The sequence below is a fragment of the Bubalus kerabau genome, chromosome 16 (genome assembly GCF_029407905.1).
Source record: "Bubalus kerabau isolate K-KA32 ecotype Philippines breed swamp buffalo chromosome 16, PCC_UOA_SB_1v2, whole genome shotgun sequence".
NCBI classification, from domain to species: Eukaryota; Metazoa; Chordata; class Mammalia; order Artiodactyla; family Bovidae; genus Bubalus; species Bubalus kerabau.
Window position 1 is genome coordinate 3753199 of NC_073639.1, and position 72089 is coordinate 3825287.

The 72089-nt window shown below is 50.7% G+C and overlaps 1 long non-coding RNA gene across 1 annotated transcript; it reads right to left on the minus strand.

Annotated features, from left to right (window-relative positions):
* Window positions 1-1971: 1971 nt before the first annotated feature.
* On the minus strand, window positions 1972-54565 carry LOC129630042 (uncharacterized). Its single transcript, XR_008703476.1, has 3 exons — window positions 54322-54565; window positions 6658-6764; window positions 1972-2743 (listed from the first exon to the last, which is right to left on the minus strand). It is a non-coding gene; the product is annotated as an uncharacterized LOC129630042 (long non-coding RNA).
* Between the last annotated feature and the right edge of the window lie 17524 nt (window positions 54566-72089).

The following is a 72089-nucleotide window of genomic DNA, read 5'->3' on the forward strand; positions in this document are numbered from 1 at the left end:
GTGCAGCTTCACACACAGAATTTGACTCTGTTGGAGCCAGAAATATTCCTGAAAGACTTAGGCTCACCAAAGCTGTCCTCCAGAGCAAAGACATTGGATGTGGTTTTGCCTTCCCTTGTCACTATGGGTCCCCTAGCTTGGCCCCAGCTCCGGGGATACAGCCTCTGAAAAAAATCTTCCAAGAAGCGATTTTCCTCCAGGCTGTTAAGTGGAATTCGCAGTTTGCAAGTTAAGGAAGCCTGCTTCGTGGAAGAGCAAGCAGCCAACTGACCCTGCGTTAGGAAGCCTGTATTTGAAAGGAATGGGTTAGCTTCTACAGCGGGAGAACCTCAGATCTGCTCAGGGGACTGAAATACTAGAGTCAGGGTCGAGGTTCTCCCCTGTCCTTTGCGCTCCTTGCAAAGACATTCCTAGCTTCTAGCGTTAGTGTCCCTGTAGTAGCAGGCTGCAGGAGCATGTGATAAATGCCTGCTGCTTTCCTGTCCTCAGCTCCGCTATTGACTTTCTATTTGAACTAGAACCCAGGCCTACTTTTAGAGGGGTTGGGGGCCAGTGTTTCCAAACTGCCAAGGGCTACGGCAATGCGAGCTCTGTCAGAGGTAAGAAAAGAGCATTTGGTTGGATTCTTCAGCTGCTGTGTGGCCGCACAGCTTCCGCGCCGCATGGAGAGCATGAGGCTCCTTGTGGCCCTATTTTGGGTACGCAGCAACACGCACACAGAGTGTCTGTGTTCACTTATGTACAGGCTTATGTACACTAGAGCCCTCCTACAGAGCAAAGACATGTGGATGTGGTTTTGCCTTTCCCTATGAATTTGGGTCTCTTACCTCGGCCCCAGCCCCGGGGAAACAGCCCCTGAGAAAATACTTACAATAAGTCTTTGGTCCATCAGCTTGAAAGCGAAGTTCGCAGAATGCAGGTAAATGAAGCCTCCCTTGTGGAAGGAGAGGCAGCCAACTGGTTTGCGTTTGCAAGCGTGTATTTGGAAGGAACGTTTTAGCTTCTACAATGGGAGACGTCCAGATCTGCTCAGAGGACCAAAATTCAGAGTCAGGGCTGAGCTCAGTGTCAGGGCCGAGCAGCTCGCATGCCATCTGTGAACCTTGTAATGACATTCCTAGGTTATAGTGGCATTGCCCATGAAGGACCAGGCTGCGGCACTGTGTCAGACATGTTTGGGCGCATTACTCTGGTCAGCTCCACTATTTCCTTTCATGTACATTTTGGTCTCTAGGCCCGGTATCAAGGGGTGCACACAGGGTGTTTTCTCGCAGGATCCAAGAATGTTCCAGACAGTCCAAGCTCACTAGCTGTTGCTAGGTCGCACATTATGCTATACTTATTGTTAACAGTAAAAATACTTTTGGAGCTCTAGTTATTTTTTTTTTCTTTTTACTTGCAATGCTAGTGATAGAACCAAAGGCTGCTATCTATATCAAAAAAGAGAAACGTAAAGGAAACTAAACAATTTTACGTAATCACATTGCCGTGGTCCTATACAGTAAACTAGAAATTCAAGGGACATGATTTTTCTGAATGCAGGAGACTTCAGTTTCATTCCTGGGTCCGGAAGATTCCCTGGAGAAGGTACAAGCTACCACTCCAGTATTCTGGCCTAGAGAATGCCATGGACTGTATAGTCCATGGAGTCACAGAGTCAGGCACCACTGAGCCACTTTCACTTTCACATGCGGATATTATGTAAAAAAAATGTGGTAACAGATCTAGAACCTTTGGCAAGCTAACGAATGAGTAATCTAAATATGGATAATCAACTTTGTCCTGCATGGTGATTACCGTCCGGTATTTGCTTTGAGAGCAGTTGAACTCCTCATTATTAAAGAGAAATAATCCTTTCCTCTTTGAAACATTTGTGAACCATTCAGTTGGGTGTGGTGAATAAAATACTTAAGGATCTAATACATAAAAATGCAATAGACAAAGCACATTATATTTTCGCTCCTTTCTCAAAGGATGGAATATTTTGTATTTGCCCTGATTTTATGTCTTGACTTCATGCACCATTGTATAGTGACATTTTTAGTTGAAATACAGTAGGACTAAAAATATTGATAGAATACTATTAAATCATGTTGGTATGTGTGGTTGTCACATAGGATTCACAGGAGATTTAAATTCACAATTGTCAACGTAAGGATTCATGCTATTTAGCTTCTTCATGAATCTATACCACAAAGGAAAAGCTTTTCACAACATATTTCACTGAGGGAACTACAAGGATGATAGGCGTAATACTATGTGTCAACTCATGGATTTCTAAGCATTGCTCACAATACAGATCTGATTTTCAACATCAGGGTTCTTTCAGTGTCCTTGAACAGCATTTGTTTTTCTGTTCAGTTCAGTTCAGTCGCTCGGTCGTGTCCGACTCTTTGTGACCCCCATTGAACCGCAGCACGCCAGACCTCCCTGTCCATCACCAATTCCCAGAGTTTATCCAAACTCGTGACCATTGGGTCGCTGATCCACTATCGTCCCCTTCTCCTCCTGTCTTCAATCTTTCCCAGCATCAGGGTCTTTTCAAATGAGTCAGCTCTCCAAAAACTGGAGTTTCAGCTTCACCATCAGTCCTTCCGATGAACACCCAGAACGGATTTCCTTTAGGATGGACTGGTTGGATTTCCTTGCAACCCAAGGGACTCTCAAGAGTCTTCTCCAACACCACAGTTCAAAAGCATCCATTCTTCTGCGCTCAGCTTTCTTTATAGTTCACCTATATATTCTGTATACAGAAGAAAAACACTCATGAGTATAAAACTTGTTCACATAAAACGAGTGTATGAATTGTTATCTTCCCGACCCAGGGATCAAACCCACATCACTTCCATATCCTGCACTGGTAGGCAGAGTATTTACTGACTGTGCTGCCGAGGAATCGATACACATTTCAAGAACCACTGCCATCAGCTTCTCCTGTTCATGACCGAAGTAGGAGAAAGAACGCTGGAAGAAGTACCCGTAAGCATATTATTTAGTCAAGGAACTGTTGTTATGCTGGATACTCCAGTTATTACTGGGACAAGTCAGTTCCTCCAATGATGATCGGTATACCTGAAAAATTCTTACAAATTCATGGGATGCGATGTCTATATGATCAATGTGTTCATCTTATGCTACTGCTTCAGGTAGACCTGTTTCAGCATGAAGGACTGCACTTGAAAGGATGCCTACTATTCCAGCTCAAGCAACAGATACTGCAGTGCAGATCACTGTCCTTTGTTGAACAGGATCAGCAGTTTGTCAACATAGGTAACACGCCAGAGCAAGCCTTGGGATGCAACTCTGAAAACAGGCTAGGCCCTCTTTTTCCCAAGCCCTGCGATAAAATACAAATCCAAAAAAGAAAAATAGCAACGATTTTGTCAGGACTTCCTCACTTTTTTTTCTGGATGGCAGGAAGCACACACTGAGGCCAGATGACTGCAGGATTTAATTGTGAGCTAACATTGGCTGGGGTGGAAGCTCATCACTCTAGGAATAATGTGGCTCAGCTAAACCGTTTGATGTTCATTCACTTCATGTGCATAGAGTTCCATAATCCTTGGTTAAGGAATTCAGTAAGTTGTACTTCCTTACACCTTCACCATCTCTTGGTTTACACGAATGTCAATTCCTAGTCCAGCACTTATTTATACAACGAGTGTTACAGGTAGTAATAGTGCATCAATGATGATGAGCAATGACAGGAAGTCTATTTCTTCTCTGTTTGACTTCTCTACTTTTATATAACCAAGCAGTGAAATATACTTACGGATTTGAATATTTTAGTGGCATGTAGAAATACATAGTGTTGGCACAATAATTATCAGGGTATCGTGTCTTTTTCATATATTCCTTTGGAGATTCTGTTCCATTATACGTTATCATAAGATATTCAATACAGTTTCCAAAACTATAGAGTAGGTCCTTGTGGTTTCTTTCATACATAGTACTATGTAGTTGTTAATACTTCAAACAAAAACTGGTACACAAATATTCATAGCGACCTTATTCACAATAGCCCAAAGGTAGAACCCATTCAAGTGTCCATCGGTGGGTGAATGAATATGCATCACAGGGTATATTCAAAAGCTTGAACAGTATTCTACCATACAAAAAGATAAACTGAAATGGTTCTGCCACTGCACAAGACACTACAGAAATTACTCCAAAACTAACACATGGAACAAACAGATATTTCAATTCTAATTCATGCTATGTACCCAAAAGGTTTGGAAAAGGGGGCTGAAAAAATGCATATTGCTGCAGTCATAGTCACAACAGCATGATTCACACTGGCCAACAAAAGGAGGCAATCTAAGTGTCCATGGACAGCCAGTTCCATAAACAAACTGTGGTAGACACACAATGGAATTTTTTTCGGCCCTTCAAAGTCGGTAATTCTGACAATGCCACAATGTGGATGAACCTTATGGTCGTTATATTAAGTGAAATAAACCAGACCAAAAAAGGAGAAACGTTCTGTGATTCCACTAGTATGAAATTTCCAAACAAGTCAAGTCCAAAGCCAGAAGAAGCAGAAAGTGATTCCCAGGGATCGAAGACAGTTCATGTTTCACAGAACCCACCCAGTTTCCCTTGGGGAAACTGACTTCTCATGACATCTCCAAAAATAATTGGAAGCCATATCCAGTCAAATGAATGTAGACATAATTTTATAATGTACACCAACCTCACTCAAACTTCTCAACAGATAAAAGGCAAATTGTATCTGTGATACCTCAGCTTTGTTTAAAACTGTATCTACAGTACCTTTGTTTTGCTTATGAAATTTAACCAAAACAAAACAAAACACTAAAGTCTATCCAAAAATGGACATAAAAATTATAACATGAACTTTAAAAAATTATAAATTTAAACTGTGAAAAACCTCATTCACAAAACTTAAACACAAGCCACAGAAAAATATATTGACAAAATACATATATGATAAAGGATCGTTCTCCAAATATACCAAAATATCTGGAACAAACAACCTCATTAAAAGTGTATAAATCTGAACGCCTGGCCAAAGAAAAGATACAGATAGTAAATCAGCATATCAAAAATACTCAAAATCATATATCATTAGGAAATTACAATCTAAAACAGCAGTGAAGTAGCACTGCACACCTATTAGATCCAGTAAGCTCAAAAAGGGGAAGGGGGCACGGGCTTCTCTGGTGGCTCAGTGGTAAAGAATCTGCGTGACGATGCAAGACACTCAGGTTTCATCCCTTACCCAGGAAGATCCCACCTGCCAGAGAAATTTAGCCGGATTTTTCCACAGCTAAACAAGGCTCACCTGTGACCTGAACACTACACGTCTAGCACTTACTAAACAGTTTTGAAAAAGTGTCCAGACAAAAAATATCACACAATAATACACAGCAGCTCTACTTCTAACAGTTAAAAACTTTAAAAACTTTCAAATATCAGGATGTCTTCAGGCGATGACTGTGTAAGCAAATTGGGATACATCCAAAGTGAAGGGGAGCAAATGCTACCCCAAAATATACCACTTCAGCATGAGAATTAGTTGGACCTAATTAACTTTCTTTTCTTTAAGAGGACACATGCTCATCTCTGAAACCCAAGTTCAAGATGGCTCTCCTGTGAGTCACATTTACAAGAGAAATCTCATTTCAAAGGAATCCTCGGTATATACCAGATAGAATGATGACAGTCTTGTGAAACTTTTTTTTTTTTTTTTTATCAATAGGGAAAGCTAAGATGTAAATCTGTACAACAACCATACCCTGCATTTCCTTTGGCTTTATTTTTATTAAATATAGATTTTTTTTCTTTTTTTTTTGTATTTGGCTGCACCAGATCGACCTTTGTTGAGGCCAGCCAGATATCATTGTGGCATGGGAAATCTAGTTCTCAGATCACGGATTGAACCTGGGCCTCCTTCTTTGGGAGTGTCCAATCTTAGCTACTGGACCACCAGGAAGCCCCTGCTTTGGTTTAAGATGACGATGGTATCTAAGGTGATATCTTGGGCCATTTCAGTAAATGACTCAGTTTCCTGAGTTTCTTCAAAGCACGCACAAGGTACACATTATTAAACCGGTTTGCAAAACAAGGAAAGGTAGTTCATACTACAACACTGTATGCTTACAAATATCTAAATGGTAAATGGCATGTTATTTATTTTTAATTACTGTGCAGAAAAAAAAGAATGCAGGATTCACACATTTTACAACATGAATAAACATTAAAACCATCTTTAGTGAAAAATATCCATATAGAAAAGGCCACACAGATCCCATATTCGCCGTCTGCTTTAAATCCATCAAATTTGTCCAAATCACTGAAAATCTCAGTAACATTCTTAAAAAAAAAAAAAAGATGGGAAGAAAAGTTATATTCATACAATTGAACAATTACTGAAAGGGAAGTGGGGCTGTGGATTACATTATACTGTAGAAACCATATGATGTCCTGATTTTGGAGACTATGTGCAGGTTCTGCAGGAGAATGCACCCATTTTAGATAAAACACATAGACTGTTTTAGATGATGTGGCAAATGTGAGCACTTTTTGCCTTTGCTAGAAGTTTTCTGTACATTTTACCCGGAAAGGAAATTATGTTTCAAAACAAACAAGTCAGATGAGACAGGCATGAAAATTTTCTATAGAGCTCAGACTTACCCAGGTGAAGTTCAAGGAAAGCTGTGATGCTCCACTGCCCTTGAAGGAGTCCAAATGGAATGAAGAAGTACTGTGGGAAGTCTATTAGTAACCACCATGCCTTGGGTCTGCGGGAGAAACAGATTTTATAAATAAAATTTTCCCCATAACTTCACAAAAAGTTGTTAGACTACATTCGGTAAAGTTTAAAAATTTCTGATCAATTGGCAATCATATAAAATACTACAACTTACAATCCCAATCAATATACAAAACTCACTTGCATTTGTGTACACTAATACCAATCAGAAAAAAAAAAAATTAAGAAAATCCCACTTATAATTGCATCCAAAAGAATAAAATATTTAGCAACAAACTTAATGAAGGACAGAAAAGACCAGTAGTCAGAAAACTAGAAAGCACTGATAAAGAAACCAAAGAAAAGACAAATAACCAGAAAACTATTCCACGCTCAGGCACTGGAACAATGAGGAATTAAAATGTCCATTGCAAACAAAGCCATCAACAAGTACACTGACTGAAATCACAAAATGATATTGAATTCCCTTTTTCACAGAAACATAAATACTCCTACTAGTAGGCTGCTAATATTGAACAGGACCTTAAAGGGCCAAGAAGACTGAGAAAGAAGAACACAGCTGGAGGCATCCTCCTCTCTGACTTTAAACTACAGCACGGCCCTGTAGTAACCACCACAGTGAGGAACTGGCAGGAACACAGACACAGGGACTCCAGGAAAGAAGAGAGAGCCCAGGAATGAACACATATGGACGTGGTAAGTTCATGAAAATCAAACCAGGAACGAACCAAGAGGAAAGGACAGTCTTCTGAAGAAACAGGGACAGGAAAACTGACCACCTACTCGGAAGAACATCCGTGAAGGTCATCCTCTAGGCCATTGAAAAGAAATCGAACTGAAAACCCGCCAATTGCACATGGAGCTCTCCCCCCCAGCTCCAACCCCCGAGTCTCGGAGATGGACCTCCGGTCAGCGCTCAGGTGGACACAGGAAATGTCTACTTCGTCCTCATTTTCCCCTCTTGCAGCGCCTCCCTGCTGGCGGGCACTGAGGCAACCCTGCTCCTCTCAGCTGGGACGCAGCCCTGTGACCCTGGAGCCCGAGCCCTGAGGGGCCTGAGGAGACAAAGCTCCCGCCAGAGAAGAGCAGGCAGCCCCGCGCTCACAGACCTCAGAGGGCTCACCCACAAGCAGCTCTGCTGTGAGCACTAAGGCTGGAAGCCCAAACTGAAATGGAGCACAATGGCTCCATGACCCTCCTCAAAACACGGCTAAGGAACAGTCAGAGCCTGGATGGAATGCAGCCCTAAAAAGGAACACATTTGAGTCCGTTCTACGGAAGGGGATGAACCTAGAGTGTAATAAACAGGCAAGTCAGTCAGAACGAGAAAAACATGGAATTGAGAAGGAGGAGTCGGATGAATCTGTTCACATAGCAGCACCGGAGATGCAGACATAGAGGACAGACTTAGGGACAAGAGTGGTGAAAAAGAGGGAGAGGGTGAGATGAATGCAGAGAGCAGCATGGACGCCAACATTTGTAAATAGACAACCAGCGGGAATTTGCTGTTAGGACTCAGGGAACTCAAACTGGGGCTCTGAAGTAACCTGGAGAGGTGGGGATGGAAGGGATGTGGGAGGGAGATTCCAGAACGAGGGGACGTTCGTGTGGATGTATGACAAATTAAACTGATATTGTAAAGCAGTGATCAATCAACTAGAAATAAATAACTGTTTAAAAAAGAGAGAGAGATGAAATGAACAGAAGCACAAACATTGCAATTAACAACGGAGTTCCATTTAAAAAACTATACAATTTGAGAAAACAACAAAAGATCTACATGGCCTCTGGTCTGGTGATGAGTTCTAACACACAACAAAAAAGCCAACTTACCCAATTAGGAATATACATAATTTCAAACATTGACTTTTACAATTTTATACATTTACTCTGAGAAGGACCTTATTCCAGAGAACCAAAGGACACTCTGTTAAATGACCCAGTGACCACCCACCCTTGCTAGGCAACAGAGAAGAGAAAACACCTGCAGGAGTCATCTTACAACAGGAGGTCCTGGTAAGGAACAAGGAACTAACAACCTCTCACCAACCAGGATTCTGGAGAGGTCAGCAAGAGGTCAACAAGAGATGGGAGACTGCAGTCCAGAGGTCCTAGCAACTTCCACCTAGCAACAAAGACCCAGCATAGTCGAAACGAATTCAGTGTTACAAAAAATAAATAAATAAAAGGACAGAAGTTCTTCGAATACATGACTGAGATTAGGGGTGAGGCAGTACATATATGTGCCAGGATAATCTTAAAGTACAAGAAAGTAAAGAAAGTAAAGACAACTATCAAGCTGTCCAAAGTGATGAAAATGAATGATTACACAGGTTTATCTGTATACACTAGCAGATAATAATCTGAAAAGGAATTTTAAAAAATTCCCTTTCAATAATGTCAACATGAATAAATTGCTTTGCCATGGATGTAACGAGGATGACAAGACTGGCACACTGGAAATTCTACACCATGGCTGAAAAATATCCTGAATACATGGACAGATATTCCATAGTGATGGAAAGACTTAAGATGGCAATACCATGGAATGCATCTTGAATCTGAAATGAAGATTCGATATGACTTGATCGTTCAGAGCTTTTGTGTCATCAAGTGTTATTAAAGGACAAAAGAGATAGAGAAAGCTGCTGACATAGACTTGCAGCGGGGTGGGGGTGGGGGGCAGTAAGCGTACCCCCTGCTGGTCTTTAGCCAGATGTTATACAGCCACTAGCAGTCTGCTAAGGAAAGAAAGGCAATGTCTCAGAGCGTGGCACCAGGCCCCCTCACCCACGACATGCATTGAGATAACATGGGCAGCAGGTGAGTCATCCCAGGCAAAAAAATGATTGACATGAATCTTGAAGAAAGGCAGATTTTCAGGCAAATATATCATTTCCTTAACATAGATTAGGAGAACAAGGTACGAGGAAAACATACTGTTTTGTTCAAGTCACTTCTGAGCATTTTGGGGAAACCGACCTGAAGCCAGAGTCTAGCGGAAATACATAGGATATTAACATCGCTTAAGAAAAACATTTCCTTAGGAGAAAATGCATTGCTTAGCTCAAGGTTTGTCTGGGAAATTGTTAAACATCAGGAGATGGCTCCAAGCTGGATTTCCACACACAAGAACATCCATGCAAAGGACAAGCCTGCACAGCCCATCTGCCCCACCCCACAGCCAGCCGCATTTCCAAGTGACCTCCTTAGGCCTTCCCCAAACTACAGGGGCACCTCTGGGTTTCCTGTTTCCCTCATTTTTCAGACTCTTTTCTTAAAAAAGAAAAGAAAAGAAAAACAAAAAACAAATAAAAAAGCACACACATTTCTTCATATAATGCCACAGTGGAAGGAAAACAGGCCTTCAATATTTAGACCTCAATTTGCTTTATTTTTTTTTAATTACACCACCACATAATTTAAAATTTTTACACGTTCTAATTATTCAGTTCCAGTACACCAAACTTTTATTGCACAGGGTCCCCATGAAAAGTCCCACGCAGCTGGACAGCCACAGATTCTGCCATGAAAGGGCAGCAAGGTGCCCTCCTCCCTTCTTTTCTGCCTGGGCAGCCACTGCATTTTTAAATCCATGCAACCTACTAAGTTTCTAGGGTGCAATCCGTGGACCCTTCCTTTCCCATCCCAGCAGGTGGTGAAGGGCCCACTGGCCTACAAAGTGCCAGAAGCAGGGCTGGGCCAGCACGCCAGAGTTCAGGGCTCTGTCCCTTGGACTTCCAGCGGACACTAGGCTGCTTGGGAAAACCGCGCGGCTCTGAGCTTTGCGCAAAGGGGTGGAGTGGTAAAGGCCTTGACCCCAAAGGCGAGGCCTTTCTGCGACCGCCAGGTTGGGGAGCTCCGAGAATTGAATACGTGGTTCCCTGCTCCACGCAATCCCAGTTCCCTTACCTATGGTCCGCACCCCTCTGCTCCACCCACTGGATGCCAATCCAGGGGAACCAGGAGCGCACTAAATGGGCGTTCCCTGACGCAATGGCTACCCCCGAGAGCACAACTGGGGAATACCCCCACCCACCACTGCCACGACCTGCCTTCCCGTCCCGCGCCAGCCGGGTTTGTCCGCCCCTGGCACGCTCTTGGTGCGTTCCCAGCCACAGTGGCGACAACCGAGAGCACAACTGGGACCCCCACCCGTGCCCCGACATGACACGACCCCCGCCCCTCGCCGCCCGGGGTTTGCCCCTCCCCTGGCGCGCTCCCGGTGCTGTCCCCACCTTCACCACGGGCTTCCGGTGAGCCCTGCCCCCACGCCCAGTTCCAGGAGAGGCTCTCGGACATATTTCACTTACTGCTGCCAGATGAAACCCGAGGACAAGTAAATCCACCCCACAGAGACAATCCAAGCTGTCTATGATTTAGGGATAAAACGATGACTACAGAAAGGATAGATGACCTGACCTAGGAGGGCCATGATATTCTATAGATCCAGACAAAATTGGTTACCAAGGAACCTTTTTTTCTTGGAACACAGAAAGCTGGTTCTTTTCATATGCAATTACACACAATGAGCTTGTTACCAAAGCCTGCCTTGCCGCCACACCCCACCCCCCAGGAAAACGGCTCAAAGAAATATTTTAAATCTCAGGCGGAAACCTGGAAGATCTCTTGGCTGTCTGTCTGGATTTATGTATGTCTCAGTGTGAGCCTTGTGGTTTTTGATAATATTGCTCAAGTTCTGAGTTCTTATTTAAATGGTCTCCAGAAAGGGTAGCCCTTACATATCAAACTGTTGGAAATACAAGAAAACTTTGACCCAAATGAATGTCAGAGTCCCGTGAACTGGGAAATAGTCAATATTAAATATGTAGTATTTTTGTTTTCGCTACTCTACTCTAGACATATCTACGAGTCTTCATGACCCAGATAATCACTACGATGTGATCACTGACCTAGAGCCAGACATCCTGGAATGTGAAGTCCAGTGGGCCTTAGAAAGCATCACTATGAACAAAGTTAGTGGAGGTGATTAATTCCAGTTGAGCTATTACAAATCCTGAAAGATGATGCTGTGAAAGTGCTACACTCAATATGCCAGCAAATTTGGAAAAGTCAGCAGTGGCCACAGGACTGGAAAAGGGCAGTTATCATTCCAATCCCAAAGGAAGGCAATGCCAAAGAATGCTCAAACGACCGCACAATTGCACTCATCTCACATGCTAGTAAAGTAATGCTCAAAATTCTCCAAGCCAGGCTTCAGCAATAAGTGAACCGTGAACTTCCTGATGTTCAAGCTGGTTTTAGAAAAGGCAGAGGAACCCGAGATCAAATTGCCAACATCTGCTGGATCAGGGAAAAAGCAAGAGAGTTCCAGAAATAAATCTGCTTCTGCTTCATTGACTATGCCAAAGCCTTTGACTGTGTGGATCACAGTAAATTGTGGGAAATTCTGAAAGAGATGGGAATACCAGACCACCTGACCTGCCTCTTGAGCAATCTGTATGCAGGTCAGGAAGCAACAATTAGAACTGGACATGGAACAACAGACTGGTTCCAAATAGGAAAAGGAGTACATCCAGGCTGTATATCATCACCCTGCTTATTTAACTTATATGCAGAGCACATCATGAGAAACGCCGGACTGGAAGAAATACAAGCAGGAATCAAGATTGCCGGGAGAAATATCAATCACCTCAGATATGCAGATGACACCACCCTTATGGCAGAAAGTCAAGAGGAACTCAAAAGCCTCTTGATGAAAGTGACAGTGTAGAGTGAAAAAGTTGGCTTAAAGCTCAACATTCAGAAAACAAAGATCATGGCATCTGGTGCCATTACTTCATGGGTAATAGATGAGGGAACAGTGGAAAGAGTGTCAGAGTTTATTTGGGTGGGGGCTCCCAAATCACTGCAGATGGTGACTGCAGCCATGAAATTAAAAGACGCTTACTCCTTGGAAGGAAAGTTATGACCAACCTAGATAGCATATTCAAAAGCAGAGATATTACTTTGCCAACAAAGGTCTGTCTAGTCAAGGCTATGGTTTTTCCTATGGTCATGGATGGCTGTGAGAAGTGAACCGTGAGGAAGGCTGGGAGCCGAAGAATTGATGCTTTTGAACTGTGGTGTTGGAGAAGAGTCTTGCGAGTCCCTTGGACTGCAAGGAGATCCAACCAGTCCTTTCTGAAGGAGATCAGCCCTGGGATTTCTTTGGAGGGAATGATGCTGAAGCTGAAACTCCAGCACTTTGGCTACCTCATGCCAAGGGTTGACTCATTGGAAAAGACTCTGATGCTGGGAGGGATTGGGGGCAGAAGGAGAAGGGGACGACAGAGGATGAGATGGCTGGATGGCATCACTGACTCATTGGACGTGAGTCTGAGTGAACTCCGGGAGTTGGTGCTGGACAGGGAGGCCTTGCATTCTGCGATTTATGGAGTCTCGAAGAGTCGGACACGACTGAGCGACAGAAATGAACTGAACTGAACTGAACTGAAGAGTCATCAACATTAAGCACAAAATGTTCATAGTGCCTAGGTTTATTCTACGTTAAAAACTGCTATATTGTTATATCTGTCACAAGCTTGTCAACAACCAAGTACCTCTAAACAACAACAAAGATAAAAAATGTAACTGTGATATGAGCTTTTAGAGAAACCATTCACAATAATTTACTCTAAAATATCTGTCTATAATAGTCTTGATTGAAGGCAGAGGAGAAGGGCACGACAGAGGATAGGATGGTTGGATGGCATCACTGACTCGATGGACATGAGTTTGAGCAAGCCCCTTGAGTTGGTGATGGACACGGAAGCCTGGTGTCCTGCAGGCCACGGGGTCCCAAAGAGTCAGACACGACTGAGCAACTGAAGTGAACTGAACTTACAATCGTTTCTCCAGGTGTTTTGGGTACCTGAGTTTCTATCCTTGTGCTAAACTAGGTGACGACAGTGTATTGAATAGCTAGGTCATTTCCAAATAAATTGAAGTTCTGAAACATTCACGACCTGAAAGGACGCAGAAACAAGAGATTTTTGACTGTCCATGAAGAGTGTCCGGCACCATCCTGACATGTTCAGTGTAAGAAAGCAATTTCTTTGTGTTGTTTTCTTTTGTTCTTGTGGGTGGAGGGTGGGGGGCGGGGGCGGGGTATTATCACTGATACGAATGTTCACCAATCTATAGAATGCCAATATAAAAGTCAGTTCTGGGTTGCTGAAGGGAGATGTCTGACTTGTTATGAAAAGAAGGTGTGTGGAATGAAATCGCATTTTATGAAGGAAACCGAAGTAGTTCTCTCTTACAGGCGGCAGTTTCAGGATGGGAGAAGAACAGGAATGGGTACAAAATGAGATAAGGAGGCTGTAGGGAAAGTGGACGCCCAGAAAAGAGTTTTGTGCCTAGCACAAGTTTTCTTGAGATGTTGAACTGCCTTTGCTAATGGATTTTAAGTGTCTTTACGTCTTAAGTAATCTGTTCTAGGTTGACCTTTGAAATCTTTTGTTAGCTTTGGCTAAGTGGAGAAGTATTGTGTCACGGTGACTTATGTGATCCTACCTGACTGTTGGAAATGCTTTGGATATCTATGCATAAGCCTGCCTAAATAATTGCCTTCTAGCGAACTTTGGGATGCTTCAGAGGGCCCCTGAGACTTCCCAAAGAGAGATATGAAACAACCTGAGTTTATTTGGCACGTGAAACTACATGGGAAGTGCTGCCAGAAAGAGGGATGAATCTCCCCCAAGTTATATTATACGCTGGATGTTACTGGAAGGTATAGTTGGGGCCGAGGCAGAAAAGGAGGAGAGCGAGATGGCATTTGTAGTTGGGCAGGGGGTGATAAGTCCCACTGACTGCAATCACAAAATGATATGCAATGGCCTTTTTCACAGAAACAGAAATACTCCTACTAGTAGGCTGCTAATATTGAACAGGACCTTAAAGGGCCAAGAAGACTGAGAAAGAAGAACACAGCTGGAGGCATCTTCCTCTCTGACTTCAAACTACAGCACGGCCCTGTAGTAACCACCACAGTGAGGAACTGGCAGGAACACAGACACATGGACTCCAGGAGAGAAGAGAGAGCCCAGGAATGAACACATATGGATGTGGTCAGTTCATGAAAATCAAACCAGGAACGAGCAAAGAGGAAAGGACAGTCTTCTGAAGAAACAGGGACAGGAAAACTGGCCACCTACTCGGAAGAACATCTGTGAAGGCCATCCTCTAGGCCATCGAAAAGAAATCGAACTGAAAACCCGCCATTTGCACATGGAGCTCTCCCCCCCAGCCCCAACCCCCGAGTGCTCGGAGATGGACCTCCGGTCAGCGCTCAGCTGGACACAGGAAATGTCTACTTCGTCCTCATTTTCCCCTCTTGCAGCGCCTCCCTGCTGGAGGGCACAGAGGCAACCCCGCTCCTCTCAGCTGGGAGCGCAGCCCCGTGACCCTGGAGCCCGAGCCCTGAGGGGCCTGAGGAGACAAAGCTCCCGCCAGGGAAGAGTGGGCAGCCCCACGCTTGCAGACCTCAGAGGGCTCACCCACAAGCAGCTCTGCTGTGAGCACTAAGGCTGGAAGCCCAAACTGAAATGGAGCACAATGGCTCCATGATCCTCCTCAAAACACGGCTAAGGAACAGTCAGAGCCTGGATGGAACACATTTAAGTCCGTTCTAAGGAAGGGGATGAACCGAGAGCATATTAAACAGGCAAGTCAGTCAGAAAGAGAAAAACATGGAATTGAGAAGGATGGGTCTGACGAATCTGTTCACATAGCAGCGCTGGAGACGCAGACAAAGTGGACAGACTTACGGACCAGGGTGGGGAACAAGAGGGAGAGGGTGACATGAATGGAGAGAGCAGCATGGAGGTATGTACACCAACATTTGTAAATAGACAACCAGTGGGAATTTGCTGTTAGAACTCAGGGAACTCAAACTCGGACACTGTAATAACCTAGAGAGGTGGGGATGCATGGGATGTGGGAGGGAGATTCCAGAGCTGGGGACACACGTACATCTATGGTTCATTCCCGTGGATGTATGACAAATCAAACCGATATTGTAAAGCAGTGATCAATCAACTAGAAATAAATAACTGTTTATTTAAAAAAAAAAAAAAAAAAGACATGAACAGAAGCACAAACTTTGCAACTAACACCAGAATTCCATTTAAAAAACTATACAATTTGAGAAAACAACAAAAGATCTACATGGCCTTTGGTCTGGTGATGAGTTCTAACACACAACAAAAAAAGCCAACTTACCCAATTAGGAATATACATAATTTCAAACATTGACTTTTACAATTTTATACATTTACTCTGAGAAGGACCTTTTTCCAGAGAACCAAATGACACTCTGTTAAATGAACCAGTGACCACCCACCCTTGCCAGGCAACAGAGAAGAGAAAACACCTGCAGGAGTCATCTTACAACAGGAGGTCCTGGTAAGGAACAAGGAACTAACAAGCTCCCACCAACCAGGATTCTGGAGAGGTCAGCAAGAGGTCAACAAGAGATGGGAGACTGCAGTCCAGAGGTCCTAGCAACTTCCACCTAGCAACAAAGACCCAGCATAGTCAAAACGAATTCAGTGTTACAAAAAATAAATAAATAAAAGGACAGAAGTTCTTTGAACACATGACTGAGATTAGGGGTGAGGCAGTACATGTATGTGCCAGGATAATCTTAAAGTATGAGAAAGGAAAGAAAGTAAAGACAACTATCAAGCTGTCCAAAGTGATGAAAATGAATGATCACACAGTTTTATCTGTATACACTAGCAGATAATAATCTGAAAAGGAATTTAAAAAAAATTCCCTTTCAATAATGTCAACATGAATAAAATGCTTTGCCATGGATGTAACGAGGATGACAAGACTGGCACACTGGAAATTCTACACCATGGCTGAAAAATATCCTGAATACATGGACAGATACTCCATAGCGATGGAAAGACTTAAGATGGCAATACCATGGAATACATCGTCAATCTGAAATGAAGATTCGATATGACTTGATCGCTCAGAGCTTTTGTGTCATCAAGTGTTATTAAAGGATGAAAGAGATAGAGAAAGCTGCTGACATAGTCTTGCAGCAGGGTGGGGGTGGGGCGGGGAGTAAGAGCACCCCCTGCTGGTCTTTAGCCAGATGTTATACAGCCACTAGCAGTCTGCTAAGGAAAGAAAGGCAGTGTCTCAGAGAATGGCACCAGGCCCCTCCCCCACGACATGCATTGAGATAACATGGGCAGCAGGTGAGTCATCCCGGGCCAAAAATTGATTGACATGAATCTTGAAGAAAGGGAGATTTCCAGGCAAATACATCGTTTCCTTAACATGGATTAGGAGAACAAGGTAGGACGAAAACCTACTGTTTAGTTCAAGTCGCTTCTGAGGCTTTTGGGGAAACTGACCTGAAGCCAGAGTCGAGCGGAAATACATAGGATATTAACATCGCTTAAGACAAAGATTTCCTTAGAAAAAAAATGCACTGCTTAGCTCAAGGTTTGTCTGTGAAATTCTTACACATCAGGAGATGGCTCCGAGCTGGATTCCACACACAAGAACATGCATGCAAAGGACAAGCCTGCACAGCTCTGTGCCCATCTGCCTCCCCACAGCCAGCAGCATTTCCAAGTGACCTCCTAAGGCCTTCCCCAAACTACAGGGGCACCTCTGGGTTTCCTGTTTCCCTCATTTTTCAGACACTTTTCTTAAAAACAAACAAACAAAAAAAAAAAACACGCACATTTCTTCATAGAATGCCACAGTGGAAGGAAAATAGGCCTTGAATATTTAGACTTCAATTTCCAAAAAACTTGGAGCTTGGTGTTTTTTTTTTTTAATTATACCACCACATAATTTAAAATTTTTACACGCTCTAATTATTCAGTTCCAAAACACCAAACTTTTATTGCACAGGGTCCCCATGGAAACGCCCCCTCAGCAGGACAACCACAGATTCTGTCATGAAAGTGCAGCAAGGTGCCCTCCTTCCTTTTCTGCCTGGGCAGCCACTGGGTTTTTAAATCCATGCACCCTACTAAGTTTCTAGGGTGCAATTCGTGGACCCTTCCCTTTCCCATCCCAGCAGGTGGTCAAGGATCCCCTGGCCTACAAAGAGCCAGAGGCAGGGCTGGGCCAGCCGGCCAGAGTTCAGGGTTCTGTCCCTTGGACTTCCAGCGGACACTACACTGTTGGAAAAATCAGGCAGCTCTGAGCTTTCCACAAAGGGCTGAAGCGGTAAAGGCCTTGACCCCAAAGGCGAGGCCTTTCTGCGACTGCCAGGTTGGGGAGCCCCAAGAATGGAGTATGTGGTTCTCTGTTCCACGCAGTCCCAGTTCCCTTACCTGTGGTCCGCACCCCTCTGCTCTGCCCACTGGATGCCGATCCAGGGGGACCCAGGAGCACACGAAATGGGCTTTCCCAGCCACAATGGCAACCCCTGAGAGCACAACTGGGACCCCCACCCCCTCCCCGACACGACAAGATCCCTGCCCCTGGCGCGCTCTCCGTGAGTTCCCAGCCACAATGGCGACCGCCTAGAGCACAACAGGGACCCCTCAGCCCGCCCCGATAGGAATCCCGACTGGCCCCGCCTGTTTTTGCCCCACCCTTGGCGCGCTCACGGTGCATTACCAGCCGCAGTGGTAACCCCCAAGAGTATAACTGGGACCCCCACCCCTGCCCCGACACCACACGACCCTCGGCCTTCGCTGCCGGGGGTTTGCCCCGCCCCTGGCGCACTCCCAGTGTGGTCCCCTCCTTCACCATAGGCGCGCAGTGAGCCCCACCCCAAAGCCCGGTTCCAGGAGAGGCTCTCGGACCTCTTTCACCTACTGCCGCCAGATGAAACCCAAGGAAAGGAAATCCACCCCACAGAGACAATCCAAGCTGTCTATGATTTAGGGATAAAATGATGACTACAGAAAAGAAAGATGACCTGACCTAGGAGGGTCATGATATTCTATAGATCCAGACAAAATTGGTTACCAAGGAACCTTTTTGTCTTGGACCCCGGAAAGCTGGTTCTTTTCATATGCAATTACACACAATGAGCTTGTTACCAAAGCCTGCCTTGCTGCCCCCGCCCCATCCCCCAGGAAAACGGCTCAAATAAATATTTTAAATCTCAGGCAGAAAACTGCAAGATCTCTTGGCTGTCTGTCTGGATTTATGTATGTCTCAGTGTGAGCCTTGTGGGTTTTGATAATATTGCTCAAGTTCTGAGTTCTTATTTAAATGGTCTCCATAAAGGGTAGCCCTTACATATCAAACTGTTGGAAATACTAGAAAACATTGACCCAAATGAATGTCAGAGTCCTGTGAACTGGAAAATAGTCAATATTAAATATCTAGTATTGTTGTTTTCGCTACTCTAGTCTAGACATGTCTAAGAGTCTTCACGACCCAGATAATCACGATGGTGTGATCACTGACCTAGAGCCAGACATCCTGGAATGTGAAGTCCAGTGGGCCTTAGAAAGCATCACTACAAACAAAGCTAGTGGAGGTGATGGAATTCCAGTTGAGCTATTTCAAATCCTGAAAGATGATGCTGTGAAAGTGCTACACTCAATATGCCAGCAAATTTGGAAAAGTCAGCAGTGGCCACAGGACTGGAAAAGGGCAGTTTTCATTCCAATCCCAAAGGAAGGCAATGCCAAAGAATGCTCAAACGACCACACAATTGCACTCATCTCACATGCTAGTAAAGTCATGCTCAAAATTCTCCAAGCCAGGCTTCAGCAATACGTGAACCATGAACTTCCTGATGTTCAAGCTGGTTTTAGAAAAGGCAGAGGAACCGGAGGTCAAATTGCCAACATCCGCTGGATCAGGGAAAAAGCAAGAGAGTTCCAGAAAAGCATCTACTTCTGCTTCATTGACTATGCCAAAGCCTTTGACTGTGTGGATCACAGTAACTGTGGGAAATTCTGAAAGAGATGGGAATACCAGACCACCTGACCTGCCTCTTGAGAAATCTTTATGCAGGTCAGGAAGTAACAGTTAGAACTGGACATGGAACAACAGACTGGTTCCAAATAGGAAAAGGAGTACGTCCAGGCTGTGTATCATCACCCTGCTTATTTAACTTATATGCAGAGTACATCATGAGAAAAGCCGGACTGGAAGAAACACAAGCAGGAATCAAGATTGCCGGGAGAAATATCAGTCCCCTCAGATATGCAGATGACACCACCCTTATTGCAGAAAGTGAAGAGGAACCTAAAAGCCTCTTTGTTAAAATAAAAGTGGAGAGTGAAAAAGTTGGCTTACTGGGCAGAGCAGGCACTGATCACACGGCTGAGCAGGCACTGATCACTGGGCAGAGCAGGTACTGATCAGGAGGTGGCTGAGCAGGCACTGATCTCTTGGTTGACAGGCGCTGATCAGGTGGCTGAGCAGGAACTTATCACGAGACTGACCAGGTCCTGATCAGCTGCCTGATCAGCGCCTGTCAGCCATGTGATCTGTGCCTGCTCAGCCGTGTGATCAGTGCCTGCTCTGCCCAGTGATCAGTGCCTCCTCAGCTGTGTGATCAGAGCCTGCTCATTCGCATGATCAGTGCATGCTCAGCTGCATGACCAGTGCCTGCTCAGCCACGTGATCAGTGCCTGCTTTGCCCTGTGATCATTGCCTGCTCATCTGTGTGATCAGTGCCTTCTCAGCCCAGTGTTCAGCGCCTGCTCAGTCTCGTGTTCAGTGCCTGCTCAGCAGAGTGATCAGCACCTGCTGAGCAATGTGATATGTGCCTTCTCAGTCATGTGATCAGTACCTGGTCAGTCGCGTGATCAGTGCCTGCTCAGCTGCATGATCAGCGCCTGTCAGCCACATGATCAACGCCTGCTCAGCCACGTGATCAGTGCCTGTCAGTCTCCTGATCAGTTGCCTGTCAGACGCCTTATCAGTGCCTTTCAGCCGCAGATCAGAGCCTGCTTAGCCACGTGATCAGTGCCTGCACTCGCATGATCAGTACCTGCTCAGGCCCGTGATCAGTGCCTGCTGAGCAATGTGATATGTGCCTGGTTAGTCGGGTGATCAGTGCCTGCTCAGCCACCTGATCAGTGCCCGTCAGGCACATCATCAGCGCCTGTTCAGCCATGTCATCAGCGCCTGGTCAGCCATGTGATCAGTGCCTGGACAGCCGAGTGATCATTGCCTGCTTAGCCACCTGATCAGCTCCTGTCATCCGCATGATCAGCGCCTGTCAGCTGCGTGATCAGGGCCTGCCAGCCGCATGATCAGCGCCTGCTCAGCTGCGTGATCAGTGCCTGCTTAGCCCTGTGATCTGTCCCATCTGAGCAATGTGATATGTGCTTTCTCAGTTATGTGATAAAGGCCTGCTCAGCCGAGTGATCAGTGCCTTTCAGCAGCGTGATCAGTGCCTGTCAGCCGCTTGATCATTGCCTGCTCAGCCACGTTAGCAGTGCCTGTCAGCCACGTGATCAGCGCCTGGTCAGCCTCATAATCAGCGCCTGCTCAGCTGCCTGATCAGTGCCTGCTGAGCCCTGTGATCTGTGCCTGCTGAGCCATGTGACATGGGCTTTCTCAGTCACGTGATCAGTGCCTGCACTCACATATCAGTACCTGCTCAGGCCCGTGATCAGTACCCGCTGAGCAATGTGATATGTGCCTTCTCAGTCACGTGGTCAGTGCCTAGTGAGTCGCGTGATCATTGCCTGCTCAGCCACGTTATCAGTGCCTGTCAGCCACGTGATCAGTGCCTGCTCAGCCGCGTGATCAGCGCCTGGTCAGGTGCGTCATCAGCACCTGCTCAGCCGCGTGATCAGTGCCTGTCAGCCGCCTGATCAGTGCCTGTGGCTGTGTGATCAGTGCCTGTTCAGCCTCGTGATCAGTGCCTGTTCAGCCGCGTGATCAGTGTCTGTCAGCCGTGTGACCAGCGCCAGCTCAGCCGAGTCATCTGTGCCTGTTCAGCCACGTGATCACTGCCAGCTAAGCTGCGTGATCAACGCCTATCAGCCACGTGATCAATGCCTGCTCAGCCGAGTGATCAGTGCCTTTCAGCCGCAGATCAGAGCCTGCTCAGCCACGTGATCAGTGCCTACTGAACCATTTGATATGTGCCTCTCAGTCATGAGATAAGCGCCTGCTCGGCTGCATGATCAGTGCCTGCTTAGCCCTGTGATCTGTCCCTTCTGAGCAATGTGATATGTGCTTTCTCAGTTACGTGATAAGGGCCTGCTCAGCTGAGTGATCAGTGCCTTTCAGCCGCAGATCAGAGACTGCTCAGCTGCATGATCAGCGCCTGTCAGCAGTGTCATCACTGCCTGTCAGCCACTTGATCATTTCCTGCTCAGCCACGTGATCCGTGCCTGTCAGCCGCGTGATCACTGCCTGGTCACCCGAGTCATCAGCGCCTGGTCAGCCACGTGATCAGCGCCTGCTTAGCCCTGTGATCAGTGCCTGCTGAGCCATTGACATGGGCTTTCTCAGTCACGTGATCAGTGCCCGCACTTGCATGATCAGTACCTTCTCAGGCCCGTGATCAGTGCCCGCTGAGCAATGTGATATGTGCCTTCTCAGTCACGTGATCAGTGCCTGCTTAGCCCCGTGATCAGTGCCTGCTGAGCAATGTGATATGTGCCTTCTCAGTCACATGATCAGTGCCTGGTTAGTCGGGTGATCAGTGCCTGCTCAGCCACCTGATCACTGCCTGTCAGACATATCATCAGCACCTGTTCAGCCATGTCATCAGTGCCTGGTCAGCCATGTGATCAGTGCCTGGTCAGCCGAGTGATCATTGCCTGCTCAGCCGCCTGATCAGCTCCTGTCATCCGCATGATCAGCGCCTGTCAGCTGCGTGATCAGGGCCTGCCAGCCGCGTGATCAGCGCTTGCTCAGCTGCGTCATCAGTGTCTGCTCCGCAACGTGATCAGTGCCTGCTGAACCATTTGATATGTGCCTCTCAGTCACGAGATAAGTGCCTGCTCAGCTGTGTGATCAGTGCCTGCTTAGCCCTGTGATCTGTCCCTTCTGAGCAATGTGATAGGTGCTTTCTCAGTTACGTGATAAGGGCCTGCTCAGCCGCATAATTAGTGCCTTTCAATCGAAGATCAGCGCCTGCCAGCTGCGTGATCAGTGCCTGCTCAGCCATGTGATCAGTGCATTTCAGCTGCGTGATCAGTGGCTGCTCAGCTGCGAGATCATTGCCTGGTCCACCGCATGATCAGTGCCTGCTAAGCCACGTTATCAGTGCCTGCCTTCTCATTCATGAGATAAGTGCCTGGTCATTTGTGTGATCAGTGCCTGCTCAGTCGCATGATCACTGTCTGCTCAGCAAGGTGATCAGTGCCTGCTGATCCATTTGATATGTGCCTCTCAGTCACGTGATCAGTTCCTGGTCAGTCACGTGATCAGTGCCTGCTTAACCGCACGATCAGAGCTTGTCAGCCACGTGATCAGTGTCTGCTGAGGCATTTGATATGAGCCTTTGCAGTCACGTGATCAGTGCCTGCTGAGTTGCGTGATCAGTGCCTGGTCAGCCGTGTGATCAGAGCCTGTTCAGTCCCGTGATCAGTGGATTCTCAGCCGTGTGATAAGTGCCAGCTCAGCTGCATGATCAGCGCCTGCTGAGTCGCGTGATCAGTGCCTGCTCAGTCTCGTGATTAGTGCCTGCTCAAACCCGTGATGAGTGGATTCTCTCCCCATGATCAGTGCCTGCTCAGCCGCGTGATCAGTGCCTGCTGAGTCATGTGATCAGACCCTGTTCAGTCACGTGATCAGTGCCTGGTGAGCGGTGTGATCAGAGCCTGCTCCGTCCCGTGATAAGTGGCCTGTCACCCCTGAACAACTCAAGAGGCAAGCGGAGTTCCATTCCTCAACACAGACGAGGCCTGACTCTCTTGTTCCAAATCTGCAGAGACCCTGCAATCGAAGACAGAAATGGAGAGGAACCCTGAGGTTCCCGCCTTAACTCGAGATGAGGCCCTCTTACATTGAACCAAACCCAGGGAAGTCCTAAGAGGCCCCTCCCAACTCCACAGTATCCATGACTTCTCATAGGAACCCAGAGAAGCTCCCTGAGATCACTGGCACAAGTCGAGGGAACACAGGGTTTCCTGCAGCAACTCGAGAAAGACCTCGAGAGTCTTTCTTCAATGCATCTTGAGGCCCGATTCCCCTACCGTGACTCGAGAGCAATGCCACTCTCCTCCTCTAAACTCGAATGGAGACTGGACTTCCCTGGCGCCATATGAGAGGCTCCCTGTGTTCCCTGTGAACTCGTGAGAAACACCACACTCCCGCCTCAGCTCGAAAAAAACCACGAGATTCCACCATCATCGCGAGATGAGGCCCTTCTTTTCCTGCAGGGCTTAGAGAGCAATCCCGAGTCCTCTCTGAAAACTCCACAGGAGGCTTGACTCCCTTTAGGCCACTCAATGGGCTCCAAAAGATTCCCGTCGCAACTCGAGAGGAGAGTGGAGTTATTTGCTTCCACTCTTGACGAGGCCTGACTCCCCAGGTGAATCTTGAATGCAACCCCTAGATCCCTGTCACCACTGGAGAGGAACACATAGTTTCTGGACACAAGCCTAGATGAGGTCTATTTGCCCTGCAGCGACTCGAGAGGAATCCCTAACTCCCTCTCGTAACTCGAATGGAGATTGGACTTCCCTGGGGAAACATGAAAGGTTCTCTGAGTTGCCCGTCGTAACTCGAAAATCTCTCCGCAACTCGAGAAAAACCACGAGGTTCCCCCATCATCGTGAGATGAGGCCTCTTCCCACTGCAGCGTATCAAGAGAAATCCCACGTTCCCTCTTGAAATTCGCAATGGTACTTGACACCCTTGATGCAACCCCAAAATTTCCCCAGCATACCGGTCTGACTCGAGAGGAACACCAAGTTTCCCAGCACAACTTAATCTGAGTCCCTTCCCTCCTGATCTCGACATGAGGGTCTATTCCCCTGCTTTGTCTGGAAGGGGATATCGACCTTCATGTCCCACTATAGGAGGAGGCCGGTCTCACACTGAAACTCGAGAGGAAGCCTCGTGTGTCGTGCCACATTCCGAAAGACACCGATTTCCCCGTCCACTCAAGAAAGGTCCGATGCTCTGGCACTTGGTCGTATGTAACCCTGAGGATTAAGTCACATCACGAAGGGGAACTCACAACCCAGTTGCATCGTCCGAAAACAGGCGCAGGTTTCAAATACAACATGACAAGTGGCCTGTCACCCCGTGAACAACTGGAGAGGAAAGGGAAGTTCCAACCTCATCACAAGATGAGGCCTAACTCTCCTGTTCCAACTCTTCAGAGACCCTGTGAACGAAGTCAGAAATGGAGAGGAACCCTGAGGTTCCCACCTCATCTCAAGATGAGGCCCTATTCATCCCTGTAGCAATGTGTGAGGAATCCTAAGGTGGCCCTTGCAATGCCAAAGGAGATCTGACTTCCCTGAGGAAACATGAGCAGTCCCCCAGGTCGACAGGCAACTCGAGAGGAACCCTAAGCTTCCTGCCACAACTCCACGCAAATGACGAAATTCTCACCTGCATGCTTGAGGAGACCCTTTTATGCTGCAGTGTTTCCAAAGAAAGCCCACGTTTCCCTTGGAGCTTGAAAGGGTCCTCGCCATGCTTTATGAAATTCCAGAAGTTTCCCAAGATACCAGTCACCACTCGAGAGGAATGCTGAAATTCCCACCACAAGTCAAGAAGAACCCCATTTTCCCCACCTCAAGTCGAGATGAGGGTCGATTGCCTTGCTTCACCTGGAAAGGAATGCCAACATCCCTGTCGCACCTCGAGAGGAGGCTGGTATCTACTTGACACTGGAGGGGAGCCCGGGGACCTTGTCACAATTCGAAAGCCACTGATTTCCCCATCCACTCGAGATCAGGCCTGATTTCCTTGCACCGATTCGAATGTCAGCCAAGAATCCACTCACAACATGAAGGAGTTCTGATGCCCTGGTTGTTAATCCGAAAAGAGCCCCAGGTCCCAAATTCAACTCGGCTGGAGGCCTGAAACACCTTTGACAACTCGAGAGGAAAGCAGAGTTCCATGCCTTCACACACGTCGAGACCTACCTCCCTGTTTGAAACGGCATACACAGCCCGAGACCCACATCAAAACAGGAAAGGAAACCTGAGGTTCCTGCCTCAACTCGAGATGAGGCGCTCTTCCATTGCACTAAAACAAGTGGATTCCTAGAGGCCCCTCCCAAGTCCACAGTATTCCTAACTTCCAATAGGCACAAGGAGAAGCTCCCTGAGGTCACCGTCACAAGTCAAGCAAACACAGGGTTTCCTTCCACAACTCGAGAAAGACCTCAGAATTCCCCCTTCAGCGCATCTAGAGGCCGGATTCCTCTGCAGTGACTCGAGAGCAATGTCGCACTCCACCCTCACAACTCAAATGGAGACTGGACTTCCCTGGGGCCAAAAGAGAGGCTTCCTTAGTTCCCCGTCGTAACTCGAGGAAAACCCCTCACGTTGTGCCACAGCTCGTGAAAAACCACGAGATTTGCCCATCATTGTGAGATGAGGCTCTTCTTTTCCTGCAGGGCCTAGAGAGCAAACCAGAGTCCTCTCTCAAAACTCCACAGGAGGCTTGACTCCCTTTAGGCCACTCAGTGGGCTTCAAGAGATACCCGTCGCAACTGGAGAGGAGAGCGGAATTCTTTGCTTCCACTCAAGACGAGGCCTGACTCCCCGGGTGAACCTTGAATGTAACACCAAGATCCCTGTGGCCATTGGAGAGGAACACGGATTTTCTGGGCACAAGCCTAGATGACGTCTATTTACCTGCAGCGACACGAGAGCAATTCCCAGTTCCCCCTCACAACTCGAATGGAGATTGGAGTTCCCTGGGGCAATACGAGAGGCTCCCTGAGTTCCCGTCATCACTTGAGAATCCCGCCGCAACTTTAGAAAAACCACGAGGTTCCTCAGTCATCTTGAGATGAGGCCCCTTCCCGCTGAGGCGTCTCAAGACAAATCCCACCTTCCCTCTTGAAATTCGAAACGGTACTTGATGCCCTTGATGCAACCCACAAAGTTCCCCGACATACCGGTGTCACTCGAGAAGAACACCGAGGTTCCCGGGACCACTTCATCTGAGCCCCTTCTCCCCTCCTGATTTAGACATGAGGGTCGATTCCCCTGCTTTGTCTGGAAAGGGATCCCGACCTTCCTGTCGCACTCAGGAGGAGGCCGGTCTAACACTGAAACTCGAGAGGAAGTCTCGTGTGTCATGCCACATTCCAAAAGACACCGATTTCCGTGTCCACTCTTGATAAGAACCCGATGCCCGGACACCTCTTCGAATGTAACACAGTGGATGAAGTCATAACACGAAGGGGCACTGACATCCTAATTGCATTGACTGGAAAAACCCACAGGTCCCAAATAAAACTCGACAAGTGGCCGGTCATCCCGTGAAAAACTCGAGAGTCAAGCGGAGTTCCATTCCTCAACACAAGACAAGGCCTGACTCTCCTGTCCCAACTCTGCAGGGACCCTGTGATTGAAGTCAGAAATGGAAAGGAACCCTGAATTTACTGCCTCAACTCGAGATGCGGCCCACTTCCATTCCACCAAACCCAGGGACTCAGGAGAGGGCCTGCCCCACTCCACAGGACGCCTGAATTCTCAGAGGCACCCTGAGAAGCTCTCTGAGGTCACCGGCACTAGTCGAGGGAATCAAGGGTTTCCTGCCGCAACCAGAGGAAGACCTTGAGAGTCCTTCTTCAACGCGTCTTGAGGCCCGATTCCCCTACCATGACTCCATAGCAATGACACGCTACACCTCGCCATGGGCATGGAGACCTGATTTCGTTGGCGCCACGCGAGAGGCTCCTTGAGCTCCCCGTCGTACCTCGTAAGAAAACCCACACTGGCGCCGCAGCTCGAGAAAACCCAAGAAACGCCCCCGTCATTTCGAGATGAGGGCCATCTTTAATGCATGGCCTAGAGAGCAATCCCGAAACTTCTCTCCAAACTCCACAGGAGGCTTGACTCATTTTAGGCCACTCAGTGGGCTCCAAGAGATACCTGTCGCGACTCGAGAAGAGAGTGGAGTCCTTTGCTTCCCCTCGAGATGAGGCCTGACTCCCCGGGTGAGTATGGAATGCAACCCCAAGATCCCTGTCGCCCATGGAGAGGAACATTAAGTCCTGGACACAAGCCTAGATGAGGTCTAGTTTGCCCTTCAGTGAATGGAGCCCAATCCCCAGCTCTCCCTGGCAACTCGAATGGAAGATTGGACTTCCTGGGCCAACACAAGAGGAAGCCTGAATTCCCCGTCGTAACTCGAGAATCCCGCTGCAGCTCGAGAAAAACCACGTGGTTCCCTCGTCATCGCAAGATGAGGCCCTTATTCGGTACAGTGTCTCAAGAGAAGTCTCACGTTCCATCCGTTCCATCTTGACGTGCGAAACGGTACTTGGCACCCTTGAGGCAACCCCAAAAGTTCCCTGATATACCGGTCTCACTCAAGGGGAACACCGAAGTTCCCTGCACCACTTCATTTGAGCCCTTCTCCCCTCCTGATCGCGACAGGATAGTCAATTCCCCTGCTTTGTCTTGAAGGGGTTCCCGATCTTTTCGGCGCACCTCAGGATGAGACCGGTCTCACGAGGAAATTCGAGACTAGCCACGTGGGTGGTGCCACATGCCGAACGACCCCGATTTCTGGGTCCACTCTTGAAAAGAACCCGATGACCGGACACCTCTTTGAAGGAAACCCTGTGGATTAAGGCACAACACGAAGGGGCACTGACACCCCCGTGCATCATCCAGAAAAACCCACAGGTTCCACAGACAGCTCGACAAGTGGCCTGTCACCCCGTGATCAACTCGAAAGGCAAGCGAGATCCATTTGTCCACAGAAGACGAGGTATGACTCTCTTGTCCCTACTCTGCAGGGACTCTGCGATCCGAGTCAGAAATGGAGAGGAAGCCTGAGGTTCCTGTCTCCACTGGAGATGAGGCCCTCTTCCATTGCACCAAACCCAGTGGAGTCCCGAGAGGCCCCTCCCAACTCCACAGTATCCCTGATTTCTCAGAGGCACCCTGAGAAGCTTCCTGAAGTCACAGGCACAAGTTGAGGGAAACCTGGGTTTCCTGCCGCGACTCGAGAAAGACCTCGAGAGTCCTTCTTCAACATGTCTTGAGGCCCGATTCCCCTACCATGACTCGAGAGAAATGACGCGCTCCCCCTCGCCACCCACCTGGAGACCTGACTTCCCTGGCTCCAAACGAGAGGCTCCCTGAGATCCTCGTCGTACTTCCTGAGAAAACCCACACTGGTGCCGCAGCTCAAGGAAACCCATGAGACTCCCCCGTCATCGCGAGATGAGGGCCATCTTTAACTGCATGGCATGCAGATCAAGCGCGAGTCTTCTCTCCAAGTTACACAGGAGGCTTGACTCACTTTAGGCCACTCAGTGGGCCCAAGAGGTCCTTGTGGCCACTCGAGAGGACAGCAGAGTCCTTTGCTTTTCCTCGAGACAAAGCCTGACCCACAGGGTGAGACTGGAATGCTACCCCGATATCCCTGTCGCCCCTGAAGAGGATCATTACGTCCTGGACACAAGTCTAGATGAGGTCTATTTGCCCTGCAGTGACTCGAGAGCAACCCCCAGCTCTCCCTCGCAAGTCAAATGGAAGGTTGGACTTCCCTGTGCCAACACAAGAGGAAGCCAGAATTCCCCATCGTAACTCGAAAATCGCCCCACAACTCGAGAAAAACAACATGGTTCCCTCCTCATCGCAAGATGAGGCCCTTGCCCGCTACAGCGTCTCAAGAGAAGTCCCATTTTCCATCTTGAAGTGCGAAATGGTACTTGGCACCCTTGATGCGACCCCAAAAGTTCCCCGACATACCGGTCTCACTCGAGGGGAACACCGAAGTTCCCGGCACCACTTCATCTGAGCCCCTTCTCCCCCCCTAATCGCGACAGGAGAGTCGATTCCCCTGCTTTGTCTGGAAGGGGTTCTCGGCCTTCCCGGCGCGCCTCAGGATGATGCCGGTCTGACGAGGAAATTCGAGACTAGCCACGTGGGTGGTGCCACATGACGAACGACCCCATTTCCCGGTCTGCTATTAATAAGAACCCAATGCCCGGACACTTCTTCGAAGGCATCCCTGTGGATGAAGGCACAAAAAGAAGGGGCCCTGCACACCCGTGCATCTTTTGGAAAATTCCGCAGGTTCCACATACAGCTCGACAAGTGACCTGTTACCTCGTGAACAACTCGAGAGGCAAGCGAAGTTTCATTTCTCCACAGAATACGAGGCCTGTCTCTCCTGTCCCAACTCTGCAGGAATCCTGAGATCAGAGTCAGAAATGGAGAGGAACCCTGAGGTACCTTCCTCAACACGAGATGAGACCCTCTTCCATTACACCACACCCAGTGGAGTCCCGAGGGGCCCCTCCCAACTCCACAGAATCCCTGACTTCTCAGAGGCACCATGTTAAGCTCCCTGAGGTCACCAGCACAAGTCGAGAAAACCCAGGGTTTCCTGCCGCAACCGGAGAAAGACCTTGAGAGTCGTTCTTCAAAGCCTCTTGAGGCCCGATTCCCTTACCATGATTCGAGAGCAATGACGCGCTCCCCCTCCACACGTGCATGGAGACCTGACTTTCCTGTCACCACACGAGAGACTCCCTGAGCTCCCCGTCGTATCTTGTGAGAAACCCCATCCTGGCACCACACCTCGAGAAAACGCACGAGACGCCCCCGTCATCGCGATATGAGGGCCTTCTTTTCCTGCATGGCCTGGAGAGCAATCCCGAGTCCTCTCTCCAAACTCCACAGGAGGCTTGACTCCCTTTAGGCCACTCAATGGGCTCTAAGATATACCCGTCGCGACTCGAGAGGAGAGCGGAGTCCATTCATTCCCCTCGTGAAGAGGTCTGACTCCTCGGGAGGATCTGGAATGCAACTCCGAGATCCCTGTTGCCCTTTGAAAGGAACATTAGGTCCTAGACACAAGCCTAGATGAGGTCTCTTTTGCCCTGCAATGACGCAAGCCAACCCCCAGCTCTAGCTCTCAACTCGTATGGAAATTTGGACTTCCCTGGGCCAACAGAAGAGGAAGCCTGAATTCCCCGCCGTAACTCGAGAGTCCCGCCGCAACTCGAGAAAAACCACGTGGTTCCCCCGTCATCGCAAGATGGGGCCGGTGCTCCCTACAGCATCTCAAGAGAAGTCCCACGTTCCGTGTTGAAGTGTGAAACGTTACTTGGCACCCTTGATGCGACCCCAAATGTTCCCCGACACACCGGTCTCATTTGAGGGGAACACCAAGGTTCCCGGCACCACTTCTTTTCAGCCCTTTCTCCCCTCCTGATAGTGACAAGAGGGTCTATTCCCCTGCTTTGACTTAAAGGGGTTCCCGACATTCACAGCGCACCTCAGGATGAGGCCGGATTCATGGGAAATTTCGAGACGTAGCCTCGTGGGGGGTGCCACATGCTGAAAGACCCTGATTTCCCAGTACCCTCTTGAGAAGAACCCGATGACCAGATACCTCTTTGAAGGCAACCCTGTGGATGAAGGCACAACAAAAGGGGCACTGACACCTCCGTGCATCGTCCGGAAAAACCCGCAGGTTCCACATACAGCTTGACAAGCAGCGTGTCACCCCGTGAACAACTCGAGATGCAAGCGGATTTCCATTCCTCCACACAAGATGAGTCCTGACTTTCCTCTCCCAACTCTGCAGGAACATGCGATCCGAGGCAGAAATGAAGAGGAAACTTGAGGTTCCTGCTTTATCTCAAGATGATGCCTTTTTCCATTTCACCAAACCCAGTGGAGTTCCAAGAGGCCACTCCCAACTCCACAGTATCCCTGACTTCTCAGAGGCACCCTGAGAAGCTCCCTGACGTAACATGCACGAGTCGAGGGAACCCATGGTTTCCTGCCGCAACCTGAGAAAGACCTCGAGAGTCCTTCTTCAATGCCTCTTGAGGTCCGAATCCCCTATCATGACAAGAGAGCAATGACGCACTTCCCCTCGCCACGCGCATGGAGACCTGACTTCCCTTGCTCCACACAAGAGGCTCCCTGAGCTCCCAGTCGTACCACGTGGGAAACACCACACTTGTGCCATAGCTCGAGAAAACTCACGAGATGCCCCTGTCATCGCGAGATGAGGGCCTTCTTTTTCTGCATGGCCTGGAGAGCAATACCGAGTCCTCTCTCCAAAATCCACAGGAAGCTTGGCTCCCTGTAGGCCACTCAGTGGGCTCCAAGAGATATCCGTCGTGACTCGAGAGGAGAGTGGAGTCCTTTGCTTCCCCTCGAGACGAGGCCTTACTCCCCGGGGGAGGCTGGAATGCAACCCCGAGATCCCTGTTGCCCCTGGAGAGGAACATTTGGTCCTGGACACAAGCCTAGATGAGGTCTCTTTTTCCCTGCAGTGACTCGTGCGCAATCCCCAGCTTTCCCTCGCAACTCGAATTGAAGATTGGACTTCCCTGGGCCAACCCAAGAGGAAGCCTGAATTCCCAGTCATAACTCGAGAATCCCGCCGCAACTCGAGAAAAATCAAGTGGTTCCCCCATCATCGCAATATGAGACACTTGCCCGCTACAGCGTCTCAAGAGTAGTCCCACATTCCGTCTTGAAGTGCGAAACAGTACTTGGCACCCTTGATGTGACCCCCAAAATTCCCCGACATACCGGTCTCACTCGAGGGGAACACCGAAGATCCCGGCACCATTTCTTTTGAGCCCCTTCTCCCCTCCTGATCGTGACAGGAGGGTCAATTCCCTTGCTTTGTCTGCAAGGGGTTCCCGACCTTCCCGGCGCACCTCAGGATGAGGCCGGTCTCACGAGGAAGTTCGAGATGTAGCCTCGTGGTTGGTGCCACATGCCGAAAGACTCCGATTGCCCGGTCCACTCTGGATAAGAACCCGATGCCTGGACACCCCTTAGAAGGCAACCCTGTGGATGAAGGCACAACACCAAGGGGCCCAGACACACCCGTGCATCGTCCGGAAAAACCTACAGGTTCCACACACAGCTCGACATGTGGCCTGTCACCCCGTGTACAACTCGAGAAGCTAGCTGAGTTCCATTCCTCCACACAAGACGAGGCCTGACTCTCCTGTCCCAAATCTGCAGGGACCCTGCGATCCGAATCAGAAATGGAAAGGAACCCTTAGGTTCCTGCCTCAACTCGAGATGAGGCCCTCTTCCATAGCACCAAAACCATTGGAGTCCCGAGAGGCCCCTCCCAACCCACCGTGTCACTAACTTCTCAGAGGCACCCTTACAAGCTCCCTGAGACCTCCAGCACAAGTCGAGGGAACCCAGGGTTTCCTGCCGCAACCTGAGAAAGACTGGAGAGTCCTTCTTTGACGCGTCTTGAGGCCTGATTCCCCTACCATAGCTCAAGAGCAATGAAGCGCTCCCAGTAGCCACGCGCATGGAGACTTGACTTCCCTGGCACCTCACAAAAGGCTCCCTGAGCTCCCCGTCGTACCTCGTGAGAAACCCCACACTGGCGCCGCAGCTCGAGAAAACCCAGGAGACGCCCCCGTTATCGTGAGATGAGGGCCATCATTAACTGCATGGCCTGGAGGGCAATCCCGAGTCCTCTCTCCAAACTCCACGGGAGGCTTGACTCACTAAGGCCACTCAGTGGGCTCAAGAGGTACCCGTCACAACTCAAGAGGAAAGCAGAGTCCTTTGCTTCCCCTAGAGACAAGGCCGGACTTCCCGGCTGAGTCTGGCATGCCACCCCGAGATCCCTGTCACCCCTGGAGAGGAATATTCGGTCCTGGACACAAGCCTAGATATGGTCTATTTTGCCCCGCAGTGACTCGAGTGGGATTCCCAGCTCACCCTCGCAACTCGAATGGAAGACTGGACTTCCATGGGCCAACACAGGAGGAAATCTGAATTCCCAGTCGAAACTCGAGACTCCCGCTGCAATGCGAGAAAAACCACGTGGTTCACTCGTCATCCCAAGATGAGGCCCTGGCCCGCTACAATGTCTCAAGTGAAGTCCCACGTTCGGTCTTGAAGTGCGAAATGCTACTTTTCACCCATGATGCGACCCCAAAAGTTCCCCAACACACCGTTCTCACTCGAGGGGAACACCGAACTTCCAGGCACCACTTCATCTGATCACTTTCTCCCCTCCTGATCACGACAGGAGGGTAAATTCCCCTGCTTTGTCTTGAAGGAGTCCCGCCCATCCCGGCGCACCTCAGGATGAGGCCTTTCTCACGAAGAAATTCGAGACGTAGCCCCGTGGATGGTGCCACATGCCGAAAGACCCCAATTGTGCCGTCCGCTCTGGATAAGAACCCGATGCCCGGACACCCCTTCGAAGGCAACCCTGTGGATGAAGGCACAACAGAAGGGGCACTAACACTCCTGTGCATCGTCTGGAAAATCCCGCAGGTTCTACACACAGCTCGACAAGTGGAATGTTGCCGGGGTCCAGCCCCGGCTGATCCAGGGTATTCGAAGCAGGGACGGCGTCGGCGACCTATTTAATTATTTATTCATCAAAGATATAAAGAGTAATAGAATGAGGATAGCTCAGTGAGGAAATTCAGTGGAGAAAAGCGGCTGAAATAAGGATAGCTCAGTAGGAAAATTCAGTGGAGAAAAGAGGCTGAGTAGCTTGGTTTACGCGGGAGACCAATAAAACTTCAAGACAAGAAGTTTGCACCACTTACGTAGGCCGCAGGCGTCCTTCCGTTCTCCCGAAGGAGAGGAGACACTGAGGCCTCCCCGGTCGGATCTTAGAAGCCCAGGCATAATTAGCAAGCATGGCGGGTTCCGCGCTCCAGATGGAGACTCAGCCGGAAGTTGAAAGAGAGAGCGACATGGGGAGACCAAGTTTCAGTGAACAAGGCCCGCACTTTATTTTCCAAAGTAGTTTTTATACCTTAAGTTATGCATAGAGGATAATGGGGGAAGGGGTAGAGTCATGCAGCAAGCCAGGCTTTCTTCCTGCAAACTTATCATATGCAAAAGTTCAGGTGATTGACATCATCTTCTGGCCCGGAGGCCTGTTAACATTTTAAGAAACTTATTTTTCTCTAAAGGTGATTATTCCAAAGTCAGGCACCAGCCTCCAAAAAAGCATTGGACAAAGCTGCATTTTACATTTCTATACACCCATTATATCAATCAATACACTGCCAAGGACACAGTAGGTAAGGAGTATGGAGACTTAGCAGCAAACATTGGCCCAACAAGTGAAAAACCCTTCACCAATACAATTTCTAATCAATCTTTTAACTACTCAAAGGAATCTGTGTTTAGGCAGTTTAGAACATCTCCTGCCTCTCACAGTTGGGAGGCTCTGAACAATCACATGTGGCCGGAAAAACCCACTCAGGCAGGCTAGAGGATTTCCAAAGGAGTTTGTAGGTTGAAACACTGTCACACCCAGGAATTATTAACTGGAGCTGTAAGCTAACTCTTTTTTTCAGAGAGAGGTAGTGGGGGACAGCCCCCTGTAAAGACAGAGGTGTAGGTGAAAGCACAAAGCAGAAAGTAGGCAGACTCTGGTTTGGGGGGTAGATGCTCGAGAATTTCCAGGGGGACTCCTGAGGCTCGATCCCGCCTTTGCGTATGCCGAGCCTCCTTCCTCATGACCTTTGTCATGGCCAGGGTTCCTCACGCTGGCTCCCGGCAGTGATAGAATTCCAGTTGAGCTATTCCAGATCCTGAAAGATGATGCTGTGGAAAGTGCTGCACTCAATATTCAATATGCACTCAATATGCAATATGCCGGCTCCCGGCAGAATGTCACCCCATGAACAACTCGATAGGCAAGCAGAGTTCCATTCCTCCACACAAGACGAGGCCTGACTCTCCTGTCCCAACTCTGTAGGGACCCTGCCATCCGAGTCAGAAATGGAGAGGACACCTAAGGTTCCTGCCTCAACTCGAGATGAGGCCCTCTTCAATTGCACCAAACCCAGATGAGTCGCGAGAGGCCCCTCCCAACTCCACAGTATCCCTGAATTCTCAGAGGCACCCTGAGAAGCTCCCAGAGGTCAATGGCACAGGTCGAGGGAACCCAGGGTTTCCTGCTGTGACCCGAGAAAGACTTCGAGAGTCCTTCAGCGCGTCTTGAGGCCCGATTCCCCTACCATGACTCGAGAGCAATGACCCACTCCCCATCGCCATGCGCATGGAGACCTGACTTCCCTGGCGCCTGAAGAGAGTCTCCCTGAGCTCCCCATCGTACCTCTTCAGAAACCCCATTCAGGCACCACAGCTCGAGAAAACCCACGAGACGCCCCCGTCATCACGAGGTGAGGGACTACTTTCCTGCCTGGCATGGACAGCAAAACCGAGTCCTCTCTCCAAACTCCACAGGAGGCTTGACTCCCTTTAGGCCTCTCAGTTGGCTCCAAGAGATACCTGTTAGGACTCGAAGGGAGAGCGGAGTCCTTTGCTTCCCCTCGAGACGAGGCTTGACCCCCCATGTGAGTCTGGAATGGAACCCCAAGATCCTGTTGCACCTGGAGAGGAAAACTTGGTCCTGGACACAAGCCTAGATGAGGTCTATTTTGCACTGCAGTTACTAGAGAGCAATCACCAGCCCTCCCTCGCAAATCGAATGGAAGATTGGACTTCCCTGGGCCAAAACAAGTGGAAGCCTGAATTCGACATCGTAATTTGAGAATCCCGCCAAAACTCGAGAAAATCCACGTGGTTCCCCCGTCAGCACTAGATGAGGCCCTTGCCCGCTACAGCGACTCAAGAGAAGTCTCACGTTCTGTCTTGAAGTGCAAAACGGTACTTGGCACCCTTGATGCAACCCCAAAATTCCCCGACATACCGGTCTCACTCGAAAGGAACACCGAGGTTCCCGGAACCACTTCATTTGAGCTCCTTCTCCCCTCGTGATCGCGACAGGAGTGTCGATTTCCCTGCTACGTCTGGAAGGGGTTCCCAAACTTTCTGGTGCGCCTATGGATGAGGCAGGTCTCACGAGGAAATTCGAGACGTAGCCCCGTGGGTGGTGCCACAAGCCGAAAGACCCGGATTTCCCGGTCTGCTCTTGATAAGAATGCGATGCCCTGACACCTTTACGAAGGCAAACCTGTGGATGAAAGCACAACACGAAGGGGCACTGACACCCCTGTGCATCGTCCAGAAAAACCCGCAGGTTACAAACACAGTTCGACAAGTGGTCTGTCACCCCGTGAACAACTCGAGAGGCAAGCGGAGTTCCATTCCTCCACACAAGATGAGGCCTGACTTTCTGTACCAACTCTGCAGGGAAACTGCATTTCGAGTCAGTACCGGCGCCAGGAAACCCAGGAGAGGAACCATGAGGTTCCTGCCTCCACTCGAGATGAGGCTCTCATCCATTGCACGAAACCCAGTGGAGTCCCGAGAGGCCCCTCCCAACTCCACAGTATCCCTGACTTCTCAGAGGCACCCTGAGAAGCTCCCTGAGGTCACCGGCACATGTCGAGGGAACCCAGGGTTTCCTGCTGCAACCTGAAAAAGACCTCGAGAGTCCTTATTCAACGCGTCTTGAAGCCCGATTCTGCTTCCATGACTCGATAGCAATGACGCACACCCCCTCGCCACCCACATGGAGACCTAACTTCACTGGCGCCATAAAAGAGGCTCCCTGAGCTCCCTGTCGTACCTCTTGAGAAACCCCACACTAACGCCACAGCTCGAGAAAACCCACGAGACGCCCCCGTCATCGCGAGATGAGGGCCTTCTTTTCCTGCATGGCCTGGAGAGCAATCCCGAATCCTCTCTCCAAACTCCACAGGAGGCTTGACTCCCTTTAGGCCACTTAGTGGGCTCCAAGAGATACCCATCGCGACTCGAGAGGAGAATGGAGTCCTTTGCTTCCCCTCGAGACTAGGCCTGACTCACCAGGTTGGTCTGGAATGCAACCCCAAGATCCCTGTCGCCCCTGGAGAGGAATATTAGGTCCTGGACACAGGCATAGATGAGGTCTCTTTTTCCCTGCTGTAACTCGAGAGCAATCCCCCGCTCTCCCTCACAACTCGAATGGACGATTGGACTTCCCTGGGTCAACACAAGAGGAAGCATGAATTCCCCTTCGTAACTCAAGTATCCCACCACAACTCGAGAAAAATCACTTGGTTCCCTCGTCATCGCAAGATGAGGCCCTTGCCCACTACAGCGTCTCAAGAAAAGTCCCACGTTCCGTCTTGAAGTGCGAAATGATACTTGACATCCTTGATGTGACCCCAAAAGTTCCCCGAAATATCGGTCTCACTCGAGGTGAACACCGAGATTCCTGGCACCAGTTTATCTGAGCCCCTTCTCCCCTCCTGTTCGCGATAGGAGGGTCGCTTCCCCTGCTTTGTGTGTAAGGGGTTCCCGACCTTCACGAGGCACTTCAGGATGAGGCTGGTCTCACGAGGAAATTCGAGACGTAGCTCGCGGGTGGTGCCACATGCTGAAAGACCACGATTTCCCAGTCCGCTCTTGATAAGAACCCGATGCCCGGACACCTCTTCGAAGGCAACCCTGTGGATGAAGGCACAACACAAAGGGGCACTGACACCCTCGTGCATCGTCTGGAAAAACCCGCAGGTTCCACATACAGCTCGATAAGTGGCTGTCACCCCATGAAGAACTCGAGAGGCAAGCGGAGTTTCATTCCTCTACACAAGACGAGGCCTGACTCTCCTGTCCCAACTCTGCAGGGACTTTGCGATCCGAATCAGACCAGCGCCAGTGAAGTCACGAGAGGAACGCTGAGGTTCCTGCCTCCACTCAAGATTAGGACCTCTTCCATTGCACGAAACCTAGTGGAGTCCCGATAGACACGTCCCAGCTCCACAGTATCCCTGACTTCTCAGAGGAACCCTGAGAAGCTCCCTGAGGTCACCGGCACAATTCAAGTGAATCCAGGGTTTACTGCCCCCACCATAGAAAGAACTCAAGAGTCCTTCTTCAACAAGTTTTGAGGCCCAATTCCCCTACCATGACTCGAGGGCAATGACACGCTCCCTCTACTACACTCATGAAGCCCTGACTTCCCTGGCGCCACACGAGAGGCTCCCTGAGCTCCCCGTCGTACCTCGTGAGAAACCGCACACTGGCGCCGCAGCTCGAGAAAACCCACGAAATGCCCCCGTTTTCATGACATGACGGCCTTCTTTTCTAGCATGGCCTGGAGAGCAATCCTGAGTCCTCTCTGCAAACTCCACAGTAGGCTTGACTCCCTTTTGGTCACTCAGTGGACTCCAAGACATACCCGTCGCGATTTGAGAGGAGAATGGAGGCTTTTGCTTCCCCTCGAGGTGAGGTCTGACTCCCCGGGTGAGTCTGGTTGCAAACCAGGGATCCCTGTCGCCCCTGGAGAGAAACATTAGGTCCTGGACAGAAGCCTGGATGAGGTCTCTTTTTTCCTGCAGTGACTCGAGAGCAATCCCCAACTCTCCCTCGCAACTCGAATGGAAGATTGGACTTCCCTGGGCCAACAGAAGAGGAAGCCTGAATTTCCCGTTGTAACTCGAGAATCCCGCCACAACTCGAGAAAAACCACGTCGTTCCCTCTTCATCGCAAGATGCGGCCATTGCCGCTACAGCGTCTCAAAAGAAGTCTTAAGTTCCATCTTGAAGTGCGATACGGTACTTGGCACCTTTGATGCGACCCCAAAAGTTCCCCAACACACTGGTCTTACTGGAGGGGAACACTGAGATTCCCGGCACCACCTCATCTGTGCCCCTTCTCCCCTCCTGATCGCCACAGGAGGGTCAAATCCCCTGCTTTTTCTGCAAGGGGTTCCAACATTCCTGGCGCACCTCAGGATGAGGCTGGTCTCACTAGGAAATTCGAGACGTAGACTGGTGGATGATGCCACATGCGGAAAGACCCCGATTTCCTGGTCCGCTCTTAATAAGAACCCGATGCCCAGACACCTCTTCGAAAGCAAACCTCTGGATGAATGCACAACATGAAGGGGTACTGACACCCCCATGCATAGTACAGAAAAACACACAGATTCCAAACACAGATCGACAAGTGGCCTGTCATCCCTCGAAGAACTAGAGAGGCATGCAGAGTTCCGTTCCTCCACACGAGAGAAGGCCTGATTCTCCTGTCCCAACTCTGCAGGGACCGTGCGATCGGAGACAGAAATGTAGATGAACCCTGAGGTTCCTGCCTCAACTCGAGATGAGGCCCTCTTCCATTGTGCCATACCCAGTGGAGTCCCGAGAGGCCCCTCCCAGCTCCACAGTATCCGTGACTTCTCAGAGGCACCCTAAGAAGCTCTCTGCGGTCACCAGCACAAGTCGAGGGAACCCAGGGTTTCCTGCTGCATTCCGAGAAAGACCTCGAGAGTCCTTCTTTAACGTGTCTTGAGGCCCGATACCCTACTATGACTGGAGAGCAATGATGCATTCCCCTCGCCACGCCCATGGAAACCTAACTTCCCTGGCGCCACACGAGAGGCTCCCTGCGCTCCGCATCATACCTCGTGAAAACCCCACACTGTCACCGCCACTCGAGAAAACTCACGAGACGCCCCCATCATCATAAGATGAGGGCCTTCTTTTCCTACATAACCTAGAGAGCAATCCCGAGTCCACTCTCCAAATTCCACTGGAGGCCTGACTCCCTTTAGGCCACTCAGTAGCCTCCAAGAGATACACGTCGCTACTCTAGAGGAGAGCAGAGTCTGTTGCTTCCCCTCGAGCCGAGGCCTGACTACTTGGGTAAGTCTGGAATGCGATCCCGAGATCCCTGTCGCCCCTGTAGAGGAATACTAGGTCCTGGACACAAGCCTAAATGAGGTCTTTTTTGTCCTGCATTGACTCAAGCGCAATCCCCAGCTCTCCCTCGCAACTCGAATGGATGATTGGACTTCCCTGGGCCAACACAAGAGGAAGCCTGTATTCCCCATCGTAATTCGGGAATCCCGCAGCAACTGGAGAAAAACAACGTGGTTCCTCCGTCATCGAAATATGAGGCCCCTGTCAGCTACAGCGTCTCAAGGGAAGTCCCATGTTCCGTCTTGAAGTGTGAAACGGTACTTGGGACCCTTGATGCGACCCCAAAATTTCCCCGACACCCCGGTCTCACTCGAGTAGAACATGGAGATTCCCAGCACCGCTTCAGCTGAGCCTCTTCTCCGCTCCTGATGGCGACAGGAGGGTAGATTCCCCTGCTTTGTCTGGAAGGGGTTCCCAGACTTCCCGGCGAACCTCAGGATGAGGCCAGTCTCAGGAGGGAATTCGAGACGTAGCCTCATGGGTTGTGCCACATGCCAAAAGACCCCAATTTCCCGGTCCTCTTTTGATAAGATCCCGATGACCGGTCACCTCTTCGAAGGTAACCCTGTGGATGAAGGCACAACACCAAGGGGCACTGACACCCCCGTGCATCGTCCACAAAAACCGCAGGTTCCACATACAACTCGACAGGTGGCCTGTCATCCCGTGAACAACTCGAGAGGAAAGCGGAGTTCCATTACTCCACACAAGACGAGGTCTGACTCTCCTGTCCCAACTCTGCAGGGACCCTGAGATACGAGTCAGAAATGGAGAGGAACCCTGACGTTACTGCCTCAATCCGAGATTAGGTCCTCTTCAATTGCACCAGTCCCTGTGATGTCCCGAGAAGCCCATCTCAACTCCACAGTATCCCTGACTTCTCAGAGGCACCCCGCTAAGCTCCCTGAGGTCATGGGCACAAGTCGAGGGAACCCAGGGTTTCCTGCCACACCCCGAGAAAGACCTCGAGAGTTCTTCTTCGAAGCGTCTTGAGGCTCGATTCCCCTACCATGACTCAAGAGCAATGAGGAGCTCCCCCTCGCCACGCCCATGGAGACCTGACTTCCGTGGCACCACAGGAGACTCCCTCAGCTCCCCGTCCTATCTCGTGAGAAACCCCAACCAGGCACTGCACCTTGAGAAAACCCACGAGATGCCCCCGTCATCGCGAGATGAGGGCCTTCTTTTCCTGCATGGCCTGGAGAGCAATCCCGAATCCTCTCTCTAAACTCCACAGGAGGCTTGACTGCATTTAGGCCACTCTTGGGCTCCAAGGGATATCCGTCGCGACTCGAGAGGAGAGCGGAGTCCATTCATTCGCTTCAAGACAGGGCTGACTCCCCGGGTGAGTCTGGAATGCAACCCCGAGATCCCTGTCGCCCCTGGAGAGAAAAACTCGGTCCTGGACACAAACCTAGATGAGCTCTATTTTGCTCTGCAGTGACTCGAGAGCAATCCCCAGCTCTCACTTGCAACTCAAATGGAAGATTGGACTTCCCTGGACCAACACAAGAGGAAACCTGTATTCCCCGTCATAACTCGAGAATCCCGCCGCAACTCGAGAAAAAACACGTGGGTCCCCCGTCAGTGCTAGATGAGGCCCTTGCCCACTACAGCGTCTTAAGAGAAGTCCCAGGTTCCATCTTGAAGTGCGAAATGGTACTTGGCACCCTTGATGCAACCTGAAAAGTTACCCGACTTACCTGTTTCACTCAAGGGGAACACCGAGGTTCCCGGCACGAATTCATATGAGCCCTTCTTTCCTCCTGATCCCGAAAGGAGGGTCGATTCCCCTGCTTTCTCTGGAAAGCATTTCCGACCTTTCCTGTGCACCTCAGGGTGAGGCCGGTCTCACGAGGAAATTCGAGACGTAGCCTCGTGGGTGGTGCAACATGCTGAAAGACCCCGATTTCCCGGTCCGCACTTCAGGAGAACCCGATGCCCAGACACCTCTTCCAAGGCAAACCTGTGGATAAAGGCACAACACGGAGGAGCACTGACGCCCCCGTGCATCTCCAAAAAACATGCAGGTTCCACACACAGCACGAAAAGTGGTGTCATCCTTGAACAACTTGAGAGGTAAGCGGAGTTCCATTCCTCCGCAGAACACGAGGTCTGAGTCTCCTGAGCCACTCAACAGGGACCCTGCGATCCAAGTCAGATCCAGCGCCAGGAAGTTAGAAGCAGAACCCTGAGGTTCCTGCCTCAGCTCGAGATGAGGCCCTCTTCCATTGCACCAAACCCAGAGGAGTCCCAAGAGGCCCCTCCCAACTCCACAGTATCCCTGACTTCTAATAGGCACCCTGAGAAGCTCCCTGAGGTCACCGGCACAAGTAAAGGGAACCCAGGGTTTCCTGCCGCGACCCTGGAAAGACCTCGAGAATCCTTCTTCAACCCGTCTTGAGGCCCGATTCCCCTACCCTGACTCGAGAGCAATGACGCACTCCCCCTTGCCCCGCCTATGGAGACCTGACTTCCCTGTTGTCACAAGAGAGGCTACCTGAGCTCCCCGTTGTACCTCGTGAGAAACCCAACACTGGCGCCGCAGCTCGAGAAAACCCATGAGACGTCCCCGACATCTAGAGATGAGGGCCTTCTTTTCCTGCATGGCCTGGAGAGCAATCCCGAGTCTATCCAAACTGAAGAGGAGTCTTGACTCCCTTTAGGCCACTCAGTGGGCTCCAAGAGATCCGCGTCGCGACTCGAGAGGAGAGCGGAGTCATTTGCTTCCCCTCGAGGCGAGGCCTAACTCCCCGGGTGAGTCTGTAATGCAACCCCGAGATCTCTGTCGCCCCTGGAGAGGACCATTGGGTGCTGAACACAAGGCTAGATGAGGTCTCCTTTGCCCTGCAGTGACTCGAGAGCAATCCCCAGCTCTCCCTCACAACTCGAATGGAAGATTGGACCTCCCTGGGCCAACACAAGAGGAAGCCTGAATTCTGAGTAGTAACTCGAGAATTCCGCCTCAACTCGAGAAAAACCACGTGGTTCCCCTGTCATCTCAAGATGAGGCCCTTGCCCACTCCAGCGTCTCTAGAGAAGTCCCACGTTCCGTCTTGAAGTGCAAAATGATATTTGGAACCCTTAATGCTATCCCAAAAGTTCCCCGACATATGGGTCGCACTCGAGGGGAACACCGAGGTTCCCGGCACCAGTTCATCTGAGCCCCTTCTCCACTCCTGATCGCGACAGGAGGGTCGATTCCCCTGCTTTGTCTGCAAGGGGTTCCCGACCTTCCCTGCACACCTCAGATGAGGCTGTCTCACGAGGAAATTCGAGACGTAGCCTTGATGGTGGTGCCACATGCCGAAAGACCGCGATTTCCCGATCCGCTCTTGATAAGAACCCGATGCCCAGACACCTTTTTGAAGATAATGTCGATGAAAGAACAACACAAAGGGGCACTGACACCCCCGTGCATCGTCCGGAAAAGACCACAGGTTACTCATACAGCTCAACAAGTGACTGTCACCCAGTGAATAATTCGAGAGGTAAGCGGAGGTCCATTCCTGCACACAAGACGAGGCCTGACTCACCTCTCCCAACTATGCAGGGGGCTGCGATCGGAATCAGAAATGGAGAGGAACACTGAGGTTCCTGCCTCCACTCGAGATGAGGCCCTCTTCCATTTCACCAAACCCAGTGGAGTCCCGAGAGGTCCTTCCCAACTCCACAGTATCCCTGACTTCTCAGAGGCACCCAGAGAATATCCCTGAGGTCACCGGCACAAGTCGAGGGAAACCACTTATTCTTTCCGCGACCCGAGAAAGACCTTGAGAGTCCTTCTTCAACGCGTCTAGAGGCCCGATTCCCCTACCATGACTCGAGAGCAATGACGCGCTCCCCCTCGCCATGCGCATCGAGACCTGACTTCCATGGCGCCACACAAGAGGCTCCCTGAACTCCCCGTCGTACCTCCTGAGAAACCCACACAGGCGCTGCAGCTCGGTAAAACCACCGAGACCCCCCGTCATCGTGAGATGAGGGCCTTCTTTTCCTGTGTGTCCTGGAGCGCAATCCCCAGTCCTCTCTCCAAACTCCACAGGAGGCTTGATTCCCTTTAGTCCACTCAGTGGGCTCCAAGAAATACCTGTTGTGACTCGAGAAGAGAGAGAAGTCCTTTGTTTCCCCTTGAGACGACGCCTGACTCCCGGTTGAGTCTGTAATGCAACCCCGAGATCCCAGTCAACCCTTGAGAGGAACATTAGGTCCTGGACACAAGCCTGGATGAAGTCTCTTTTGCCCTGCAGTGACTCGAGCGCAACCTGCAGCTCTCCCTCGCAACTCGAATGGAAGATTGGGCTTCCCTGGACCAACACAAGTGGAAGCCAGAAATCCCCTTCGTAACTCAAGAATCCCGCCGCAACTCGAGAAAAACCACGTGTTTCCAACGTCATCGCAAGATGAGGCCCTTGCCTGCTACGGCATCTCAAGAAAAGACCCACGTTCTGTCTTGAAGGGCGAAATGGTACTTTGCACCCTTGATGCGACACCAAATGTTCCCGGACACGCCAGTCTCACTCGACGGGAACACCGAGGTTCCCGCACCACTTCATCTGAGCACCTTCTCCCCTCCTGTTCACGACAGGAGGGTCTATTCCCCTGCTTTGTTTGGAAGGGGTTCCCCACATTCCCGGTGCACCTCAGGATGAGGCCGGTCTCACAAGGAAATTCGAGATGTAGACTCATGGGTGGTGTCACATGCCGAAAGACCCTGACTTCCGGGCCCAATCTTGAGAAAAACCCAATGCCTGGACACCTCTTCGAAAGCAACCTTGTGGATGAAGGCACAAAACAAAGGGTCACTGACACTCCCGTGCATCATTTGGTAAAACCCGCAGGTTCCACACACAGCTCGACAAGAGGCCTGTCATCCCATGAACAACTCGAGAGGCAAGCAGAGTTCCATTCCTCCACTCAAGACGAGGCCTGACTCTCCTGTCCCAACTCTGAAGGGACCCTACGATCGGAGTCAGAAATTGAGAGGAACCCTGAGCTTCCTGACTCCTCTCGAGATAAGGCCCTCTTCCATTACACCAAAAACAGTGGAGGCCCGAGAGGCCCCTCCCAAATCCACAGTATCCCTGACTTCTCAGAGGCACCCTTAGAAGCTCCCTGAGGTCACCGGCACAAGTTGAGGGAACCCAGGGTTTCCTGACGCAACCCGAGAAAGAACTCGAAAATCCTCCTTCAACGCGTCTTGAATCCCTATTCCCCTACCATGACTACAGAGCAATGACGCGTTGCCCCTCGCCACGTGCATGGAGACTTGACTTCCCTGGTGCCACACGAGAGGCTCCCTGAGCTCCCCGTCATACCTCGTGAGAAATCCCACACTGGAGCCCCAGCTCGAGAAAACCCACGAGACGCCCCCATCATCGCGAGATGAGGGCCTTCTTTTCCTGCATGGCTTGGAGAGCAATCCCGAGTCCTCTCTCTAAACTTCACAGGAGGCTTGACTCGCTTTAGGCCACTCTGTGGGTTCCAAGAGATACCCGTCGCAACTCGAGAGGAGAGCGGAGTCCGTTGCTTCCCCTCGAGACGAGGCCTGATTCCCCGGGTGAGTCTGGAATGAAACCCCGAGATGCCAGTTGCCCCCGGAGAGGAACATTGTGTCCTGGACACAAGCCTAGATGAGGTCTATTTTGCCCTGCAGTGACTCGAGCACATCCCCCAGCTCTCCCTCGCATCTCGAATGGAAGATTGCACTTCCCTGGGCCAACACAAGAGGAGGCTGAATTACCCGTCGAAACTCGGAAATACCGCTGCAACTCGAGAAAGACCACGTGGTTACTGCATCATCATATGATGAGGTCCTTGCGCGCTACAGCGTCTCAATTGAAGTCCCACGTTCCGTGCTGAGATTTGAAAAGGTACTTGACACCCTTGATGTGACCCCAAAAGTTCCCCGACATACCGGTTTCACTGGAGGGGAACACCGAGGTTCTGGGAACCACTTCATCTGAGCCCCTTCTCCTCTCCTGATTGCGTCAGGAGGGTCGATTACCCTGCTTTGTCTGAAAGGGGTTCCCCACCTTCCCGGCACACTTCAGGATGAGGCCGGTCTCACCAGGGAATTAGAGACGTAGCCTCGTTGGTCGTTCCACATGCAGAAAGACCCCAATTTGCCGATCTGCTCTTGATAAGAACCCGCTGCCGGGACACCTCTTCGAAGGCAAACCTGTGGATGAAGTCACAACACGAAGGGGTACTGACACCCCCATGCATCGTCGGGATAAAACCGCAGGTTCCACATACAGCTCGACAAGTGGCCTGTCAACCCGTGAACAACTCGAGAGGCAAGCGGAGATACATTCCTCCACACAAGACGAGGCCTGACTCTCCTGTCCCAACTCTGCAGTGACCCTGCTATTGCAGTCAGAAATGAAAAGGAAACCTGAGGTTCCTGCCTCCACTCGAGATGAGGCCGTCTTCCATTGCAACAAACTCAGTTGTGTCCAAAGAGGCCCTTCCCAACATCACAGTAACCCTGACTTCTTAGAGGCACCTTGAGAAGCTGACTGAGGTCAACGGCAGAAGTCGAGGGAACCCAAGGTTTCCTGACGCGACCTGAGATAGACCTCGTGAGTCATTCTTCAACACGTCTTGAGGGCCAATTCCCCTACCATAACTCAAGAAAAATGACACGTTCTCCCTCGCCACACGAATGGAGACGTGACATCCCTGGGGCCACAAGAGAGGCTCCCTGAGGTCCCTGTCCTACCTCGTGAGAAACACCACACTGGCGCCACAGCTCGAGAAAACACACGAGATGCCCCTGTTATGGCGAGATGATGGCCTTCTCTTTCTGCATGGCCTGGAGAGCAAATTCGAGGCCTCTCTCCAAACTCCACAGGAGGCCTGATTCACCCTAGGCCACTCTGAGGGCGCGAAGAGACACCGGTCGGGACTCGAGAGGAGAGCGGAATCCTTTGCTACCCCTCGATACCAGTCCTGACTCCTCAGGTGAGACTGGAATGCAACCCCGAGATCCCTGTCGCCCCTGGAATGGAACATTAGGTCCTGGACACAAGCATAGATGAGGTCTCACTTGCCCTGAAGTGACTTGAGAGCAATCCCCTGCTCTCCCTCGCAACTCGAATGGAAGAATGGACTTCCCTGGGAAAACACAAGAGTAAGCCTGAATTCCCCGTCGTAATGCAAAAATCCCGCCGCAACTCGAGAAAAACCACGTGGTTCTCACGTCTTCGCAAGATGAGGCCCTTGCCCGCTACGGCGTCTCAAGGGAAGCCCCAGGTTCCTTCCTGAAGTGCAAAACGGTACCTGACAGCCTTCATGCGACCCGCAAAAGTTTCCCGACACGCCGGGTTCTCTCGAGGGGAACACCGGGGGTCCCGGCACCGCTTCATCTGAGCCCCTTCTCCCCTCCTGAGCGCAACAGGAGAGTCGGTTCCCCTGCGTGGTCTGGAACGGGTTCCCGGCCTTCCTGGCACACCTCAGGATGAGGCCAGTCTCACGAAGAAATTCGAGGCGAGCCACATGGGTGGTGCCACATGCCGAATGACCCCGATTTCCCGGTCCGGTCCTGAGAAGAACCCGATGCCCGGACCCCTCTTTGAAGGCAACCCTGTGGGTGAAGGCACAACAAGAAGGGGCACTGACACCTCCGTGCATCGTCTGGAAACACCCGCAGGTTCCACACACAGCTCGACGAGGGGCCTGAGACCCCTGAGCAACTCGAGAGGCAAGCGGACTTCCCGTCCTCAAACAAGACGAGGCCTGACTCTCCTGTCCCAACTCTGCAGGGACCCTGCGGTTGGAGTCCGAAACGGAGAGGAAGCCTGAGGTTCCTGCCTCCCCTCGAGATGAGGCCCTCTTCCATTGTGCCAAACCCAGCAGGTTCCCGAGAGGCCCCACCAACTCCACAGCATCCCTCACCTCTCAGAGGCACCCTGGCAAGTTCCCTAAGGTCCCCGGCAGAAGTCGAGGGAAACGAGGGTTTCTCGCCGCAACCTGAGAAAGATCTCAAGGGTCCTTCCTCAATGCGTCTGGAGGCCATAGTCCCCTCCCAGGACTCGAGAGCCATGACGCGCTCCGTCTCTCCACACGCATGGTGATCTGACTTCCCTGGGGCCGCACGAGAGGCTCGCTGAGATCCTCGTCGTGCCTCGTGAGGAAACCCCCACGGGCGCCGCAGCTCGAGGAAACCCCTGAGGCGCCACCGTCATCGCGAGATGAGTGCCTACTTTTCCTGCCTGGCCTGGAGAGCAATCCCGAGGCCGCTCTCCAAAATGAAGAGGAGGCTGGACTCCCTCGAGGCCGCTCAGGGGGCTCCAAGAGACCCGCGTCGCGACTCGAGAGGAGAGCGGAGTCCTTTGCTTCACCTCGAGGCGAGGCCTGACTCCCCGGGGGAGTCTGGAGTGCAACCCCAAGATCCCTGTCTTCCCTTGAGAGGACTATTCGGTCCTGGACACACGCCTAGACGAGGTCTCTTTGGCCCTGCAGTGACTCGAGTGCAACCCCCAGCTTTGCCTCGCCACTCGAATGGACGATTGGGCTTCCCAGGGCCGACACAAGAGGAAGCCTGAAATCCCCGCCGTAAGTCGAGAATCCCGTCGCAACTCGAGAAGAACCACGTGGTTCTCACGTCTTCGCAAGATGAGGCCCTTGCCCGCGATGGCGCCTCAAGGGAAGTCTCAGGTTCCGTCCTGGAGTGCGAAATGGTACCTCACAACCTTCCTGCGACCCCCAAAAGTTCCCCGACATGCCGGGTTCCCTCGAGGGGAACACCGAGGGTCCCGGCAGCGCTTCATCTGAGCCCCTTCTCCCCTCCTGACCGCGACAGGAGAGTCGGTTCCCCTGCATTGTCCGGAAGAGGTTCCCGGCTTTCCCACCGCACCTCAGGATGAGGCCGGTCTCACGAGGAAATTCGAGGCAAGCCACGCGGCTGGTGCCACATGTTGAATGACCCCGATTTCCCGGTCAGGTCTTGAGAAGAACCCGAAGCCCGGACCCCTCTTCGAAGGCCACCCTGTGGGTGAAGGCACAACACGAAGGGGCACTGACACCCCCTTGCATGGTCCGGAAACACCCGCAGGTTCCACACACAGCTCGACGAGGGGCCTGAGACCCCCTGAACAACTCGAGAGGCAAGCGGGGTTCCCTTCCTCAGACAAGACGAGGCCTGACTCTCCTGTCCCAACTCTGCAGGGGACCTGCAGTCGGAGTCCGAAACGGAGAGGAAGCCTGAGTTTCCTGCCTCCCCTCGAGGTGAGGCCCTCTTCCTTGCGCCACACCCAGCGGAGTCCCGAGAGGCACCGCCAACTCCACAGGATCCCTTGCCTCTCAGAGGCACCCTGGGAAGCTCCCTCAGGTCCCCGGCAGAAGGCGAGGGAAACGAGGGTTTCCCGGCGCCCACCGAGAAAGACCGCGAGAGTCCTTCAACGCGCTTCGAGGCCCTAGTCCCCTCCCGTGACTCGAGAGCCATGACGCGCTCCCCCTCGCCACGCGCATGGAGACCTGACTTCCCTGGCGCCACGCGCGAAAGGCTCCCTGAGATCCTCGTCGTGCCTCGGGAGAAAACCCCCACGGGTGCCGCAGCTTGAGGGAACCCCTGAGACGCCCCTGTCCTCGCGAGCTGAGGGCCTTATTTTCCTGCATGACCTGGAGAGCAATCCCGGGTCCTCTCCGCAAACTGAAGAGGAGGCTGGACTCCCTTGAGGCCACTCAGTGGGCTCCAAGAGATCCGCGTCGCGGCTCGAGAGGAGAGCGGAGTCCTTGGCCTCCCCTCGAGACGAGGCCTGACTCCCCGGGGGAGTCTGGAATGCAACCCCGAGATCCCTGCCTTCCCTGGAGAGGAACATTAGGTCCCGGACACAAGCCTAGATGAGGTCTCTTCGGCCCTGCAGTGACTCGAGCGCAACCCCCAGCTTTCCCTGGCAACTCGAGGGGAAGTTTGGGCTTCCCAGGGCCAACCCAAGAGGAAGCCTGAGATCCCCGTCGTCAGTCGAGAATCCCGCCGCAACTCGAGAAAACCCACGTGGTTCCCACGTCTTCGCAAGCTGAGGCCCTTGCCCGCGATGGCGTCTCAAGTGAAGTCCCCTGTTCCGCCCTGAATTGCAAAACGGTCCCTGACAGCCTTAATGCGACCCCCAAAAGTTCCCCGACACCGGGTTCCCTCGAGGGGAACACCTAGGGTCCCGGCACCGCTTCATCTGAGCCCCTTCTCCCCTCCTGAGCGCGACAGGTGAGTCGATTCCCCTGCGTGGTCTGGAAGGGGTTCCCGGCCTTCCGGCACACCTAAGGATGAGGCCGGCCTCACTTGGAAGTTCGAGACGAGCCACTTGGGTGGTGCCACATGCCGAACGACACCGATTTCCCGGTCCGGTCCTGAGAAGAACCCGATGCCCGGACTCCTTTTCGGACGCCACCCTGTGGGTGAAGGCACAACACCAAGGGGCACTGACACCCCCGTGCATCGTCCGCAAACACCTGCGGGGTCCACACACAGCTCGATGGGGGGCCTGAGACCCCTTGAACAACTCGAGAGGCAAGCGGGGTTCCCTTCCTCAGACAAGACGAGGCCTGACTCTCCTGTCCCAACTCTGCAGGGACCCTGCGGTCGGAGTCCGAAACGGAGAGGAAGCCTGAGGTTCCTGCCTCCCCTTGAGGTGAGGCCCTGTTCTGTTGGGCCAGACCCAGCGGAGTCCCGAGAGGCCCCGCCAACTCCACAGGATCCCTCGCCTCTCAGAGGCACCCTGGGAAGTTACCTCAGGTCCCCGGCAGAAGGCGAGGAAAACGAGGGTTTCCCACTGCCCCCCGAGAAAGACCGCGAGAGTCCTTCTTTAACGCGCCTTGAGGCCCTAGTCCCCTCCCGTGACTTGAGAGCCATGACGTGCTCCCCCTCGCCACGCGCACGGAGACCTGACTTCCCTGGCGCCGCAGCTCGAGGGAACCCCTGAGACGACCCCGTCCTTGCGAGCTGAGGGCCTTCTTTTCCTGCGTGGCCTGGAGAGCAATCCCGGGTCCTCTCTCCATACTGAAGATGAGGCTTGACTCCCTTTAGGCCACTCAGTGGGCTCCAAGAGATCCGCGTCGCGCCTCGAGAGGAGAGCAGAGTCCTTGGCTTCCCCTCCAGAGGAGGCCTGACTCCCCAGGGGCGTCTGGAATGCAGCCCCGAGGTCCCTGCCTTCCCTGGAGAGGAACATTATGTCCCGGACACACGCCTAGATGAGGTCTCTTTGGCCCTGCAGTGACTCAAGTGCAACCCCCAGCTTTCCCTGGCAACTCGAGGGGAATATAGGGCTTCCCAGTGCCAAACCAAGAGGAAGCCTGAGATCCCCGTCGTAACTCGAGAATCCCGCCGCTACTCGAGAAAACCCACGTGGTTCCCATGTCTTCGCAAGCTGAATCCCTTGCCCGCGATGGCGTCTCAAGGGAAGTCCCCTGTTCCACCCTGAAGTGCAAAACGCTCCCTGACAGCCTTCATGCGACCCCCAAAACTTCCCCGACACGCCGGGTTCCCTCGAGGGGAACACCGAGGGTCCCGGCACCACTTCATCTGAGCCCCTTCTCCCCTCCTGAGCGTGACAGTAAAGTCGATTCCCCTGCGTTGTCTGGAAGGGGTTCCCGGCCTTCCCGGCGCACCTCAGGATGAGGCCAATCTCACGAGGAAATTCGAGACAAGCCACGCGGCTTGTGCCACATGCCGAACGACCCAGATTCCCGGTCCGCTCTTGAGAAGAACCCGATGCCCTGACACCTCTTCGAAGTCAAACCTGTGGGGGAAGGCACAACACGAAGGGGCACTGACACCCCCGTGCATCGTCCGGCAAAACCCGCAGGTTCCACACACAACTCGACGAGGGGCCTGAGACCCCCTGAACAACTCGAGAGGCAAGCAGAGCTCCCTTCCTCAGTGAGACGAGGCCTGACACTCCTGTCCCAACTCTGCAGCGACCCTGCGGGCGGAGTCCGAAATGGGAGGAAGCCTGAGGTTCCTGCCTCCGCTCGAGATGAGGCCCTCTTCCATTGCGCCAAACTCAGCGGAGTCCCGAGAGACGCCCTGCCAACTCCTCAGTATCCCTCGCCTCTCAGAGGCACCCTGGGAAGTTCCCTAAGGTCCCAGGCAGAAGTCGAGGGAAACGAGGGTTTCCTGCCATAACCCGAGAAAGACCTCGAGAGTCCCTCTTCAACGCGTCTTGAGGCCCTAGTCCCCTCCCAGGACTCGAGAGCCATGATGCGCTCCCCCTCGCCACGCTCCTAGAGACCTGACTTCCCTGTTGTCGCACCAGAGGCTCCCTGAAATCCTCGTCGTGCCTCGTGAGAAAACGCCCATGGGCGCCGCAGCTCGTTGAAACCCCTGAGACGCCCCAGTCCTCGCTAGCTGAGGGCCTTCTTTTCCTGCCTGGCCTGGAGAGCATTCCTGAGCCCTCTCTCCAAACTGAAGAGGAGGCTTCACTCCCTTGAGGCCAATCAGGGGGCTCCAAGAGATCAGCGTGGCGACTCGGGAGGAGAACGGAGTCCTTTGCTTCCTGTCAAGACGAGGCCTGACTCCCTGGGGGAGTCTGGAATGCAAACCCGAGATCCCTACCTTCCCTGGAGAGGAACATTAGGTCCCGGACACAAGCCTAGATGAGGTCTCTTCGGCCCTGCAGTGACTCGAGCGCAACCCCCAGCTTTCCCTGGCAACTCGAATGGAAGTTTGGGCTTACCAGGGCCAACACAAGAGGAATCCTGAATCCCCGTCGTAACTCGAGAATCCCGCCGCAACTCGAGAAAAACTGCGTGGTTCCAACGCCTTCTCAAGATGAGGCCCTTGCCCGCTACGGCGTCTCCATGGAAGTCCCATGTTCCACCCTGAAGTGCGAAACGGCACCTGACACCCTTCGTGCGACCCCCCAAATTCCCCCGACACGCCAGGTTCCCTCGAGGGGAACACCGAGGGTCACGACACCACTTCATCTGAGCTCCTTCTCCCCTCCTGATCACGACAGGAGTGTCGATTTCCCTGCGTTGTCTGGAAGGGGTTCCTGGCCTTCCCGGCGCACCTCAGGATGAGGCCCGTCTCACGAGGACATTCGAGATGAGCCACGTGGGTGGTGCCACATGCTGAACGACCCCGATTCCCCGGTCCGCTCTTGAGAAGGACCCGATGCCTGGACCCCTCTTCGAAGGCCACCCTGTGGGTGAAGGCACAACACGAAGGGGCACTGACACCCCCGTGCATCGTCCAGAAACACCCGCAGGTTCCACACACAGCTTGACCAGTGGCCATAGACCCCTTGAACATCTCGAGAGGCAAGCGGATTTCCTTTCCTCAGACAAGACGAGGCCTGACTCTCCAGTCCCAACTCTGCAGGGACCCTGCGGTCGGAGTCCAAAATGGACAGGAAGCCTGAGGTTCCTGCCTCCCCTCGAGATGAGGCCCTATTCCATTGCGCCAAATCCAGCAGAGTCCCGAGAGACCCGGCCAACTCCACAGCATCCCTCACCTCTCAGAGGCACCCAGGCAAGTTCCCTAACATCCCCGGCAGAAGTCGAGGGAAACGAGGGTTTCCTGCCGCAACCGAGAAAGACCTCGAGAGTCCTTCTTCAACGCGTCTTTAGGCCCTAGTCCCCTCCCATGAATCGAAAGCCATGACGCACTCCCCCTCACCACGCGCATGGAGACCTGACTTCCCTTGAGCTGCACGAGAGGCTCCCTGAGATCCCCGTCGTGCCTCGTGAGAAAACAACTACGGGCACCGCAGCTCGAGGAAAACCTTGCGACGCCCCCGTCTTCGCGAGATTAGGGCCTTCTTTTCCTGCCTGGCAGGAGAGGAAGCCTGAGTTTCCTGCCTCCCCTCGAGATGAGGTCCTCTTCCATTGGGCCAAACCCAGCGGAGTCTCGAGAGGCCCCGACTACTCCACAGCATCACTCACCTCTCAGAGGCACCCTGGGAAGTTCCCTAAGTTCCCCGGCAGAAGTCGAGGGAAACGAGGGTTTCCCGCCGCAAGCCGAGAAAGACCTCGAGAGTCCTTCTTCAACGCGTCTTGAGGCCCTAGTCCCCTCCCATGACTCGAGAGCCATGACGCGCTCCCCCTTGCCACGCGCATGGAGACCTGACTTCCCTGGCGCCGCACGAGAGGCTCCCTGAGATCCCCGTCCTACCTCCTGATAAACCCACATAAGTGCTGAAGCTCGGTAAAACCACCGAGATCCCCCATCATCGTGAGATGAGGGCCTTCTTTTCCTGTGTGTCCTGGAGTGTAATCCATAGTCCTCTCTCCAAACACCACAGGAGGCTTGACTCCCTTTAGTCCACTCAGTGGGATCCAAGAAATACACGTTGAGACTCGAGAGGAGAGAGAAGTCCTTTGTTTCCCCTCGAGACGATGCCTGACTCCCGGTTGAGTCTGTAATGCAACGCCGAGATCCCAGTCAACCCTTGACAGGAACATTAGGTCCTGGACACAAGCCTGGATGAAGTCTCTTTTGCCCTGCATTGACTCGAGCGCAACCTCCAGCTCTCCCTCACAACTCGAATGGAAGATTGGGCTTCCCTGGGCCAACACAAAAGGAAGCCAGAAATCCTCTTCGTAACTCGAGAATCCCTCCGCAACTCGAGAAAGACCACGTGTTTCCAACTTCATCGCAAGATGAGGCCCTTGCCTGCTATGGCGTCTCAAGAAAAGACCCACGTTCCATCTCGAAGTCCAAAACGGTACTTTGCACCCTTGATGCGACACCAAATATTCCCAGACACGCCAGTCTCACTCGACGGGAACACCGAGGTTCCCACACCACTTCATCTGAGCACCTTCTCCCCTCCTGTTCACGACAGGACGGTCTATTCCCCTGCCTTGTTTGGAATGGTTTCCCCACATTCCCGGTGCACCTCAGGATGAGGCCGGTCTCACGAGGAAATTCGAGACGTAGACTCGTGGGTGGTGTTACATGCCGAAAGACTCCGATATCCCGGCTCACTCTGAGAAGAACCCGATGCCCGGACACCTCTTCAAAAGCAACCCTGTGGATGAATGCACAAAACGAAGGGTCACTGACACCCCCGTGCATCATTCGGTAAAACCCCCAGGTTCCACACACAGATTGACAAGAGGACTGTCATCCCATGAACAACTCGAGAGGCCAGCAGAGTTCCATTCCTACATTCAAGACGAGGCCTGACTCTTCTGTCCCAACTCTGAAGGGACCCTGCGATCGGAGTCAGAAATTGAGAGGAACCCTGAGGTTCCTGACTGCACTCGAGATGAGGCCCTCTTCCATTACACCAAAAACAGTGGAGGCCCGAGAGGCCCCTCCCAAATCCACAGTATCCCTGACTTCTCAGAGGCACCCTTAGAAGCTCCCTGAGGTCACCGGCACAAGTTGAGGGAACCGAGGGTTTCCTGATGCAACCCGAGAAAGACCTCGAAAATCCTCCTTCAACGCGTCTTGAATACCTATTCCCCTACCATGACTCGAGAGCAATGACGCGTTGCCCCTCGCCACGTGCATGGAGACTTGAGTTCCCTGGCACTACACGAGAGGCTCCCTGAGCTCCCCATCACACCTCGTGAGAAATCCCACACTGGCACCCCAGCTCGAGAAAACCCACGAGACGCCCCCGTCATCACGAGATGAGGGCCTTCTTTTCCTGCATGGCCTGGAGAGCAATCCCGAGTCCTCTCTCTAAATTTCACAGGAGGCTTGACTCCCTTTAGGCCACTCTGTGGGTTCCAAGAGATACCCATCGCAACTCGAGAGGAGAGTGGAGTCCTTTGCTTCCCCTCGAGACGAGGCCTGATTCCCCGGGTGAGTCTGTAATGCAACCCCGAGATGCCTGTCGCCTCTGGAGAGGAACATTATGTCCTGGACACAAGCCTAGATGAGGTCTATTTTGCCCTGCAGTGACTTGAGCCCAACCCCCAGCTCTCACTCGCATCTCGAATGGAAGATTGCACTTCCTTGGGCCAACACAAGAGGAGGCTGAATTACCCATCGAAACTCGAAAATACCGCCGCAACTCGAGAAAAACCACGTGGATTCCCCGTCATCACAAGATGAGGCCCTTGCCCGCTACAGCGTCTCAAGTGAAGTCCCACGTTCCGTCCTGAGGCTTGAAACGGTACTTGACACCCTTGATGCGACCCCAAAAGTTCCCCAACATACCGGTCTCACTGGAGGGGAACACCGAGGTTCTGGGCACCACTTCATCTGAGCTCCTTCTCCTCTCCTGATCGCGTCAGGAGGGTCGATTACCTTGCTTTGTCTGAAAGGGGTTCCCCACCTTCCGGGCACACTTCAGAATGAGGCCGTTCTCACCTGGAAATTCGAGACATAGCCTCGTTGGTCGTTCCACATACAGAAAGACCCTGATTTGCCGATCCGCTCTTGACAAGAACCCGATGCCAGGACACCTCTTCGAAGGGAAACCTGTGGACGAAGTCACAACACGAATGGGTACTGACACCCCCATGCATCGTCGGGATAAAACCGCAGGTTCCACATACAGCTCTACAAGTGGCCTGTCACCCCGAGAACAACTCGAGAGGCAAGCAGAGTTCCATTCCTCCACACAAAACGAGGCCTGACACTCCTGTCCCAACTCTGCAGTGACCCTGCGATTGGAGTTAGAAATGGAAAGGAAACCTGAGGTAACTGCCTCCACTCGAGATGAGGCCGTCTTCCATTGCAACAAACCCAGTTGTGTCCCAAGAGGCCCTTCCCAACATCACAGTAACCCTGACTTCTTAGAGGCACCTTGAGAAGCTGCCTGAGGTCAAAGGCACAAGTCGAGGGAACCCAGGGTTTCCTGACCTGACCCGAGATAGACCTCGTGAGTCATTCTTCAATGCGTCTTGAGGGCCAATTCCCCTACCATGACTCAAGAGTAATGACCCGTTCTCCCTCGCCACACGAATGGAGACCTGACATCCCTGGCACAACAAGAGAGGCTCCCTGAGGTCCCTGTCCTACCTCGTGAGAAACACCACACTGGCGCTGCAGCTCGAGAAAACCCACGAGACGCCCCTGTTATGGCGAGATGACGGCCTTCTCTTTCTGCATGGCCTGGAGAGCAATCTCGAGGCCTGTCTCCAAACTCCACAGGACTCCCTTTAGGCCACTCTGTGGGCTCCAAGAGATACCCGTCTGTTGGGAGCCGGCATATTGCATATTGAGTGAGGATCTGGAATAGCTCAACTGGAATTCTATCACTGCCGGGAGCCAGCGTGAGGCACTCCGCCCATGACAAAGGTCATGAGGAAGGAGGCTCGGCATACGCAAAGGCGGGATCGAGCCTCAGGAGTCCCCCGGGAAATTCTCGAGCATCTACCCCCAAAACCAGAGTCTGCCTACTTTTCGCTTTGTGCTTTCACCTACACCTCTGACTTTATGGGGGGCTGTCCCCCACTACCTCTCTCTGAAAAGAGAGTTAGCTTACAGCTCCAGTTAATAATTCCTGGATGTGACAGTGTTTCAACCTACAAACTCCTTTGGAAATCCTCTAGCCTGCCTGAATGGGTTTTTCCGGCCACATGTGATTGTTCAGAGCCTCCCAACTATGAGAGGCAGGAGATGTTCTAAACTGCCTAAACACAGATTCCTTTGAGTAGTTAAAAGATTGATTAGAAATTGTATTGGTGAAGGGTTTTTCACTTGTTGGGCCAATGTTTGCTGCTAAGTCTCCATACTTCTTACCTACTGTGTCTTTGGCAGTGTATTGATTGATATAATGGGTGTATAGAAATGTAAAATGCAGCTTTGTCCAATGCTTTTTGGAAGGCTGGTGCCTGACTTTGGAATAATCACCTTTAGAGAAAAATAAGTTTCTTAAAATGTTAACAGGCCTCCGGGCCAGAAGATGATGTCAATCACCTGAACTTTTGCATATGATAAGTTTGAAAGCCTGGCTTAGATTAGAACCAGGAACTGCTGTCCTTACATGACTCCACCCGTTCCCCCATTATCCTCTATGCATACCTTAAGGTATAAAAACTACTTTGGAAAATAAAGTGCGGGCCTTGTTCACTGAAACTTGGTCTCCCCATGTCACTCTCTCTCCCAAATTCCAGCTGAGTGTCCATCTGGAGCGCGGATGTCCTCTGCGACCATTTATTTGCCTGGGCTTCTAAGACCCACTCGAGAAGGTGTCTAAGGTGGGGCACCTTCCGCTATTCGAGAGGGCGCCTGCGGCCTCCGTGGTCAGAGCTAACCTGGTGTCACGGGTTATATTGATTTTCCGCGTAAACCAAGCCACTCAGCTTCTTTTCTCCACTGAATTTTCCTACTGAGCTATCCTTATTTCAGCCGCTTTTCTCCACTGAATTTCCTCACTGAGCTATCCTTATTCTATTACTCTTTGTATCCTTAATTAAAGTGTAATTAAGCAGTTATTCCCTGACCCTCGCCTAGCCGTATCTCCTTCGAATACCCTGGATCAGCCGGGGCTGGTCCCCGGCACTCGAGAGTCCTTCTTCAACGCGTCTCGAGGCCCTAGTCCCCTCCCGTGACTCGAGAGCCAGGACGCGCTCCCCCTCGCCACGCGCATGGAGACCTGACTTCCCTGGCGCCGCACGAGAGGCTCCCTGAGATCCTCGTCGTGCCTCGGGAGAAAACCCCCACGGGCGCCGCAGCTCGAGGAAACCCCTGAGACGCCCCCGTCCTCGCGAGCTGAGGGCCTTCTTTTCCTGCATGGCCTGGAGAGCAATCCCGGGTCCTCTCTCCAAACGGAAGAGGAGGCTGGACTCCCTTGAGGCCGCTCAGGGGGCTCCAAGAGACCCGCGTCGCGACTCGAGAGGAGAGCGGAGTCCTTGGCTTCCCCTCGAGACGAGGCCTGACTCCCCGGGGGAGCCTGGAATGCAACCCCGAGATCCCTGCCTTCCCTGGAGAGGAATACTAGGTCCCTGACACACGCCTAGGTGAGGTCTCTTCGGCCCTGCAGTGACTCGAGCGCAACCCCCAGCTTTCCCTCGCAACCCGAGGGGAAGATTGGGCTTCCCAGGGCCAACCCAAGGGGAAGGCTGAGATCCCCGTCGTAACTCGAGAATGCCGCCGCAACTCGAGAAAAACCACGTGGTTCCCACCTCTTGGCAAGATGAGGCCCTTGCCCGCGACGGCGTCTCAAGGGAAGTCCCCTGTTCTGCCCTGAAGGGCGAAACGGTCCCTGACAGCCTTCCTGCGACCCCCAAAAGTCCCCCGACACGCCGGGGTCCCCCGAGGGGAACACCGAGGGTCCCGGCACCGCTTCCTCTGAGCCCCTTCTCAACTCCTGATCGCGACAGGAGAGGCGATTCCCCTGCGTAGTCTGGAAGGGGTTCCCGGCCTTCCCGGCGCACCTCAGGATGAGGCCGGTCTCACGAGGAAATTCGAGACGAGCCACGTGGGTGGGGCCACATGCCGAACGCCCCCGATTCCCCGGTCCGCTCTTGAGAAGGACCCGAGGCCCGGACCCCTCTTCGAAGGCAACCCTGTGGGTGAAGGCACAACACGAAGGGGCACTGCCACCCCCGTGCATCGTCCACAAAGACCCGCGGGTTCCACACACAGCTCGACGAGGGGCCTGAGACCCCCTGAGCAACTCGAGAGGCCAGCGGGGTTCCCATCCTCAGACAAGACGAGGCCTGACTCTCCTGTCCCAACTCTGCAGGGACCCTGCGGTCGGAGTCCGAAACGCAGAGGAAGCCTGACGTTCCTGCCTCCCCTCGAGGTGAGGCCCTCTTCCGTTGCGCCAGACCCAGTGGAGTCCCGAGGGGCCCCGCCACCTCCACAGGATCCCTCGCCTCTCAGAGGCACCCTGGGAAGTTCCCTAAGGTCCCCGGCAGAAGGCGAGGGAAACGAGGGTTTCCCGCCGCCCCCCGAGAAAGACCTCGAGTGCTGGGAGCCGGCATATTGCATATTGAGTGAGGATCTGGAATAGCTCAACTGGAATTCTATCACTGCCGGGAGCCAGCGTGAGGCACTCCGCCCATGACTAAGGTCATTAGGAAGGAGGCTCGGCATACGCAAAGGCGGGATTGAGCCTCAGGAGTCCCCCTGGAAATTCTCGAGCATCTACCCCCAAAACCAGAGTCTGCCTACTTTTCGCTTTGTGCTTTCACCTACACCTCTGACTTTATGGGGGGCTGTCCCCCACTACCTCTCTCTGAAAAGAGAGTTAGCTTACAGCTCCAGTTAATAATTCCTGGATGTGACAGTGTTTCAACCTACAAACTCCTTTGGAAATCCTCTAGCCTGCCTGAATGGGTTTTTCCGGCCACATGTGATTGTTCAGAGCCTCCCAACTGTGAGAGGCAGGAGATGTTCTAAACTGCCTAAACACAGATTCCTTTGAGTAGTTAAAAGATTGATTAGAAAATGTATTGGTGAAGGGTTTTTCACTTGTTGGGCCAATGTTTGCTGCTAAGTCTCCATACTTCTTACCTACTGTGTCTTTGGCAGTGTATTGATTGATATAATGGGTATATAGAAATGTAAAATGCAGCTTTGTCCAATGCTTTTTGGAAGGCTGGTGCCTGACTTTGGAATAATCACCTTTAGAGAAAAATAAGTTTCTTAAAATGTTAACAGGCCTCCGGGCCAGAAGATGATGTCAATCACCTGAACTTTTGCATATGATAAGTTTGAAAGCCTGGCTTAGATTAGAACCAGGAACTGCTGTCCTTACATGACTCCACCCCTTCCCCCATTATCCTCTATGCATACCTTAAGGTATAAAAACTACTTTGGAAAATAAAGTGCGGGCCTTGTTCACTGAAACTTGGTCTCCCCATGTCACTCTCTCTCCCAAATTCCAGCTGAGCGTCCATCTGGAGCGCGGATGTCCTCTGCGACCATTTATTTGCCTGGGCTTCTAAGACCCACTCGAGAAGGTGTCTAAGGTGGGGCACCTTCCGCTATTCGAGAGGGCGCCTGCGGCCTCCGTGGTCAGAGCTAACCTGGTGTCACGGGTTATATTGATTTTCCGCGTAAACCAAGCCACTCAGCTTCTTTTCTCCACTGAATTTTCCTACTGAGCTATCCTTATTTCAGCCGCTTTTCTCCACTGAATTTCCTCACTGAGCTATCCTTATTCTATTACTCTTTGTATCCTTAATTAAAGTGTAATTAAGCAGTTATTCCCTGACCCTCGCCTAGCCGTCTCTCCTTTGAATACCCTGGATCAGCCGGGGCTGGTCCCCGGCAGGTGGCGCCCGAGACAGGATTTTCGAAGGTAAGCTCCCCAAAGCAATTAGGGTCATCAGCTCTTTTGCTCCCCCGTTCTCGGAACAACTGGGTCATCAGCTCTCTTGTTCCCCCACGGAGCAGTTTGGGTCATCAGCTCTACTGCTCCCCCCTCGGAACAGTTTGGGTCATCAGCCTTCTGTTTCCCCCCCGGGACAATCTGGGTCACCAGCCCTATTGTCCTTCCAATGTTCGGGACGGCTAGGACCCCACTCAAGGGTGCCACGGACCCCCCTGTAGGATAGACAGGGCAGAGGAGTGGGAAGTGTTGAAAGTGTTGAAGACTTAGAGAAAACGGTTTCTGAAGTTAAAAGGCCAAAGAAAAGCCAGATCTTTTAAAAGCTAAAAGCTTTATCTTCTATTATACTTAATTTTCTGACATGGGTAACACTGAAACTAAGAATGGCAACTCTTTATACAAGTAATCGTGAAACTGTTAAAGACGCTACTGTTAATTTAGATACTTGGGTGAAGGTAAAAAACAACTAAAAACTTATCCTATAAATATGATTAAAAATGTTCTGGACCCTCCTCATGAGGCTGTGGGATAGCCTATGGGAGAAGCTATAGCGGTAGATGGTAGTGGGTCTCCACCTTCTGCGCAGATCATATTTTCTGCCATTGACAAAATAAAGGAGGGAGACTGTGCTCTACCTCCCGAGGAAGGAGAAGGCTTACAGGACGCTGCGGCTGGGTGCCCTGGCGAGCCCCCTCCCCCTCTACACAAACCTTTAAAAATTTATCCAACAATTTCTGATTTAAGGAGACTACCCCACCTCCGCTTGCACCTCCCAGGGCCTAGGAATTCCCCAGTTTACATCCAAGCCTCCCAGAGCATTGCCTAAGGCTGAAAAAGATAGAAAAAAAAATTCTTTTAAACAAAGGAGCTTTTAAAGAATACACAATATACAGAACCCGCTCATTGCAGAAAAACCCCTCAGGGGGGGCCTCACCCAAGCAAAAAAAAAAAAAAAAAGAGAGAGAAAAATAAAAAGAAAAAAAAAAGTGAAAAAAAAAAGTAAAGAAAATAGAGAAAGATGTAAAGATAGAGAAAGAGCTAAAGAGTGAAAAAGAGAGGAACAGAGAAGAATTAGGGAATGCAACAAGATAGAAAAAGGAAGTTAAAAAAGGAGATACAGAGAAAAAGATAGAAAAAAAAATTTAAGGAAGAGAAGAGGGTAAAGAGAAAGAAACGAAGGAAAGAGAAGGGTAGCAAAAATGGAAGGGTGAGAGAAAAGTGAGAAAGGCAAGAAGAGAAGAAGAGAGAGAAAGACAGTAAGAGACGCTGTGACCAGGTGCCCTGGCGAGCTCCCTCCCGCTCTGCGCAAACCTTTAAAAAACAAAAAACTTATCCACCACTTTCTGATTTAAGGCCATCGCCGCCGCCTCCGTTTGCGCCTTTAAGGGCCCAAGAGTTCCCCACTTTGCCCCCAAAGCCTCTCAAAGTGTTACCTAAGCCTGAGGAAGAAAAAAAGTTTTTTAAACAGTGGAGCTTTTAAAACAAGACTGCATGCACAATATGCAGAGCGTGCTCCTTGGAGAAAACCCCCTCAGGGGGGTCTCACCCAGGCTAAGAGAAAAACCGTAAGGGGATTTAGCAACAATATTAACCCTTGACTAGCCAGTTGCTCCGATTCCAATGGGAGTGGCTGGCCCCCTGCCTGAGGGCATTGTAAGACTTGTGCTAGGGCGTAGCTCGGTTTCTTGTCAAAAAAAAAAATTCGGTGGTGTATGGTGTGGTAGATTCTGATTATATTGGAGAAATTAGTTTTGATCTCGCCACCTACCAAAACTGTGCAAATTAATAAAGGTCAAAGAATAACACAGTTTTTGCTTTTACCTTAGTATCAGACAAAAAAACTCTTGAGTTCTCAAGCTAAGAGCCGCAGAGCTAGTGATCTAGCCTTTTGGGTGCAGGAAATTACAGCTCCAAGGCCTTTAAAAGATCTTTTAATTCAAAAAAGTAAAATGTCAGGGCTATTAGACACAAAAACAGACATCTCTTAACATTGCTGGAAAAAACTGGTCCAGTTCCTGGCCCACACATACTACTGAAAATGAGTTGGTGAGATTAGAAAAAGCGGAGTGGGAATGCTGTAGAGAAAAAGGTGAGGGAGCGTTTAAAACCTTGAAGAGTAGTGAGTTCCCCGTTGCTGGAAGTATTCAAACAAAGATTAGATGGTTGCTTGTCATCTAAAAAGCTATAGACCAGATTTAGGTTACAAAACAATAACTGGAGAAGCTTATAAAGATGTTGTGCAGCACCTCTTTACTTGCTTCTCATATTTAGGTGCCAAAAGTTTTAAAAATTGATAATGCCCATTTGAAGCTGCAGAGAGATTGTTTACTAACTTTAAATGATTTCCAAAAATTATCAGGGGTTATTAGGGGACAGTAATTGGATACTCCCACATTTAAAACTGACTACTGCAGATTTAAAGCCTTTGATTACTTAAAAAGCAATCCTAATTCCAGTTCTAAGAGAAAGTTGACTAAATGAGACAGACGGCTCTTGTTAAAGTAGATGAGACTTTAAATGATCAGTTAATTAGGATTAATATTACCAAAAGATGAGATTAAATTATTCTTGCCACAAAACATACACCTACAAGGCGCTTGTGACAAAAAGGCCCATTGGTTCCATCTATCAGTGACCCCAAGAAAAATAGTTTTATCTTATCCCAGCTTGGTGGCACAATTAATTATAAAATGAGGAAAAAAGAAGTGTAGAACTTTTTAGAAAACAAGTAGCAAATATAATAATTTCACTCAATAAGGATCAACTGCAAGTCTTTTACAAAATAGTGATGATTGGCAAGTTGCCCTGATAGATTTCAGGAGTCAAATTTTGTTTCATTTGCCCTCAAGCCCCCACAGTAGTTAAAAGTTCAAAATGTTAGATTGGAAGTTTGAGGATATCTGTGGAACTTTCCAACCCTATGTAGTTCCTATGCTCCCCTTTACCCTATGGGGGAGGGACGTGCTGTCTCAAATAGGAGATACTCAGAGAAGGGTTTTCTCAATTTCTTAGTCATCAACAGGGGATACAATTAACAATACTTTATATGTTGTTATAAATACATAATATAAATATATTTGCATAATTACAGTTTGCCTAATTAGGTATGGGTATAAATAAAATATAATAAAGGTATACCTAATTCTATTATAGATCTATACTTAATTAATTTGTATATAAATTAATATGTATGCTATATATACATATTATATATATACTGTATAATTAAATATATATTGCAGTAATATAATGTGTGAGTGGCTGATATTAATTGGTATGGATTGATGTACTATATACTGTATTATTATATATGTGTGACATGTATTATTGCAGTGCATTGGTTTGTGTTGGTTGGTATTAGCTGTGTACGTGTTGTATTGCTGTAGTATATATATTAATTAATATATTAATTATAAAGATTAATTCAAGTATATTGATTATGTCAATAAGTTTATACTTGTTGCCATATATAAATACATATATAAATACATTTTGCATTTAGGTATATCTGTATACTAAAATGAGATAAAGAGGTTATACATTTATTATTTAAATTTATACAGAGACTTAAACTAAACATTAGACCTAAAGTAACATATCTTTAAATTCATGTTGTTAAAATGTAAATTTTAAAAATTAAAAAATTAAATTGACAACTGCTTGACAATTCCTTTGCCATAAAACCCCCATAGGTGTAATTGGGGAAGCCAGACAAAAAATTGGTTTTATGGCAAAACGGCTCCCTAGAGTGGGTCCATCTTCCCGCTCAAACTAAAAAAGTAGCGGCTTCTTATCCAGGATTGATAGCTACTTTGATATTAAAGGAAAAAAGCGGAACATTGAATTATTTGGTAAAGAGCCATCAGAAATTGTAATTCCATATAATAAAGAACAACTTGATGTGCTTCTAATGTTTGAAAATTGGCAGATTGCTATAGGAAACTATTTTGGTCAAAATTTTTGCATCATTTTCCTTCACATGTTTTGCTGAATTTTATATCCAGACATCCAGTTAATTTTCCTGTCAGATATAAACAATCTCCTGTTCCAAATGTTCAAATAGTTTTTACTGATGGGTCAGCAAATGGTAAAGCCTTCATAGTTACTAAAAATCACCAAAAAGTTTTAAAAACACAAAAAACTTCAGCTAAAAGAGCTGAAATAACAGCAGTCATAGAGGCTTTTGCTATGTTTGCAGATGAGGAATTTAATCTTTACTCTGATTCTCAGTATGTGGTCAGGCTGTTTCCACACATTGAGACTGCGGTCCTGCCTGAAAATAAAACTACCATATTTCATTTGTTAACTAAATTACAACAACAAATTTAAAAAAAAAAATAAAATATTTTTCATTGGACATATTCGGGCTCATTCCGGATTGCCTGGCCCTTTAAATGCCTTTAATGATTTGGCTGACTTGTTAACCAGAAATACAGTGGCTGCTGTGATTGAGGAGGCTAGAGCCTCTCACTCACTTCATCATCAATACGCTACTGCTTTAAGATATCAATTCCAAATTCCCAGAGAGACTGCTCAAGAGATTGTGCGTTCTTGCTTACACTGCCCCACTGTTTATAATAGTCTACCTATGGGAGTTAATCCTCATGGTCTCAAACCTAACATACTCTGACAGACAGATGTAACTCATGTCTCTTCATTTGGAAAACTGTCTTTTGTTCATGTAACTATAAATACCTTTTCTCACGTTATTATTACAACTGCTCGTACCGGAGAGGCAGTTAAAGATGTGATACAACATCTCTTTACTTGTTTTTCATATATGGGTCTGCCAAAAGCCTTAAAAACTGATAATGCTCCTGCTTACACATCTAAGTCTTTTCAGGAATTTTGTCTAAAGTTTCAAATTAAACATAATACAGGCATTCCTTATAATCCCCAGGGACAAGCCATTGTGGAAAGAACACACCAAACATTAAAAATCCAAATTCAAAAAACTAAAAGAAGGGGAGTTTAAGTATAGTTCTCCCCATCAAATCTTGCAACATGCTCTTTTCATAATAAATATTTTAAATACTGATTCAGCTGGAATTACTGAAATGCTTCCCATTGGTGCCTGGAGCAATTAAATACATAACCATTAGTCAAATGGAAGGACCTCCTCTCAGGACAATGGAAGGGTCCTGACCCATTATTAACTATCGGTCGAGAATGTGCTTATATTTTTCCACAGGATGCAGATTCTCCAATTTAGACAGGCTGATTCGCCATGTTGCAGGCCCCCAGACATCCAGTTCACCCATTGCTTCGATCACAAAAGAGGAGCCCGCCAGAAGGGGAGGCAAGATAAACATCGAGATCCCGGCGGGACCGATGGGGCTGCTGCAGCGCGAACTCCAACCAGAAAATAATTCTACTTATTCTGTTTTGGCTTGTCTACCCTCTCCTTATGTTTTTCTCTTTACCAAAGATTCTGGAAAACTTAATGTACATGTGACTTTAAACTGGTGGACCCAATGTAGTGACCTGTGAATAATGTATGCTCTCATCTTGTTTAAACCCTCAATATAATGTTTGCTCCTTTGTAAGTGTTACAACGTCCACCTTATCTTATAATGTAACCACTTATTGATATAACTATAGTCTTGCTGTATTACAACAACTTCAGGATTTAATGCGATTGTGACGATTTGTGGGCTTACTTATTTTAGGAATATCAGCTTTAATAACTGCAATTACTTCTGTTACTGTGGCAGCAATATCATTGACTCAACAAGTGCATACTGCCCAATATGTTGATACCATGTCTAAAAATGTTTCACTAACTCTAGCAACACAGGAACCTATAGATAGGAAATTAGAGATGAGAGTAGACGCCTTAGAAGAGGCAATAATGCATATTGGGACTGATTTACAGGCTTTAAAAGTGAAAATGGCTCTGTCTTGCCACGCTGATTACCGGTGGATATGCGTGACATCTTTAAAGGTAAATGAGACAGATTATGAATGGGAAAAAATCAAAAATCATCTCTCAGGTGTTTGGAACAGCTCTGACATTGGCCTGGACTTAGGGAAACTTCATAATCAAATACAGACCCTGGAACACTCTCGACTGGATTTTACTGCCGCTGGGGCAGCTAATGACTTTTTTCACACTTTCTCTAACTTCATTTCAGGAAAAAACATTCTGTCTAATATCCTTGGATACATCGCTGCTGGTGCTTTAATTTTGCCTCTCATATTCATTCTTCCTTGTATTGTCAGGATTCTTTGGCAGAACATTCAGAAGCTCGCGACTGAGCTGCATCTGGCTGTTTTAAGAAATAAAAAAGGGGGAGATGTTGGGAGCCGGCATATTGCATATTGAGTGAGGATCTGGAATAGCTCAACTGGAATTCTATCACTGCCGGGAGCCAGCGTGAGGCACTCCGCCCATGACAAAGGTCATGAGGAAGGAGGCTCGGCATACGCAAAGGCGGGATCGAGCCTCAGGAGTCCCCCTGGAAATTCTCGAGCATCTACCCCCAAAACCAGAGTCTGCCTACTTTCTGCTTTGTGCTTTCACCTACACCTCTGACTTTACGGGGGGCTGTCCCCCACTACCTCTCTCTGGAAAAAGAGTTAGCTTACGGCTCCAGTTAATAATTCTTGGATGTGACAGTGTTTCAACCTACAAACTCCTTTGGAAATCCTCTAGCCTGCCTGAGTGGGTTTTTCCGGCCACATGTGATTGTTCAGAGCCTCCCAACTGTGAGAGGCAGGAGATGTTCTAAACTGCCTAAACACAGATTCCTTTGAGTAGTTAAAAGATTGATTAGAAAATGTATTGGTGAAGGGTTTTTCACTTGTTGGGCCAATGTTTGCTGCTAAGTCTCCATACTCCTTACCTACTGTGTCTTTGGCAGTGTATTGATTGATATAATGGGTGTATAGAAATGTAAAATGCAGCTTTGTCCAATGCTTTTTGGAAGGCTGGCACCTGACTTTGGAATAATCACCTTTAGAGAAAGATAAGTTTCTTAAAATGTTAACAGGCCTCCGGGCCAGAAGATGATGTCAATCACCTGAACTTTTGCATATGATAAGGAAGAAAGCCTGGCTTGCTGCATGGCTCTACCCCTTCCCCCATTATCCTCTATGCATACCTTAAGGTATAAAAACTACTTTGGAAAATAAAGTGCGGGCCTTGTTCACTGAAACTTGGTCTCCCCATGTCACTCTCTCTCCCAAATTCCAGCTGAGCGTCCATCTGGAGCGCGGATGTCCTCTGCGACCATTTATTTGCCTGGGCTTCTAAGACCCACTCGAGAAGGTGTCTAAGGTGGGGCACCTTCCGCTATTCGAGAGGGCGCCTGCGGCCTCCGTGGTCAGAGCTAACCTGGTGTCACGGGTTATATTGATTTTCCGCGTAAACCAAGCCACTCAGCTTCTTTTCTCCACTGAATTTTCCTACTGAGCTATCCTTATTTCAGCCGCTTTTCTCCACTGAATTTCCTCACTGAGCTATCCTTATTCTATTACTCTTTGTATCCTTAATTAAAGTGTAATTAAGCAGTTATTCCCTGACCCTCGCCTAGCCGTCTCTCCTTCGAATACCCTGGATCAGACGGGGCTGGTCCCTGGCACCCGTCGGGAGTCGAGAGGAGAGCGGAATCCTTTGCTACCTCTCGATACCAGGCCTGACTCCTCAGGTGAGTCTGGAATGCAACGCCGAGATCCCTTTCACCCCTGGAGAGAAACATTAGCTCCTGGACACAAGCATAGATGAGGTCTCACTTGCCCTGAAGTGACTCGAGAGCGATCCCCTGCTCTCCTTCGCAACTCGAATGGAAGAATGGACTTCCCTGGGACAACACAAGAGGAAGCCTGAATTCCCCATCGTAATTCGAAAATCCCACCGCAACTCGAGAAAAAACACGTGGTTCCCCCGTCATTGCAAGATGAGGCCCTTGCCAGCTACAGCGTCTCAAGAGAAGTCCCACGTTCCGTCTTGAAGTTTAAAATGATAATTGGAAACCTTGATGTTACCACAAAAGTTCCTCGACATCCAGGTCTCACTCGAGGGGAACACCAAGGTTCAGTGCACTGCTTGTTCTGAGCCCCTTATCCCCTCCTGATAGCACGGGAGGGTCGATTACCATGCTTTGTCTGGAAGGGGCTCCGGACCTTCCCGGCGCACCTCAGGATGAGGCTGGTCTCAGGAGGAAATTCGAGACTAGCCACGTGTGTGGTGCCACATGCTGAACGACCCCGATTTCCTGGTGCGCTCTGGATAAGAACCCGATGCCCGGACACCTCTTTGAAGGCAACCCTGTGGGTGAAGGCACAGCACGAAGGGGCACTGACACTACCGTGCATCGTCCGGAAACACCCGCAGGTTCCACGCACAGCACGATGAGGGGCCTGAGACCCCCTGAACAACTCGAGAGGCAAGCGGAGTTCCCTTCCTCAGACAAGACGAGGCCTGACTCTCCAGTCCCAACTCTGCAGGGACCCTGCGGTAGGAGTCCGAAATGGGAGGAAGCCTGAGGTTCCTGCCTCCACTCGAGATGAGGCCCTCTTCCATGGCGCCAAACCCAGCGGGGTCCCGAGAGGCCCCGCCAACTCCACAGCATCCCTCACCTCTCAGAGGCACACTCGCAAGTTCCCTAAGGTCCCCGGCAGAAGTCGAGGGAAACGAGGGTTTCCCGCTGCAACCCGAGAAAGACCTCAAGAGTCCTTCTTCAACGCGTCTGGAGGCCCTAGTCCCCTCCCAGGACTCGAGAGCCATGACGCGCTCCTCCTCGCGACGCGCATGGAGACCTGACTTCCCTGGCACCGCACAAGAGGCTCCCTGAGATCCTCGTCGTGCCTCGTGAGGAAACCCCCACGGGCGCCGCAGCTGGAGGAAACACCTGAGACGCCCCCGTCATCGCGAGATGAGGGCCTTCTTTTCCTGCCTGGCCTGTAGAGCAATCCTGAGGCCTCTCTCCAAACTGAAGAGGAGGCTTGACTCCCTTGAGGCCACTCGGAGGGCTCCAAGAGATCTGCATCGCGACTTGAGAGGAGAGCGGAGTCCTTTGCTTGCCCTCGAGGCGAGGCCTGACTCTCCGGGGGAGTCTGGAGTGCAACCCCAAGATCCGTGTCTTCCGTTGAGAGGACTATTCGGTCCTGGACACACGCCTAGATGAGGTCTCTTTGGCCCTGCAGTCACTCGAGCGCAACCCCCAGCTTTCCCACGCCACCCAAATGGACGATTGGGCTTCCCAGGGCCGACACAAGAGGAAGCCTGAAATCCCCGCCGTAACTCGATAATCCCACCGCAACTCGAGAAAAACCACGTGGTTCCCACGTCTTTGCAAGATGAGGCCCTGGCCCGCGACGGCGTCTCAAGGGAAGTCCCATGTTCCACCCTGAAGTGCGAAATGGTCCCTGACAGCCTTCATGCGACCCCCAAAATTCCCCGACACGCCGGGGTCACTCGAGGGGAACACCGAGGGTCCCGGCACCATTTCATCTGAGCCCCTTCTCCCCTCCTGATCGCGACAGGAGAGTCGATTCCCCTGCATGGTCTGGAAGTGGTTCCCGGCCTTCCCGGCGCACCTCAGGATGAGGCCGGTCTCAGGAGGAAATTCGAGACTAGCCACGTGGGTGGTGCCACATGCCGAACGACCCCGATTCCCCGGTCCGCTCTTGAAAAGAACCCAATGCCCGGATCCCTCTTTGAAGGCAACCCTGTGGGGGAGGGCCCAGCACGAAGGGGCACTGACACCCCCGTGCATCGTCTGGAAAGACCCGCAGGTTCCACACACAGTTCAACAAGTGGCCTGTCACCCCATGAAAAACTCGAGAGGCAAGCGGAGTTCCTTTCCTCCACACAAGATGAGGCCTTACTCTCCTGTCCCAACTCTGTAGGAACCCTGCGATCATAGTCAGAAATGGAGAGGAACCCTGAGTTTCCTGCCCCCACTCGACATGAGACCCTCTACCATTGCACCAAACCCAGTGGAGTCCCGAGAGGCCCCTCCCAACTCCACAGTATCCCTGATTTCTCAGAGGCACCCTGAGAAGCTCCCTGAATTCACCGGCCCAAGTTGAGGGAATACAGGGTTTCCTGCCACGATATGAGAAAGACCTCGAGAGTCCTTCTTCAACGCGTCTTGAGGCCCGATTCCCCTATCATGACTCGAAAGCATTGACGTGCTCCCCTCGCCATGTGCATGGAGAGCTTACTTCCCTGGCGCCACATGAGAGGCTTCCTGAGCTCTCCGACGTACTTTGTGAGAAACTCCACACTGGCGCCGCAGCTCGAGAAAACCCATGAGACGCCCCCGTCATCACGAGATGAGGGCCTTCTTTTCCTGCATGGCCTGGAGAGCAATCCCGAATCCTCTCTCCAAACTCCACAGGAGGCTTGACTCCCTTTAGGCCACTTAGTGGGCTCCAAGAGATACCCGTCACGACTCGAGAGGAGAATGGAGTATTTGCTTCCCCTCGAGACAAGGCCTGACTCACCAGGTGGGTCTGGAA